The sequence below is a fragment of the Xiphias gladius genome, chromosome 22 (genome assembly GCF_016859285.1).
Source record: "Xiphias gladius isolate SHS-SW01 ecotype Sanya breed wild chromosome 22, ASM1685928v1, whole genome shotgun sequence".
Taxonomy (NCBI): Eukaryota; Metazoa; Chordata; class Actinopteri; order Istiophoriformes; family Xiphiidae; genus Xiphias; species Xiphias gladius.
In genome coordinates this window covers 829714-888599 of record NC_053421.1, presented here as the reverse complement: position 1 = coordinate 888599, position 58886 = coordinate 829714, and the positions used below count along the sequence as shown (strand labels likewise).

The window sequence follows — 58886 nt, the reverse complement described above, 5'->3', positions numbered from 1 at the left end:
TTTGCATCACCTGGCCTTTCCTAATGATGACTGTCAACAAGCCATAGCCCTAAATAAGCTAATTAAGGTCTGAGACCATGGCAAAAGTTATCTGAGAGCTAACATCTCTTGGGGTGCCCAAACTTGCTCCTTTCCTTTTCCCACACTAAAATTATACGAAACGGAAATAATACACTAATCTTACTTAAAATGTTGAAAAGAATGTTTCACCTTCAACTTTATGTCTTTTGGTGATTAGTTCATCTTCTACTCACTTAACTATTCAGTGGTTGTTAATTTTGGTGCTTATCACTGCATGTTTTAGGTCACCATCATCACATGTAGCCAATTGAATTTGAATGGTGGGTAAAAGCCTCCATATTCTGAGCGATTTAAATGGCTAGCATTATGGAACCATGCGATCAGCTGATGTGTTGCACTACTTGGGTGTGGGCAGTACACAGAATATGCACAAGGGAATCCCGGATCACCACCATCTGATGTAATTTGGAGACAACCTCGTTGTAAACTCCAATGTTGACTTGAGCTCCATCTGTGCACACAAGGACCAACTTTGTTTTTCATCCATCCCCTAAGCCACAAGCATGGAAAAGTTGTATTAGCCCATCAACTATGTCCTGCGCCATTTGATTCAAACCAGAATTGATTAATCCAAGGACTCCCTATTGTTTTACACAGACACAATTTTCACAATTTCCTGCTCCATGTTTTTTGTGTCCTCTGATCTGTCAAAGAAAAAACCCCAAAATTCTGCTTCCTTCAGTTTTTTACTCAGATCTGAACTGATTGTCTATGCGATGCTCTGCATGATGCGTGCTCCCCCTTCTCGTGAATGATATGTACTCCTGATGTTTACTCTAAGCATCTTTAAAAGCGCAATATCCTTCTCAAATGAAAGCACAGGACATGCTTGTTTGACTTTTGGGAAGGTCAGAAGGAAAATGTTACACAGTGCTTGAGGCTGTTCTTTATTCAGTTTATCCCACCACATGTCAAGTGGGTTACTGGGTTTGTTATCCTTACTAGGATACACATCTGGTGATCACTGCCTGTCATCACAGATTGTCCTTGTTTGCCTGTCAAGTTTGTTCTGTAATACACCACACCTCATATTGGTTCATTAGCTTTGTTATTGACTCTGACTTCTTTGTGTGTTCAGGCTACAGGTGGAGGAGGAGGCTGTGGTGAAGCATTGTGTCCAGAGTCTGTCTCTGAGGAGTCTATCCAAGGAGCCCAGTGTCAGCTCCACTCAAATGATCCTGTGCTGTAAAAGGCTGGTGGAGCAACGCTCCCCCCTCATGCAGGGCCTCCACATCTGCGTCTCTCACTTCTACTCAGTCATGCAGGACGGGGACCTGTGTCTCCCCTGGGACTGGAAGAGCTGAGCTAGAGCGACACCTTCCCAGCTTCACTCTGTCCAATGTTGAAAAGAAGTGTTTTAGCAGTTTAATGTTGTTCAGGCAGCAAATACATATCTTAACGATATTGTTTGTTAGATTTCAAGAGGTCACAACAGATGTCATATCTGTTAGTTCTCAAGGAAAACATTTGTTAAGTGGTTCATTCAAGCTGACCAGTGTGTGCTCATCCAATAAGAAGCACTTTATCTCTTGCTGGAAAAGCTAAATAGAAGAATTGGATGGTCACCAGTCGTCACTGGTTCCCAACCTGGAGGTAAGGACCCAACTAGGGGTTGCAAACTAATTCAAAAGAAAGGGAAGAAGAGGAAAAATATTTCTTCTACATGAAATCGTGTCTATTTTTTTTTTTTTTTTTACTTTTCTCAAATGTTTGCTTTTCTTCTAAAACACTACAGAATTCGTTCTCTCCAGGAATCAAAAACAAAAGTCTGAGAACCAGATGTTCTTTGGATGAATTTGTGATAAGGGATTGGGGTAGGTAGTGTTTGGCTTGTAATAACAACAAGCCAAAAAGGTAGGGAACCAGTGAAAGAGATGCATTATGATTGAAGCTTTTACAGGTAAGGGTTGAAACCTTGTCATATGCATGGCTTGACAAAGTCAGTATTTATTGTTGCTGCATCAGTGACAGAACTAGTTGTATGAAAGACTAGAACTTGTGAGAGAAGTTCAAACCCCAGCTTCACACATCTCACCAGTCACTGCATAAAGTGGGAATGATTGTCAGATGGTCTGTTGGACATGACGACAGTTTCAACCCCGAGTTCTGAAATTGGAATGGTGTTGGGGGGGGGGGGTTCAGACCCTGCTATTTAGCAGTTGATCCAAGCAGCACTTAATTTGAAGCATACTGGTGTCTGTAAGTTGTCAGTATTGCTACTATAGCAATATCAAATTCAGATTTTTCATCTAGAATTCAGACTATTAGTTATACATGTGAATATAACTGTAATTTATGTGATCGGAAACTGACTCTGTGAAGACATAGCACTTCACTAGACACCTAGCACCTGAAACCTTTACTATGTTGCATTTTTGTTTAGAGAAGAAGGGACTAAACATGAATGTGTGACCCAGCATGTAGACTAAGATGTGTGATGATGGGTTGCTTCACTGGATGGAGCTTTTTTGCACTTATTGGCCATTTCAGGTGCTGGTGTACAGTCTGAGTCCAGAGTTGATGGGGCTTTGGTTATGGACCCATTCTCATACTATAGCTTGGTCTTTTGAAGCACTTACTGTTACACACATGTGGAGGTTGAGCACTCCAGTGGTCATGGCTGTGTCTGAAATCAATCCATCATTCACTCATTCACTCACTCATCCATCCATCCATCCATCCATTAGCTATACTGCTTATCATATGAGGGTCACAGGGGGCTGAAGCCAATCCAAGCTCACACTGGGCGAGATTGGCTCCAGCCCTCCCATTACACTTAACTACTCCCTATATAATAGACACTGAGTGATGAGCAGCAAATTGTCATTTTGAACCCTTATCATCATTTTGCATCATTAATGACAGCTGTAGAGTCACACAACTGTATTTTTTGCATCTATAAAATGCGGCACCTTGCACTGTGTCCATGGCATGGACACTAATTTTTTCATTCCGTCATGGAATTTTTGAGGGCACAAGTTAGTGGGTACAATTACACACTCAAATTAAATGGAATGCAATATATCGTGAATAGGGAGTGCTTTTGGACACAGACCTAGATTTGAACTTTGTAAGGGTACAGTAGTTGTGAAACACCTGATTCTTCCCAAATAAAGATTGTCATTTCAGACTGGAATGTTTATTTTTATATCTATTAATGAAAAAACAGACTGGACTGTGAATTGATAGTTAATCAAATATGCTCCTTGACTCTGATACAACTCTCAGTAACACCTTGTAGAAACTCAATGTAACAAAAATGTACAGTAATAATTTGTCTATAATGTAATAATAGTGACAGAATAATGTAACTTTTTTGATTTAACAAGTTATTACATTTTGACTTTCGTGCAACCTTTTTTTAAAACAAAAATAATGCCATATATTGTAATAAATTAAAATTTAATGCTTTAAGGTCTAATGTGTGTATTTTTTTTCCATCCTAACCCTCAAATCAATGTCTTCATGATCCACATTCCAACTGTGCCCCATGTATTTGTAATGTATAGAGTTGCCATGCAAACCACATAAAATGATTGCAGATCACTCCTTAACATGTTTTAGAAGTGTTTTATGTACTTAAATTAGAGAGAAAACCCTCCAAAAATCCACCTCAGAAAAAGGCCAAAGTCAAAAACATAACATATTGGCAAACCTAGTTTAGCCAATGAATGTATGGAGAGAGGGGTTTGGGATTATTTTTGGACCAGCGGCAGGTCAATGATTGAGCACTGATCAGGCACATTAGGGGGTGCTGTTTTCTGCCATATCAGTGACATGAGTTACAAAAAGTGACCCATGTGTATTTTGTGATCTGCAAAAGATAAGGCGGAGATAAGGAGAAGAAAAGAAATCACTCCTAATGGGACGACACTCCTACAGCACAAAATCCAAAAGCCAGCATTCAACAAACCAAAAATCAAAATTAATATCTACAGCATGTACATGTACAGCTTATGAGTATAAGCTATCTTACACAGAGTGAGGCTGAAACATATACTGAAGCATATACTTTAAGAATAAAAGATTATACTTTGTGTTGCAGATGAGCGTGGACACAAGGATAAGATTAATGTATCTTACCATTTCAATAGATATAAAAATATTTTTTTGTCAAACATCCAGTGGAGTAGTACAGAATGTAGTAGGATATGGTATCAGAAAAAGCTACATTGTGAAAAGAGTAAGAGAGTAAAAAAGTAACAATTTCATGTCCAAAACATCTTGACTTGGGTGATTTATTGTAAATGATGAGTACTCGGTTGCCCCTTCTCAAGATGTCCCAGCATGCAACAGTAAGAACAATCAGCTCAGTTTTTTTAACTGTTTTGTCTCAATTTGCTGTTGTGGGACAATTTTAAATTTATATATTGTGGTTACATAGTGGTGGTATGTTTATGATTACCCATGTTTATTCAAATTAGGAGTAACTTTAATTGTCATAGTGTTAGATTTTGAACCTCTGTATTGAATTTCTATGGCCATCTGTGCAACAGTTTTTAAGTTATTTCACGCAAAACCAAAATGAAATGTTAGGACAATAACTTATGATCCCTGAAGTAGAGGGACGAGGTACAACACATACTGTATAGGACAACAGGACTGTCCACAGACTGTGGTGACATATATGAGAGAGAGAGAGAGAGAGAGAGGAAAAAAGAGAGGGTGGGGGGCATAGCACAGTAGACGTATAACATAAAGATGTGTAACAAAAATGAGACTAATAATAAAACTAATAATAATAGGGTGAATAATAGTACTAATAAAATTAAATATAATAATAGATGATAATCATAATATTTGAAGCAGTGGGTGTTGAGCAGGATCATGGAGGCAGTAGGTGGTTTGCAGTCACAGATCCAGACTCCGCAGCACCATATGCCATATGAATATGTGCAGATGGAGAGGAAGAGGAGGAGAGAGGAGCTCCGTGCATAATGAGAAGTCACCCAGCAGTCTAGGCCTATTGCAGCATAACTAAGGGATGGTTCAAGACAAGCCTGAGTCAGCCCTAACTATAAGCTTTATCAAAAAGGAAGGTTTTAAGCCTACTCTTAAATGTGGAGAGTGTGTCTGCTTCCTGGACCAAAACTGGAAGATGGTTCCACAGTAGAGGAGCCTGATAACTGAAGGCTGTGCCTCCTATTGTACTTTTGGAGACTCTAGGAACCACAAGCAAGCCTGCATTCTGGGAACACAGTGTAATAGGCTACTATGAGCTCTTTCAGATACGATTGGTGCCTGACCATTAAGGGCTTTGTAGGTGAGGAGGAGGATATTTAATTCTATTCTGGATTTTACAGGGAGCCAATGAAGAGAAGCTAACACAGGAGAAATGTGATCTCTTTTCCTAGTTCCTGTCAGTACTGGTGCTGCAGCATTCTGGATCAGCTGGAGAGTATTTAAAGATTTGTTGGGACAGCCTGATGATAAGGAATTACAATAATCTAGCCGAGAGGTAACAAAAGCATGAACTAGTTTTTCTGCATCTTTTTGAGAAAGGATGTGCCTGATTTTTGCAATGTTACGTAAGTGAAAAAAGGCAGTCCTTGAAGTTTGTTTTATGTGGATGTTAAAGGACATATCCTAATCAAAGAGAACTCAGAGATTCCTAACAGTGGTGCTGCAGGCCAGGGCAAAGCCATATAGAGAAACTTTATCATTAGATAAGGTGTTTCTGAGGTGTTGGGGGACAAGCAGAATAACTTCAGTTTTGTCTGAGTTTAACAGCAGAAAGTTGCTGGTCATCCAGGTCTTTATGTCCATAAGGCAAGCTTGAAGTTTAGCTTACTGATTGGTTTCACCAGGTTTAATTGATAAATACAATTGGCACACAACCTTGTGGAACTCTGTGACTAACTTTTGAGTATATGGAGGATTTATCATTAACGTACACAAACTGAAATCGATCTGATAAATAGGACCTAAACCAGCTTAGAGCGGTTCCTTTAAAGCCAATTCATGTTCCAGTCTCCGTAATAGGATATGATGGTCAATGGGTATCAAATGCAGCCCGAAGGTCTAACAAGACAAGTACAGAGACAAGTCCTTCATCCAATGCAGTAAGACGGTCATTTGTAACTTTCACCAGTGCTGTCTCTCTTCTATGATGCACTCTAGATCCTGACTGAAAATCCTCAAATAAGCTATTATTATGTAAAAAGTCACACAACTGGTTGGTGACAGCTTTCTCAAGGATCTTAGAGAGAAAGGGAAGGTTAGATATGGGTCTATATTTGACTAAGACATATGGATCAAGAGTAGGCTTTTTACTTTAATTCTAGCTGTTTTATTTTTATTAAAGCTGTTTTAAAGGACTGTGGTACATAGCCTGTTAAAAAAGACATATTGATTATATCTAGTAAAGAGGTGCTAACTAAGGGTAAAACTTCATTAAGTAGCCTAGTGGGATGGGGTCTAAGAGACAAGTTGATGGTTTAGATGAAGAAATTATTGAAGTTAGCTGGCGAAGGTCGATGGGAGAGAAACTGTCTAAGTATACATCAGGTTGTACAGCTGTTTCTAAGACTCTTGTGTTTGAAGATAAGTCGGTTCCGGTTGAGGGCAGGAGGTGGTGAATTTTCTCTGTAATAGTTAGAATTTATCATTAAAGAAGCTAATGAAATCGTCATTACTAGGAGCTATGGGAATACATGGATCGGTGGACCTCTTACTGGCTACGGTGCTGAAAAGAAACCGAGGGTTGTTTTTATTTACCTCGATTAGAGATGAGTAATAGGCTGCTCTGGCATTACAAAAGGCCTTTCAGTATGTTTAAGACTATCATGCCAGGCTAAACAGCATTCTTCCATTTTGGTATAACGCCATATTCTTTCACGTTTTTGCGTAGTTTGCTTTTATATGCGTGTTTGGGAGTTAAACCATGGAGCTAACCTCCTTTGTTTTTTTTTTAGAGGGGCAATAGAGTCGAGTGTCATTCTCATTGAGCCTGCAGCACTATCAACAAGATGATCAATTTGGGAGGGAATAAAGTTAGAATAGGAGTCCTCCTGTTATATTGTAACATGGTGGTGAATTAAGTGTTGATGGAATTAGTTCCTTAAATTTAGTTACAGCACTATCAGACAGACATCTAGAAAAAGACATTTCTGGCTAATAGTGTGTAGTCCAGTAACAGGAATTCAAAAGTTATTAAATAGTAGTATAGGATTAGTAATAGTAATAATAATAGTAATAATAATAATAATAAATAGTAATAGGATTCGATGGTAAGACTATTAAATGTTCAATTTCGATGCCATAAGTAAGAGCGAGGTCCAGGGTGTGGTTAAAACAGTGAGTGGGTTTATTTACACCCTGAGCAAAGCCAATTGAGTCTAACATTGAGATAAACGCAATTCTAAGGCTATCATCAACATCCACATGAATATCGAAATCACCTACCATAACTACTTTATCTGTACTAAGGACTTAACTTGATAAAAACTCTGAGAATTCATATTAAAATTCAGAATATGGGCCAGGAGTGCGATACACTAAAAGGAACAAAATAGACATCTAAAAGTTTTCCATGATGGATTTGTAAGACTGAGAACCAGGCTTTCAAATGAGTTATAATTGAGTTTAGGGGTGATTATTAGGCTTGAGTTGAAAATGGCTGCAACTCTACCTCCTTGGCCGGTGCCTCGAAGAATGTGAGTATTAATATGACTTGGGCGAGTGGATTCATATAGGCTAACATATTCATCATTACACATCCAGGTTTCAGTGAGATTAAATATATCAATATCTGATCATTTACTAATACAGTTCTGGATTGGAGCGATCTAATATTTGAGTCCACATTTAATTCTCCTATTTTGTCGTACTTCTGCAGTGGTAGTCTTAATTTTTTATTAGATTTCTGTGTAAAATAGCAACTCTACCTCCTGGTCTCAACTCTGGGTTGTCATTGTTTTGGTTTACTAATATACTCAGTCAGATTTCTAGGTATGACAGCTGGTCAATCCAAAACGGGATGCATGCCATCTCGTCTAATCAGACCAGGTCCTCCCCAGAAAGTCCGCAAATTATCTACAAAGCCCACGTCGTTGGACAGCACCTCGACAGCCAGTGGTTGAATAATGACATGCGGCTATCCATGTCATCGCTGGTCAGATAAGGCAGGGGCCCAGAGAAAACTACAGAGCCCGAAATTGTCTTGGCAATCGTACACACCGACAACCGATTCAACATCAATTTTTGTAATCTCTGATTGGCGTAATCGGGTGTCGTTACCGCCGACGTGAATAACAATCTTACTATAATTACGTTTATCCTTAGCCACCAGTTTTAAATAGGATAAAACATCGCCAGCTCGGGCCCCAGGAATGCATTTGACTATGGTCGCTGATGTCGCTAGCTTCACGTTTCTAAAGATAGATCTGCCAATAACCAGAGTTGGTTTCTCAGTGGGTGTGTCGCTGAGTGGGGAGCATCTGTTTGAAACGTGAACTGGTTGGTGGTTAACGATGGGCTTCTGCTTAGGGCTACGCTTATTGTAACGGACAGTCACCCAGCTGCCCTGGCTTAAGGGCGTGAGAGAGAGTGGGTCGGCTCGCACCGGCTACTGGGGGCTGGCTAACTACCACGGCTAACCATTTGGTTTCCATGGTGCGGAGCCGTGCTTCTAATTAACTGAGCCTCGCCTCCATTACTGCAAATAAACTACATTTATTACATGTAACATTTTCGCTTAAGGAAGCAGATAATAACTAAACATGAGACACACCGAGTAAGAGAGCAGGAGGGAGAGAGGCCATCGCTATATGCTAAGCTAAAGTAACTAGTGGATGTAGAAGCGTGTAAACAACTGAAGTAGCGAGAAAACGCTAACAGAAAGAGAGAGCTAAGAGTGCTTAAGCAGAACTAATGTACATTTAAATGTACAGCGAGTAATTAGCCACTGTAATTAAATAAAATAGCAAAATTAGCTAGGTAGAGGAAGAGCAGGAAAACTCGCTACCAGTCACACAGAAGCTAGCAACAGGAAATGACAAGTACACTTACCAAGCACTTTGTTATCACCTGTACACCTGAATATACATGCAATTATCCAATTAGCCATGTGGCAGTAGTGTAATGCATAAAATCATGCTAACACAGGTCAGAAGCTTCAGTTAATGTTCACATCAAACATCAGAATGGGGGAAAAATGTGATCTCAGTGACTTTGACCGTGGCATGATTGTTGATGCCAGATGGGCAGGTTTGAGTATTTCTGAAACTGCTTATCTCCTGGGATTTCCATGCACAATAGTCTATAGAGTTTACTCAGAGTGGTACCAAAAATAAAAAACATCCAGTGAGTGCCAGATCTGCAGTCGGAAACACCTTGTCGATGAGAGAGGTCAGGGGGGAAGGGCCAGACTAAGGCTATGGTAACTCAGAAAACCACTTTTTAAAATTGTTGTGAGCAGAAAAGCATCTCAGAGTGCACAACATGTCCAACCTTGAGGTGGATGGGCTATAACAGAAGAAGACCATATCCGGTTCTGCTCTTTTCAGCCAAGAACAAAATCAGTCGACAGAGACTCACCAAAACTGGACAGTTGAAGACTGGAAAAATGTAGCCTGATCCAATGAATCTGGATTTCTGCTGAGGCATGCAGATGGTAGGGTCAGAATTCAGCAGCATGAATACATGAACCCAACCTGCTTGTGTCAACAGTCCAGGCTGCAGCTAGTTGTGTAATGGTTGGGGAGTGTTTTCTTGGCACACTTTGGGCCCCTTAGTACCAGTTAATCAAGGTTTGAATTCCACAGCCTATCTGAGTATTGTTACTGACCAAGTGCTTCCCTTTATGGCCACAGTTGACCCATTTTCTAATGGCTACTTCCAGCATGGTAATGCACCATGTCTAAGAGCAAAAGTCGTCTCAAACTGGTTTCATGAACATAGTGATGAGTTCAGTGTACTTCAGTGGCCTCCCCAGACAATGAAATGCAGAAATGATGTGATGCAATCGTGTGAAAATGGACCAGAATTTCAAAGAAAGTTTCCAGCATTTTGTGGGATCCATGCCACAAAGAACTAAGGCTTTTTTGAGAGCAAAGGGAGGCCCTACCCAGTATTAGTATTGTGTTTCTGATAAAGTGCTCAGTGAGTTGAACTGTTCACATAAAGGCACACTTTGAGTTCAGTCTATGTATGCAAGTAAAACACACACCGGGCACGTATTCAACATCCCTTGCTCCTCAGATGTGTGTGGGGGGGGGCTGGAGCTCAAAGACCATAGACCTATACACTGTGGAGATTACCTTAGCTACATACGCCGTGTTCGGCTGTTGTGTAGCCTTCAAACCATCAACAGCAAACTGGGTACAGGTAGGATGCACAAACAAAACATGGAGATCACCCACTCGCTTAGCAAACGCCAACATCAGGTCTTCTATGAAAGGAACTTCATATCAACAGACTCAGTGGACTCAAATGGAGGATCACAAAGGGTTACAAGCACTAACTGCAAATCACATGAGAGAACACAGGATTTAACCATAGACCTTAGCCAGTAGATTCTCATTAAGAAACCTGGATGAGCACCTGGCAACACCCCCTCAAAACCAACATGACTAGGTGATCTAAGTATACTTTAACTGTGGAAAAGGGGAGTACCTTTGCAACAGTTCCTGCAGGAAAGATGAAACTTCCACCATAGCGCATTGAAAGTGATGGTTCCTGCAACCACTACTCAAAACCCTGCCACTTATAAGCATACAAACCTCTGGTGAACGAGGCCTGAGTGCTTTGAAGAAATGCATTCAGCAGTGTCTTGGGCCATGGGCATGCTAGCACATCCATTCCAAGAGGTACGTTGTGGTCTGTTACTGAGATGGGTAGGGGGCAGTGGGCATTCTCTCTGAAAGAAAAGACATCCACCGCTGCCCTGCGGAAGCGCTCAAATATCTGAGCAACCGCTAACTGGTGTAACCTCCACTCTCGCACAAGAGGGCCCCCCTAGAGGTAAGATCTGCCCCTAGGTTCAGATGCCCTGGAATATGGGCAGCTCTTGGTGACATAAAATGAGCACTGCACCACAGCAACGGAGAATTAGACAGTTTTGACAGGAGAAGCAGGCAAGTCCCATAAAGTGCTCAGTTTTTAGCCCTGAAAGGACTAAAAACAATGTACCTCTTGGAATGGATGTGCTAGCATGCCCATGACCCAAGACACTGCTGAATGCATTTCTTCCAGTGGGCCTGATTTTGCCTCTCCTGATTTTTAGCCCTGAAAGGGCTAAAAACGGTCAGCAGCTCCAGATGGTTGATTTGAAGCTTGTACTGCTCCAGCACCCAGACTTCCCTCACTGCCCCACAGAGCCCCCCCACCCGCTGAGGGAGGCATCTGTTGATACCAACTTGCAAAACGAATACTGCCTGTGGTAGAACCCTTATTTAGCAAGCCAGGTTCTTTCAAAGTTAGAACAGCCAACCTGCAAGACTACTTGCATCCCTAACAGCACAAGTGGCACCACCATGCCCAATGGCTGTAAAAATGTTTGGAAACGAGTCCGTGCAAAAAGTGAAAATGTGGCCACTCTGTGCTCTGACGGACGTGCATGACTGGTAATGGAACATATTTCAAGTTGAAGAAACAAGAACTGTACACTCAGAGTCAGGGATCTTTTCTTTGCATTCACTGAAAAGCTCGGAGCTTCGATGTGTGATGTATTTCCTGGGCTGTGTCCTCAAATGCAAACCTTAGAAAGTTTCTGTGGTCCAGATGAATCACTGTGAAAATGATTGAGTGTAAGCATTCTACATGTAAGCTCTTGAATTCTTGTTTAACACTTGCAGGTCAAATATAAGATGCAGGCTGCCCACGTTTTGGGAAAATGAAATATAGGGGGGGCAACCCATATTGCTCCCTTGCTCATTAGTGTTTATTTCTTCAGAGAACTGCTGTATTTTGTCTTAAACAACTGTGTTGATAAAAGACATGAAATGTGTTGGTCTCACTTGGAATTGTAGCCGGCAACCCATGGCAACAGACTGTGCATGCACAACACTCACGGAAGTGAACATGGGGTGCATGTTACTTTGTTTATTTGACCTGCAACCTTCTGAGCACAAAATGCACCAGTTATAGAATTCAACATGTGAACAACCACAATATTCACAAAATTCACTGACCTTTATTGGGGCACTGGGAACATTTCATCTGAGAAATATTTAACACACGCAAACTGGGGGCTACAACCTGAGACAACAAAACTGCATTTGTGCACAGGGACGGGCAACTGTGGTTGGGAGACCGTGTTATGGAAGTGCAACACTGTTTGGAACTGATCCCCTGAACAAAACATGGCAAAGTGTGATTTCTTCTACCTAGAGTCCTTCTGGAGGCACACATATTTCCAAGCACATCTTGGCAATATGTTGGTATTATCCAGATAGATATCACTTGTTAAACTCTTATTACACATAGATGATCTGCATTCAGCTCATTATATACTATTCAGCTGAGGTTTGTCATAGAAGAGAGGGTCAGGACTTACTACCTGTGCATCATTTAAGTATTATTTCTATTGATCACTGTAAAATGTCCCTATTATATCAATTGTCACTGTGCCCACTGTGGCCTCCACATCCCCCCTGGCAAAAATATAGGTATTCAAGAGTCACACCTCATACAGTAAATAAAATTTATTTTCATTGTTCAGATAACACAAATTCCTCAGTCTAATGGAAATAAAAACTCAGCTGGTCTCAGTTCATTGACACTGCTGCAGCTGAAGTTCTTCAATCATCATCAGTCAGCAGCCACACCGGCATTTCATATGGCTCCTGATGCCGAGGGGAAGCAGCTTTATAAATATCAAGGCTCCACAGGTGTTTTTGTGTGTGTGTGTGTGTGTGTGTCTGTCTGTCTGTCTGTTTGTGTGTGTCTGTCTGTGTGTGTGTCTGTCTGTGTGTGGAATACAGGGATCAGAGGTTGGCTGTGGAGGCTCATTTGCGCTGAACTTGTGTAAAGGATGGGGGCAGCTGGAAGGGCTGGACCGGTTTCTTGCGGGAGTCTGGCGAGACCCTCTGGACTGATGTGGGCAGGAGCTGGTTTCGTTTTATGATCTGCAGGGCCAGTTGGGTGTTTCCTGAGGACACACAACACAGATTGGGGGATTATATACTGCTTTTAGCCTTTCAATCACAAACTAAAAGAAAAAGGTTAAAACCACAACCCTCATTCAGATCAGCTGGACTCATTCAGAAGCTGAAAAAACAGACAAAGATGACTGCTCTAAGTGTTTAGAGAGCTAATAAGCCAGAGCATTTTGACATCTTTGAAACCAGTGATACCTGATGAGGGATGTCCCAATCTGGCTTTTTGGCCCCAAATTCTGATGCAAGTCCTACTGAGTATCTGCAGATACCAGCACCATCCTATACTTACACTGTATTTACCAAAATGTTAATTAAATACAGTTGCATGCAGAGTTCTACTTGTAAAACATGCATTCATGTTTTCAACTCATTAGGCCTTAATTGACTTGTTAGGACTTGTAGGGCAGGTGAAGCCTTGTCATTTGGAATTATCAGCTGATGATAAATTCTCTGACTCTTTAAACCTTGTGGTAACACTCAACAACCATGGGCTCCTCTATGCAACCGACCAAGGATCTAACTAATGCTAAAAAGCAGGGGAAGGCTATGGTATATGATAAATGGACTGCACTTAAATAGCACTTTTCTAGTCTTGTCAACCACTCAAAGCGCTTTACACTACATGCCACATTCACCCATACATTCGTACGGCACTTTTTTTCTATACGTACAGTGCATTCTACAAAAACACACACACACACACACACACACACACACACACACACACACACACACACACACACACACACACACACACACACACACACACACAGAGATATATTGGGGCAATTTGGGGTTCAGTATCTTGCCCAAGGACACTTTGACATACGGACTGGGGGAGCCGGGGATCAAACCACCGACCTTCCATTTAGCTGACGATCCACTCTACCTCCTGAGCCACAGAAAGATATAAAAAGATATTAAAGTGCTTCCAGGCTAAAATTTCCACAGTCCGAAATGTCATTAAGAAATAGCAGTTAAGGGGAACAATGGAAGTTAAGACAAGATCTGGAGGACCAAGAAAACTTTCAAATAAAACTACAGATCTGGTGGGCAGAAAGGGAAAGACAAACCCCCATATGTCTGCAAAGGACCTGCATGAAGATTTAGCTGACACAGGGGTGGTGGTCCACCATACCACTGTGCAATGTTGATGCACAAACCAGGTCTACATGGGAAAAACTTCTGCACACAACTGTATAGATTGAAGTGAGATGTGTAGCCTTCTAAATTTGGCATACCTTATTTTTCATGAACTACCTGACCCAGTACTGAAGGTCCTGATTCAAAACTATAAAGTTAATAATTTAAAATTATTGATATAATTCTAAGGACAGTTTAACTAGGAGAATGTGACTCCTGAAACTGACGTGACGTGATCTGCTAGAGAGAAGACGCATCACTCTGTTGGATTTGGTGGAACCACAGGAACACTCAGTCCGATCACAGGCGTACCAGTGGTGTTACAGAGTGGAGCTTCTTTTAACTCATGAACAATCTTTGGTCAAATACAGAAGGCGGCTGCAGCGAGCCCACAAACTCAACAGAAGACAAGTGTTATTTTGTCCTGTTATCAGGTTATTCACAGAGTTAACATTAATTAATGACAGCTGACATGACCCGCTGCTGGTGACATTTGTTATTTTAACTGGTTAAAGTGATGGTTAGCACCAACTAAAATGATAAGCTTCTGCCTGAATATTTGGTGCACTACTACACTTTTGCTGAGGAGAGAGAACATTCATTACCATTAGAGCTCACTGATTAAAATCAACCAGCTCGGGATATCTCTAATACCTAATGTCAGTATGGATATCAAAATGATACTTAACTAGTCTACAAAAAGGTTTTTTCCTTCTTTAAACATTTCAAGCCAAGTTCCTCACATGTACCAATGTGTCTTCAATGTTGACTTAAGACAAAATGCTGTTCAAGAGCTTTGTCAAGAACAAAACTCAGTATGAAATGAACAAAATGAGGGTTTAAATAAAAAGTTATCAGATTTAAAGAATAAGTAAGACTAAGTTTGGCCAACTTTCTATTCATGACAGCACTCCAGACTCAGCCAAGTCAAAGCATTGCTGTTCCATATGCAGATGCCTTTTTTTTTTTTTTTTAATTATTATTATTATTATTATTACAGCTGCTGACAGCCATTTTGTGCTTCATTACACAACATTATTAACTTTGAAAATAGTCAAGCCAAGACATTCAAGGAATTCGTTTTGTCCTCCAATGTTTTCCTCTTGGGAGAGTGTAATCTCTACAGTCTCTAAAATAGCATTTAGACAGCATGCATGCATGCTGCTCCAATAGCAACAGCATTCATCCATGCTGTTAGCACAACAGGGAGGCTTACTGGTTTGATGATTGTGGCTGGAAAAAATTTTTTTTCTTTTTTTTCTTTTTTTATATCTGCTACCCCACACAACTGAGAACAATATATATGAAGAATCTCAACAACTTCAAATTGGCTCAAAGAGGTTATATGGACAGAGTGTGTCAGTGAGTGTCTGATGGAGATCTGACCATTCTGTAGCTCTAAGTAGACTCCCAGCAGGATAGCTTCAGGTGGAATTTCCCTGGTGTTCAGCATAGATGCAGCCTAATGAAGACAACACAAATCACAACTGGATGAGCTCTAAATTATTACTTCACTGTCATGTAATGATTTGAAAAAGAGAAATTGTTACGTCAAACTACTTTTTTCCAAGCTCAAGGATTAACTTTCATGCTTGAGAGAAGCCTTGTTTTTCCTTGATATAAATGCAACTCTGTGTCTGCAGACATCACTGGAAAGTGATGTTTGGCCGCAAAGAATTTTCTACTCTGCTTTGAAGCTTGTTAAGTAAACAGCAGAATAACCCACTGCTACACAGTATATGATATAAGGCAGGGCTCCTCCAGGTCTGACCCTTTGATGATTCTCAGCCAAGTTCTGGAATTACAAGGAGCAGCTTTTTTTCAATAATTTCTAGGCTGAATTTTGGACTTTTGTTTGTGACAGACATTAAAGATAATGATCCCAGAAAGTATAAGTCATACTGAATCTAAAAATATGTGCTTCATGTCAGTGTATTCAGATTGGACTGGGTTTTGACTCCAAGAAAAATTAGCTTAAGTCCCTTAATTGCTTTCATGGGCTGTGTGCAGCCGCTGCTGACTGTTTTGATAAGCGGCCAAATCAACAGGCCAAACTGCAATAATTAACTCCCTTTCACCTCACACCGTATTCTTGTCTTATGTCTTTCCTTCCACACCCCCTTCATTTCTCCCACAGTTTGAAAACCTCTGCTATAAGGTCATCTACCTGCAATGTGAGCTTGACTATATTTTGACTGTACAACACAGGGAGCTGCCAGATGACACTGTACTGGGCTGCAGCAAAAGTTGAGACAGTTATTGTGGGCTGCATTTATGACTCCCATTCGATCTGAACACAACCTCAAAAAATGCTATATCTAAGGAAAATATACAACTTCAGACATTTCTAGGACCTGCTGAAGTCATGCCGCTGTTGCTATGGTTACCTGATGCAGACACTTGCGGGCCTTGTCATACTCGCTCCTCAAGCAGTAGGCACTGCCCAGGTTGAAGAGCATCATCGCTCGAGCTGATGTCACACTGCTGGGGTAACAAAGGGGAGTCTGCTTTCCCGCTGCACACAGGGCATACATGAAGGGAACTATTATAGTAATATCTGTAATTCTTTTACTTATTTCTTTAGTCTAGGTTTGCTGCTGATATCATTTATGAAACCGTTGTACAATGAATCACAATTTCATTCTTACTATTGTATTTTTGTTTTGTTTTGATTCAAATTAATTTTGTACTTCTAATGTCCATTATTCCTGTTTAAATATCCTATAGATTAGACTTTGGATTGTTTCAAGTAAAAATCATGCATTAAGGTTTTAACAAAGTAGACTCACAGGATTCGACGGGCTCATCTCCTTTGTCAGACCCTGTTCACAAAACCAAACCAAACATTAGGGAAACAAAACTACATCATATGTTTTGTTGAGAATGTGTGAAACCCACAGACCTTGGTCTTGTTCGCTGCTCAACACTCCCATTGACACATCACTAACATTCTCTGGGTTGAGATGAGTGATAGCATCAGAGATCCTGTCCAATGAGATGAGGGCTTCAGCAGCATAGAGGTGACCCAGGAACCTGAACACACAGCAGAGGAGGAGGAAGACAAATCAGACCGCTTACTGATTCAGTGTAGGGGAAGACACTGCTGTTCAACTCTTTAAAGGATTAGGTCATTAGTGGCTGCAGTAGAGAAACAGACCAGGTGAACCAACAGCTGGGCTTGAGAAACAGGCTCAGCACTTACTTGAGGGATCCAGACACCTTGGTTTGATGAAGCAGTTTCTCAGCGTGGTTTAGAGCCATTAGGTTGTCTCCCAGTCCTAATGCCACATAGGCACTACAGGCCAGGATGGAGCACCTACATATTAAACAGTTGACATTACGAATTACTGTGCAGCCCTCTGGGTTTAACAGGTTATTTAATATTCCTAAATAATGAATCATGTGTCAGTTAAACTGTGATGAGAAGAGAAAATGAGAAGAAATATGAAGCCTCATTACCTTAGATTTTCTACCTCCTGTTTTCTGAGAGGAGACGATGGAGCTGCAGACAAAAACTTATCAGCCTCCTGACCTTTCCCACTGCAAAACACACCAATTCATCGTTCATCAGAACACATGTTCTACTCTACTGAGCCACAGCAACAAACAAACAGGAATGCCTGCAAGTTTATGAGACGATCAATGTGGAGTTGTTTTTGTATCTTAAACTGCACAAACACAAAATGAATGGGAAAATAATAAAAGGACAATGTTCATAATTCCAAAAAGGAAACCACCCTGTTAGCTGTTGGATTTTATGAAGGTGTTGGATGGTTTTACTCTGAAACTGCAGAAATAATCACTGGTTTTATGGTCAGACAACTCACACTGTTGCTGTGTGTTGAAAACTGTTCCATGAAGACTGCCAACATTTGTCAGGCTCTGTGATCAATACCTTGCTGATCAATTTGACGTGTGTTTAGAGTTTTTAGAGTGTGGAACTCAGAGCACACTTATGGCTTTGGAAAATGTATCACGTTGTTATGTAATATATATATTATAATTGTTCAGAGAAAAATAAAAATCAAACAGGTGATCCCGTCTGTCTTTTATACACGATAACATTCTACTTCAAGATATATAGTAGATAGTAGATATATAGTTGATCAAAACACACCAATAACAAATAAATATAATAAATGATAATAATAAATGCATTTATATTTCTTTGTTTATGGTTGTATATATATTTAAAAACAACTGCAACATGTTTCCCAGAAAGAGTGTACCTGTTACTCTGGATAATCCAGTCCTCTCTGTGGATTATTATACACGATAACATTTCATGTGTGCAGGGATGTCCCTGTGGTTTTAACCCGTGCTGTTGGTTGTCAGGTCTACGTTAGCACTGCCACTGCTACTAGTTGGTGTTTCTCAGTGGAATATTCAATTCAAGTTATCCATGTAAGGGCAATTGTATGCAGCAGCACGCCACCCAGATAAACCAACACATACACACACACACCCCAACACCAACAACCACAGACACACACAGACCCACACAATAACTGAATTGTTACAGTTTCTCCATGTGACACCTGTAGTGTGAGAGTCCTGGAAACATGATGTATGTCATGCTAGCTGCCAGAGATAAAAGATGTCTATCAAAAGGTACCACGTGGTAGAAACAAGACTAGGTCAATTTGCCTAGTGTCATCTGGTTTCAGCCCTTTATCTGTTTGCTTTTATGCAAGATTAATGTCTTATCTTTGTTTTGTAGAAGTTCAGAGAGAATAAAAGGAAAGGAGCACCATACAAAAGTTTTGGCAACCCAAGAGATTAGAGTTCTCAGATAACTTTTTCCAAGATCTCAGACCTTCATTAGCTTGTTAGGACTATGGCTGGTTCACAATCATCGTTAGGAAAGGCCAAGTGATGCAAATTTCAAAGCTTTATAAATGCTCAGACTCCTAAAACCTTGCCCCAACAATCAGCAGCCATGGGCTCCTCTAAACACGTGCCTAGCACTCTGAAAATTAAAATAATTGATGTTCACAAAGCAGAAGAGGGCTATAAAAAGATAGCAAAGCATTTTCAGGTAGGTGTTTCCTCCATTAGTAGTGTAATTAAGAAATGGCAGACCAAGAAAACTTTCCGAGAGAACTTCTTGTAGGGTTGCTAGAAAGGCAAATCAAGCCCCCCCTTTGATCAGGAAGATTTAGCAGACTCTGGAGTGGTGGTGCACAGTTCTACTGTGAAGCGAAACTTGCACAAATATGAACTTCATGGAAGAGTCATCAGAATTTTGTGATGCACCCTCAACACAAAATTCAGTGTCATTAGTTTGAAAAGGAACATATCGAAATAGGACTTTTGGCCAAAATGAGCAAAGGTATGTTGTTTCTTGCCACTGTAGCCAAATGCTTTCTCATGGGGAAATGTTGGGTCTCCGTAAATACAACTATAAAGAGAACAGTCTAGACCTGCTCTATATGAAAAGTCCCCTGAAATATTTTCTGTTAAGATTTGACACTATAAATAATTGAAATGAATTCTGTTGGAGCCAGTGGCACAGAGAACATTTCACTGGTAGAGGGATGAATAGATTTAATTAAATACCAGCAAATTCTGGAGGCAAACATCACACAAATTGCACCTCTGGGACATTAAAAGTTTTTGAATCTTTAATTTTGAATTGAATAGTGAACAGCTGTTGAGTTCTGAGCTGTTCTGATAGTATGTACAGTATGTGAGGTGCTATATCACACGATTCTTCATTCCTGCATCAAGTCAACAGCTGAGTGGAAACACAGGAGCATGTGTTGTGTCTGTGTATGTTTTTGTGGGGAAGGGTTCTGACCTGCATGCATCACTGTTTTCGCTTCCGCTCTCTGTGCTTCCTGATTGACTGAAGCTTTTGGAGCCATTTTCTGTCTTGGTGTCCTGCTGCTGGTGTTCAGGTAGCAGCAACAGAGCATTCCTCAGGCAGATGGCTGCAAACTCCATACTGGCTACTGGTATAGCAGCTGACTGGCCCTCACTGCGCGCACGCACACACGCGCACACGCACACACGCACACACGCACACACACACACACACACACACACACACACACACACACAGAGAGAGCGAGCTTGGGCAGATTGTTATCGAAAAGAGCATCAGGCAAATATAAAAACAATGAACTACTAATGTCAGTCAGTTATAATTCTTAGACTGGGGAAATGTGTATAAAATGATGGAAAATAAGTAAAATATCTGCATGATAAAATAGTGCAGACATTTGAAAAAATATATATCTTATGTTTGAATATTTTACTCAGTGGAAACATCTTATAGCTTCAATGGACAGAAAATTGTTTTCTAATTTTAAAAGAAATCGAGAGGACAATACCAGTTTTTTTTTTCCCTAACTACAAATTGCACTACATTTATATGTCCTTGATTGACAGACATATCCTTTATATGTCTGTTAATCATTTTTAAACACATTCAGTGCAGCTTTAGATTTTTAGTTTTCTATCATTTCAGACTTCCATTGTTTTACAATACAGTGAGCATGGACATCATACACTCAGCAAGCACTTTATTAACACCACCATACTAATACTGGGCAGGGCCTTCCTATGTTTTCAAAACAGCCTCAGTTCTAGGTGGCGTGGATTCCACAAAATGTTGAAAACACTCCGCTTAGATTCCAGTCCATGTTCACATGATTGCATCACATTATTTCTGCACATGGCAGAAATGATGTGTCAGCTGCACATTCATGCTGCCAATCTCCTGTTCTAGCACATCCCAAATGCGGGATGAACATTTGGGAACTCATCACTATGTTCGTGAAACCAGTTTGAGACGACTTTTGCTCTTAGACATGGTGCATTACCATGCTGGTAGTAGCCATTAGAAGATGGGTCAACTGTGGCCATAAAGGGACACACTTGGTCAGTAACAATATTCAGATAGGCTGTGGAATTCGAACCTTGATGGATTGGTATTAAGGGGCCCAAAGTAGCCAAGAAAACATTCCCCACACCATTCCACCACCACCAACAGCCTGGACTGCTGACACAAGGCAAGTTGGGTCCATGGATTCCTGCTGCTGACACCAAATTCTGGCCATCTGCATGCCTCAGTAGAAATCCAGATTCATCAGACAAGGCTATGTTTTTTCATTCTTCAGCTGCCCAGTTTTGGTGAGCCTGTGCCAACTGCAGTGTCAGATTTCTGTTCTTGGCTGACATCGATGTCAACCATTCTCCTCCGACCTCTCTCATCAACAAGGCATTTCCGTTCGCAGGACTTCCGCTCACTGGATGTTTTTGTTTTTGGCACGATTCTGAGTAATCTCTAGAGAGGGCAAGAATCCAGGAATGACCCAATCTTTTTCTATGTGGACAAAGAGAGAATCCCATTGTTTGTGGAGCAACCGCTCTAAGCCTGGGACAGCTGTATACAGCGGAGCTCTCAGACAAGCACATGGCGACCACAGAGTCACATCAACACTCTGGAGGCGTGGAGAAGAGATAAGAGACAGTTTAAAGGGCAGTACAAGACACGGTGCTACCAGTTCACCCTTTACCAGAGGCCGATGTGGCCCCTCAAATTATGTCAAATTATGTGAACTTACGCCTATCCTGGTGCATCTCCAGTGTGGGCCTGTGTAGAGAAGACATCCTCCAGCTTCTGCTGAAGTCTATCATTTTGGGTTACAAACTGGACAAAAGCAAGGCTGGTCATGAAATTGAGTGAGTCGTCAGACATGGCAGTATGCAATGCAAAAGCCCATGTTGAGAAAGGTCGCAAATGGAAGGTAGGGCTTATTGTTGACCAAGCCACTAGCAGGCTGAAACACTGAGAAGTGGTTGCCAGGACACAAACAGGGAGAACTAGTCTTGGGTGGAGGGAGGCTCCTGTGTCGTGTTCTGCAGCCACGAGAAAGGGAAGGAAAGAGATGGTCACCTCTGAGGTAGCCAGAATGGATTAAGAACTCTATAAAGTGAAGGCAGTACAACGGAGTCAACAACCAGGGAAGGAATCGGAGAGAGAGCTCCAGTTCTCCCCTGAGATCACCATGTTTCTCAAGCCAGACATTGTACTGTGGTCTGCAGAGACAATGACTACCATCCTGGTGGAGCTAATTGTGCCATAGGAGGAAGGAGTGGAGGCCTACGAAAGGAAGAGAGGAAAGTATGCAGACCTGAAGGCGGAATGCTTAGGGGCAGGTTGGAGGGCTTCCGTATTCCCTGTGGAAGTAGGGTGCTGCGGCTACCTGGGAACATTGGACTACCATTTGTTGAGGGCTATAGGAGTGTCAGGGGTCTAACTAAATATGGCACTAAAGGAGCTGGCAGGAGAGGCGAAGGAAGGAAGCTTCTGGTTCTGGTTGAGAGGGAGAGACAACACATAGGGGAAGAAAGAATCCTAGGGCAAGTAACGGGGTTGTAGGGAGATGTCCCTGTCAGTGCCCCACTACCTGAAGATGTTCTGGAACTAATGGGACGAAACATCATTGACAGGTGGCTTCTAGCAGATAGCTGGCCCTATGGCACCATCGGATGTGCAACAAGTAGAAATTTTTTGCAGGTGTCCCATCTATACATGAAACTACTTGTGTGAGAAAATCCTAGGAGATCAGCAGTTTCAGAAATATTCAAACCAGCCCGTCTGGTACCAACAATCATGGCACAGTAAAAGTCATATTTCATATTTTCATTTTTCATCATATTTTTTCTTCATCCGAATGTTTGATGTGAATATTAACTGAAGCTTCTGACCTGTGTTAGCGTTATTTTATGCACTGCACTGCTGCCACATGATTGGCTGATTTAATAATTGCATGAATAAGCAGGTGTACAGGTGTTCCTAATAAAGTGCTCAACGAGTTTATAGTTAAAGTGCCAGGCTAGCCCCCAACTTACAGTCTTCATGCTAAACTAGGCTAATTTACCCCCAGTGCCAGCTTCAGAGTTAATGCACAGACATGAGATTGATATTGCTCTCACTCTTGGTAAACACTGAACTATGCCTTTAAAAGGAGACAACCAAGATTAACAGCACATGCAGCACTGCTGTCAACTGCTGAAAAGTAAAGGTCAACATCTTTCAGTAGTTTGACTCTGGGGATTCAGGGCTGGAGGATGGACTTGTTGGAGTTGACACTGACCTGTAGATAGTATTCTGGGTAGACTGGGATGCCAGAACGATCTTGCGATGGTAGCCCTGTCCGACAATAGATTGAACAATACCTTTTTTACAAGGTAAACCTTTGCTCTCCTGCTCCGAGCCCTGGAAACATAAACATGGAGTAACTTACTGTGATTTTCTGTTCACCTTTAAACCATCACTAACTGTACTGGAAGGTGTTTACAAATTACCTTATTATTTATTAAAAAGGTCATTTGTAAATACATGTTCAACCTGACATTCCAGTTGGTTCATCGGATATTGAAATCGCTGAAGAAAAATAAGTTGCCCATGGTAGCTTGTGAATAATTCCTGAAGCAAAACCATTATCATTATTGGATGATATTCCAATTCAAGTGAGAACAACAAAACATATTTTTAGTGATCCTTTATCCAGGAAAAAAAACAAAACAGTTTTTATACATCTAATTAGAGTATAAGGTTGTCTTAAACAAAGTTTAAACAAAATATAAAAAATATGCAAAAAGGCAAGTTATATTTAAAATAAGATAAAAGGAAAATCCAGTAAGGCAAAATGCTAGAAGAATACTCAACTATGAAACAAAGTTAAACTTCAGGCTCAGGATCAACGTCAGTTAAGTCATACCCCTTTATTGGCAGAGATGCAGCACTCTGCGAGCCGCAACCACAGTCGAGGGTTGGAATGGTAAACCTGCACCGCCTCCATCAAACACTCAAATGCTGCCAGAGGCCTGCCGATGTGCAGCAGTTGAATACCACAGTTATAAAGCAGCTCATAGCGCTTGTTGGCTAGTAGAGCACACATGGGGATACCTGTGAACTTCTTAGCTGGAGAATAAAAGTAACAAAAGAAGAAAGGGACGTTACCTTTGGGGACCCACATGTTAGCAATAAATTGTCCTAATTGGCCTAGTTCAAACTGAGGCATACGCTTTACACAATAAGACAGCATGGTTGTGGAAAATTTACAAATATTTAAGATGATATAGTAGATATATAGTTGATCAAAACACACCAATAACAAATAAATGCATTTATATTTCTTTGTTTATGGTTGTATATATATTTAAAAACAACTGCAACATGTTTCCCAGAAAGAGTGTACCTGTTACTCTGGATAATCCAGTCCTCTCTGTGGATTATTGGTTTGATCACTATTTCTTTGGTAGAAAGAATTTCCAGCGAAAATTCTGACAATGAGTAACAGACACATGTCTGTTAAAGACATAGTGCTGTTTAATCTTTTAAATGTCACAAACTTAATTCCTCTGAGAGACAAGATATTTAAAAACATGGACAAATACTGTAAAATCAAAACTATCAGCATGGAGAGAGAGAAGCTAGAGAACTGCAAAAAACTGTTTTTGTGTGTATTTTAAACATTGCTGGACAAAGTAGAACATTTTTCTGCAATGAGAGTCAGCCAGTTTGGATTCAATGATTTCAATGGATTACATGGTGACCAGATATAACAGTGAACAATGTAAATTTTTTAGAAATTTTTATGAACATATCCAAAACATTCTGGCGAAACGACAACTGTTTACAAGATAGCAGAGAATTATGAGGGTTATATGCTACGGTGGTTCTATGAGGTGCTTCTTGAGATGCTTTGATGTGAAGCGTGGTCCAGCTGGAATCCATTGTAACCACTGTTAATCTAATATATATAGAGCTGCTGTCCTCTGTGAAGGAGCAAGCTACAAACCTTTTAAATCCAGTTTTCAAGCCTACAGGAGATGAGTATTCGATAACATGAATTAGATGGATTACCACTTGACAGCAGATTCAGTCAAGAGACAGCACTTCTGTGACCCACCTTGCCCATTGTTGCCATCTCCCAACTGTGCACAGGTGTTGTCGTTCTCTTGCAGCGCCTTCTTGAAGTAGAAAATGCCTAGGTTATGTTTCCCCATTGCAAAGTGAATGCAGCCCAGATTGTTCCAGAACATACATCGAACACATTCACCTGAATGAGACAAGTCAGGACACGTGCACAATCCATCAACTAGCACATACAAAAATCTATCAAATGACACAGCTAAAGCTAGTTTCATCTCCAATGAAGACATTGTTTGGAAGCAGCACAAAGCCAATAATGATACATTTACAGTCAGAACCGGGGCAAAGTAAAACCAAAACTAGCTTTAAGGCTTTTTGATAGCAAGCTTATCAAAGGAAGCCATAAATCCTTAGAGGTACAGTAGTTTTTCACCTGTCTTGATGGGTCCAGGATGCTCTGCAATGTTGGAGCTGTTCAACAGCTTCACTGCTTTCCGGTAGTTTCCTCTCAGGTACTCAAAATTACTCTTGAGGAAGAGTGACGGTGCAGACTAATGGAGGGGCCAGGAAACATAAGTCAGACAAAGAACCAGGAGAGGGTATGCACTGTTCTCGCCAAGATGATTACCAAACACAATAACATCACATTCATTTGATGTAACCTGTTTGAACTACGTGATGACTCACGTTCCCTGCTGTGTTCATCACTGATTTGATCTCCCTTTTACAGGCCTTGGAGGATTTCATCTGAATGTAGGCTCTAACTTTGTACTGTAAAAGAAACGACAGTCAGTCACAGTCAACAGGATGGAGACTGAAACACAAAAACAGTGGCTGTTAAAATCTATGAACACAGCTCTTGCCTGATGCATCTTTGATTTGGCTGCCTCAATCATGGCTGTGAACTCTGCTTTCTGGTTTGCTCCATCTTTGTTTGAACTGTTGTTCTGCAATCAAGCAAAGCACTCAATAAACAGCAAACTGTATGCTTTTAAATCCGCTTGATTCAACTTACTTCTTGATAGAAACGTCTTCAGTTAGTGGCTTCAGACAAGCTCAAAACTTCATAAAATTCTTCCTAATTCTAGCCATTCAAGTGGCACAGCTAAGATATTTAGTTTGTTCAGTTAGATAATGAAATAAAAAGTTTACCCTGAGAATAATTCTGTGTGTGATCTAATGACAACCGTTTTCACACAAAGAATTTCTGTGGATTATCCAGTGTAACTAGACACTGCTTTTTAGTTGCTTTTTTAAAATTTAATCTTCTATTGCTCTGACCACCACAAACTAAATTCCATTCACCCCCATTATATTGGGTGGGGGCAGAAATCTTAGAGGCACACATCTTCAACAAATAGGTTAGATAATTGGGTTAAACTGATGATGTGTGTACATACTCCGTTATCCCATGATTACTTCTGTTTGTCTTTCATTTGGACTTCATTAGTGATTTACTGCAACCACAGATCTTTGCAACAAGACTGTTATGTAGAACCATGAGCCGGGTTTTGTTAAAGGTTTCTACCTGTTAAAGGGAGTTTTTCTGTGCCACTGTCACCAAGTGCTTGCTCATGTGGGAATATTGGGTCTCTTTAAATATAACTAAAACGTTCGGTCTAAACCTGCTCTATATGAAAAATGCCTTGAGATAACTTCTGTTATGATTTGGCGCTATATAAATGAAACAGAATTGAATGAAATGTAAAATGTACCGTAAAACATTTTAAAATAAGAGCAGATTGTGTAAAACTGTAATTTTCTTTTCATGACAATGTAGTGCATTTGGGTACCTCTCCTTTGCCGTTCTTGTTGCTTCCTTGTACAGAGAGTTTATCCAGCACAGCTAGCAAATGGAGGGCCTTCTCTGGTTGGAAGGTGAGCAGGTACAAATCCACCAGCAGGAAGCACACAGCCTGAGCAAACTTCTCTTCTAGGACAAATAACACAATGACTACATGCCAGGACTAACACATGGACCTTTATCAAATATCAAGATTAACTTGAATACTGTGGTCTGACCTTGTAAAACAAACAGGATTGTGGTCAAAACAACTGATAGGCTAGATCTATCCCGTGGTAATGTTAAGCTAGCATTTCAAAAAATCATGACCACATTTCCCAGAAACCCTCTCACTTAATTTTTTGAGCCAAGACTTGATATCTGGATTTATTAAGTAATGAAAACTTTGGCTTGCACATCCATGTTACCATATCCATTATTCAAACCAGTATGGCAAAAAATTGAAAAGGCAAAACTACACACAGCACAACTACACAGTGACTACAAGTCACGTTGCATGATCTCAGTTTTGGAGCTTCAGATGTACAACAACTCATATGTGGCATTAAAACATTTCTTAACTACATAATAAATGTATTCATTATTAACCATGTTCTGATCACACAAGGGGTGTTTCATGAAAAGAGCAGAAACCCTGACTGTTTTCATCATCAATTAACCCATACAATTTGTTACTGATAAATTGATCAATCATTTATCCCATGAAATGTCAAAAGTAACCACAATGCCCATCATATGCTATCAGGAACCAAAGTCACTTGTTCAAAATGCTAATTCTGTCTGAGCAAGGCTACAAAAACCTAAAAGGTTTTCACTTACAATGGTAAGATATTTTTTAAAAGCAGCAAATTATATTCAAGAGTCTGTGATCACTAAATATTTAGTATTTTTGTCCTTGATATATTATTTAAAATGCCAAACAAAACTTCCATGAATCAACCATTAGTTGATTAATTAGGTGATCTGTCGATCAACTAAATTATTATCTAATCAATCACACCAGTAGACATTCATAAAACCATGTAAAGTACCACGACATACCAAATGGTTCCAGAAACTGGTACAGCTTCTCTCCAATGGAGATGGCTTCAGAGTACTGTCGCATGTGATAGTGGATGATGGCTTGATTATAGTACAGCAAACTGTTTTCAACATCGTCCAAACCATCAACATCCTCTGATGTGTGAACCTGAAAGATGAAGAGAGGATGTTTGAAAAAAATCCAACATCATAATCATTGTGTTTGTCTATAACTTTCACTGAAAATAAATTCAACATGAACAGAAAGCATGAGAAAAACATGACCCACATTTCAGCAGTTACCTGGTTCTTCATTGCCATTAGGGTCTGTTTCAGAGTCCCTGTGGTAGTCTGACCACTTTTATAAAACTCTATGACAGCTTTATTCATGGCGATCTTGTAGTCCTCTTTGTTGAGCTCCTGCAGGGCTTCGAGGTGTTTGAGAGACTCATCATACTTCCCAGCCTGTGAAGAACACATGGGCCTTTTTCACCAAATTTGCAATTTCCAAGCATGCGAGCGCTTCTGCAGTACTAGCAAATCTTTACCCAATTTGTGGTTGAAAATCATTACTGAATCATGACACTATAACCACTAGCAAGCTACATTGCAGTGCTTGCAAATCACTTATGAAACTGGCCCCAAGTCAGTGAATATAGCAGCTTTAAATGTTCATGTGTTCTGGGTGTTTATGCAGATGTCACTGGAAACTACTGCCCAGGTTTAGCCTGCTTCCTTTGAAACAACTCTACGAGTAGCTCCGTGTCTGTCCAATATCATGCTCGCCTCACACACAATAATAATCTTAGTCTGAGAAGATGAGAGAAACAGTCAAGAGAGTGGGTGAGTGAGTCTCTCACAAACAAACAAACAAACAAACAAACAAACAAACAAACAAACACACAAACAAACACACACACACACACACACACGTTGACTGCAGTGATGGAATATGTCAGCCAATGCAACAGCATATCTTCTCTAAATCATTTTTAAAGGATTAGTCTAGTACGATTCTATGTTTCTTACTGTCAGCAAAGCCCATGAAAAGTCCAAAACAATGTGTTAGTCAGTCTCTCTAAACTTTCTGACTTCCCTACTCTGCCGTTGGCTCTCAGCTCTCAGCACAAATTAAAAAGGTAAAACCAACACCATTCATCCAAAAGATATTCCCTCATTTGGTGTTTTGATGATGATAGTGGAGAGGGGTGTCTAACATGTTTGGGTTTGGTTTCTACGGAGGACATAAATCAAAGGTTACTCAAACAGGAGGAAATAGTGCATTTGTTAGTGGCTATTTTCTGTGATGGATTAATCAACATTTGGTGCTCTCTTAAGTATTACAGCAGCAGGAAGGTGTGTGTGGGTGACTGAGTTAAAATAAACTACAGTGTGTGTGTTCATGGTGATGAAGGAACACAATAACCAGTGCAAAAGTGTGGCTCACACTGGTCTGGACAACAATGGAGCTCTATGGCACAGAGGAATAAGACATACCATGGGATCTGTTGACAAGAAGAAAACTATGGAAAAGTCAGCAGTATGTCACAGTTGTAGTACCACCATCATCTGAGCCAGAAAAAAAAAAAAAAAAATCTCATACCTAATTTAGTTCACCCTACTTCTACTACAATCATATTCCACTGACAGAGATGGGTGATTTGACGATTGCCTTACAGTTGACCTACTTACATCTTCTCACAGTAACAGATTTTGCTATACTGTTACGTTGTCGTAGCTCTTGCTTCAATACCTCTGGGTGTATTAGGCCAGTGTGGGTAATGATGTCAATTAATAAGTTGGACTTTGCAAGTACATCGATTCATCAGGTATTTAACTTGCTGCATCAGCCAAAAACAGGAATTCTGATCTGGTTATTTAATCCATAAAAAGCTTTTATAAATAATGAATAAAGAATAATAGAATGAATAATTATAATAAATCTGAGTTTGAAATAAAGGAGGTGTCAGGCTTGCCGCTTTTTTTAATTAACAGATTGTGCCACCCTGGCCAACATTACCGTAAAGGAATGTTTCCGCAGCCCAGACTTTGAACTGTTAGCTGTGGGGCTACGTTCATACTACATACCAAGGGAATTCTCACACGCCATCTTCGCTGTTGTTTACATTCCTCCCTCCGGTAACCAAGCAACCATGAGTGACATCATCCATTCTGTTACTGCGAGACCCCACACACTGCACCCCAGTGTTTTTTCAGGATCTCCAAACCTTCAGATTCTCCTTACTTTCACTCAGTTTGTGGACTGCCCTACTTACGACTACAACTTGGCCAACCTTCAGCCCAAGTACAGACCATTGGTCATACATTAACCCACCCCCATCATTACTGTGAGGTGGTGGACTGAGAAGATATACGACATTGCACCAACTGGGATATTTTCACATGCCAAATGGTGAGGACTTAGACGGACTGACAGACTGTTTGACCGAGCACATCAATTTCTGTGTGAATACCTCTTTTCCAGTCAAAAATGTCCACTGTTTTTCGAGAAGAAAAAAAAGCCCTGTGGGTACTTAAGAGATTAAAGCACTCCTGAACAAAAAGAGGGCATTGAGGTCAGGGGACGGGGAGGTAGGAAAAAGGGTCCAGAAACAGCTACAGGAGGAAGCTGGAGCAGAGGCTGTAGCAGAACGACACCAGGGAGGTCTGGAGAGGTATAAGGACCCTCACCGATTACAAGCCCAGCAGTCAGACGGTAGTTCGGAACATCAACAGAGCCAATGAGCTGAACTGTTTCTTCAATAGATTCGAAATGCAGCCTCACATTGACCACTTTGACCAAAAACCTTGCAGCAACGACACCTCAAACCCAATGTCCATCTCTGCTGAGCAAACTCAGCAAAGGCTGCTGGTCCCGATGTCATCAGCCCAAGGGCGCTCAAGGCCTGTGCCCCCAACTGGATGTCGGAGTGGACGCTGCCATCATATACCTGCTCCACAATGCCTCACCCTCCTGTCCTGGGTCATGGACTACCTTAGTGGATGCCCTCAGTATGTGCGGCTTCAGAACTGTGTGTCAGTGGTGAGCAGTACTAAAGCTCCACAGGGGACCGTCCTGTCCCCTTTCCTCTTTATCCTGTACACTTCCGACTTCAGGTACGACACGGAGACTTGCCACCTACTGAAGTTCTCTGATGACTCTGCAGTTGTTGGATGCATCAGAGGGAAAAATGTGTCAGAGTACCAGAGGGTGGTGGACAGTATTGTGGGCTGGTGTGAGCTAAACCACCTGCAGCTCAACATAAGCAAAACAAAAGAGCTGGTGGTTGATTTCAGGAGATCCAGGACTCTTGATACTCCTCTTTCAATTAGGCGAGAGGTGGTGGAGTTGGTAAAGGAGTTCAAATAACCGGGTATCCACATGGACAGTAAACTGGACTGGAGCAGGAACTCTGTCGCTCTCTACAGAAGAGGCCAGAGTCCGCTCTTTTTCCTGTCGAGGCTCTGGTCCTTTAACATCTGCGGCACCATTCTGTGGATGTCTGTGGTGGCCAGCACCATTTTCAACACTGTGGTCTGCTGGGGCAGTGGCCTGAGGGTGGTCGACACCAAGAGACTCAACATACTGATTCAGAAAGTTGGCCCAGTCCTAGGGGTGAAGCTGGACCCTGTGCATGTAGTCGTGGAGAGAATGCTGTTGTCAAAACTCCTCTCCATCTATAGACGTCTCCCACCGTCTACACAGTGTTCTGGTTAGCCAGAAGAGCGCGTTTAACCAGAGACTGAATTACTAGGTGCTCCATTGAATGCCACAGGAGGTCCTTCCTTCCTGTGGCCATCCAGTTATATAATTTCTCCCCTTTCTGCACATCTCCTTCAGTACTCTGCTGTTAAACTAGTATTAATTTACTGTTGACCCACATTACACTTCTGATTTCGTTTACTTTTGCACACTATGGTTAATTTACTGTTTAATTACTGTTAATCTACTTCACACTTATGTTCATACTGTGATTCAACCTTGCACATTACTTGTTACTTTTTGCACAGTTTTCTATTTACTTACTGTGTATTTATTATCAATATTTTATTGTAGTATTATAATAGTTTTTACTTTTTTACTTATTTACTCCTTTTTCCTAACGGAGTGTTGAGTGTAACAAAACAATTTCCCTACGGGGATCATTTAAGTTTTTCTGATACTGATCTGATTCTTTCAATTGGCTTTCCAGAAAATTGATATAATATATATATTATTACAATACAAATCTACATATACTGTAGAAGAGGATTTGATTCATATTTCAAAACTCCTATCCACTAATACACTACAGAAACAACCGGAAGCACCACATGCAAAAATTAAGCATTTACTCTTGTAAAATTTTTGGGTCTGATCCAGATCCAAGTCCTTTAATATTTGGTCTCTGCCACTACAAGTCTGATCCGATATCTTCTGACATAGCAACAGAAGATTTGCATTGTTGATAACAGCGGTAACTACAAAATCTGACATACCTTATGTTTCCCTAGCAATTTAATATAAACAGTGAAAGTCCTAGTCCAAAACAATTACGTTGATCATTTTAACTACTGAATGAGATGAAGTAAAGTTAATCGGAAGAGTGTGACATCTAAGATTGACATGACCCTCCGCTAGAGAGAAGACATATCACTATGTTGGATTTGTTGCAAATACAGTGTTACAGAGTGGAGGTTCTTCTCACACAAAAGAACTTTAACTGAGTACAGACACCAGTCCTGTGTCAAAATCTGTTCTCCCTTCAGATAGCGTTTCCCTCCTGTTAGAACAGTGTTTCCAGCAGGGCCTCACTCTGCGGTTGGGGTTGGGGTTGGGGCTCGATTCATGATTAGGTGTAGCAGACTGGTTAGGGTTAAACCGGGCTTTGACTACACAAGTTTTAAAATCCTAACCAATTTTTAGATCGGGTTGAACATATAAAGAGAAACTTCATAGATTAACCTCTCTGTAATCTCAAACATGTACACACTAAAAGATTTGGAAAATAATGATGCATCACACAATACAGGATATTATTAAAGTTATCATGCCAGAGGGAGCAATTAGGGAGCAATGCACCCCCTCAACTGATTTCATCACACGTGATGTCATGGGGGGAAGCAGAATAAAATGGAGTGTGGTGAAACAACTTGCTGCAACGTTAGTATTACTAACGTTGCAGCAACGTTAGTATTACTAACGTTGCAGCACGTTATTATTACTAATTAAAAAAAAAAGCAGAAGTCTAAACAAGTCAACAAGTGGTTGGGGAGAATCGGTCAACACATGTCTATTCTTCAGCGAGAAATGGAGTTGAGATTTTAGTCAGTTCAACAGTAGTATGCTAGCTAACATTAGCCTCAAGAGCTATAATGTTTACCATTTTCCTGGCAACTTCGTCAGTTGCTCCGAGACTGACGTAATAGAAATTGTAATCATCCAGATTTTAACTCCTAAATATCAAACATGTATGATATTAATCAGGACTACCCCGATGAGTCTGGGAGCCGTTAAGGAGGTTTAAGACTGGATCTGTAAACCCCTCACATTACCAGACGATCTGGGCCAAACTGTACAGACCCAGGTCCAAGACCAGATTTCTCCTCTGATTGTTGGGAGGGGTGAATTGGGATTAAATCAGCCTAAAACTCCTGTAGCCTGAGCACGGCATTAGATATAAGGTTTAGGTTAAGGTACGGGGAAACAGATTTCAACATAACATTGGCCTGCTGATAGTACATTAACCAGACAACAGATAAGTTTACTTTTGTTCTGTCATCAAGTTACTCAAAGAATTGTGTTATTTGCATTTACATGCACTTAATTAACCGGGATACAGTCGGCTTTTTCCAGTAAGCCAATTTTTTAAATGTCACGTAAATCAGAAACCTGGTTTAATCGGGATAGGGGATTAGAAAAAACTGATTTCCCCAGGTAGACTTCTCCGTGAGGATGGCGATTTCGCTGCCATATATATCAGATTTCTAATCAGCTTTTTACAAGTGCACATGTGCATGACAAAAGACTGGAAAGTAAAAGCGCAGACTAGCTGGATCAAAGGAGAGATCGCTATACAGAGCAATGTGTCCTCATATTCAAAATTTTTGATTGACAATTTTATGCTGAATTTATCATTCAGAAAAGCAGTGAGTTTATTTACATGCTGTATACTATTTGCATAAAGTGTGAAAAGTGTAAAATTTTTAAATAGTCACTGGTGTGACCCTCTCTCTATAAAGCTTAATGTATTATTATTAGTCAGCTGTCTCTCTAAGTGTTGCATCTACAGTAGCTCAGCCAAGCTTAAGTTTAAGATACTAGGCCTAGCAGTTTTGATGGGTGTCAAGGTGTTACTGCACAAAACAGCAATTATTTTTGGACTGAGCATGTCAGGAAAGAAAGGAGATGATTTACCGAAAATGCTTCATATGCACTGGCTGCCATTTCTTTCTCTTGGTCTGTCATTCCAGGGGATGATGAGCTGTCATGCTTAACCTCATTTTGTTCTGATCAAAATGAAAAAAAGGGAAAAAAAGTCAAACTTACATAACATCGGTCTCCAAACAACGTCAATAGTGCAATTGGGAGGATCAATGTTAACAGACTGTGGTAACTCAATTATACTCAGTGGCCACTTTATTAGGTTTCTAATACTGGATAAGACCCAACTTTGGCCCCAGAACAGCATGATTTCCTCGTGAAATGGATTCAACAAGCAGCTGGAAACATTCCTTAGAGATTCAGTCCATGTTGACATGACAGCTGCCATTAATGTTGCCAATCTCCCGTTCTACCACATCCCAAATATGTTGAATGTAAATCAGATCCGGTGACTGGGCAGGCCATTGAAGTACAATGAACACCTGAAACCAGTTTGAGACGACTTTTGCTTTCTGAAATGGTGCATTGTCATGCTGGAAGAAGCCATTAGGAGATCGTAAATTTTGGCCATAAAGGGATGCACATGGTCAGCAACAATACTCAGATAGACTGTGGCATTCAGACATCATATTCCAGTGATCGATGGGTGATATGACAATCTACATACTGTGAGAAGATATACATTTAGGTAAATAAGGATTTGGATAGTGACACAATTTCCATAATTTGCCTCTATACACCACCACAATGGATTTTGAAATGAAGGCAACTAGATTTGATTGAAGTGTAGACTTTAAGCTTTTATTCGAGTTTTAAAATTTTTTTGCATTAACTGTTTAGGAATTACAGCCATTTTTTTTAAATTTCATGACAGATTAAACAGCTAAAATGGTCTGGACTTGATTAAAAGTGCTGACTTTGTATTTGGTAGCTGTTTATGGGAACACTGAATATGTAATCCAAAGAGGTGTCGATGCAAACGAAGGAGGCCATCGTTAAACTGAAAAAAAAAAGCCTATCACAAAGATAGCAGATAGATGGCCAAATAAACAATGTGGTACATTCTTAAAAAGAAGGAATGCACTGGCGAGTTCAGCAACACCACCTTGGTTAAGAAAAATCCCTTCACAGCATCTAGCCAGGCCAAGAACACTCTCGAGGAGGTAGGCATATCATTGTCAAAGTACAATCAAGAGATGCCTTCATGAATGTAAATACAGAGGGTTTACCACAAGGTGCACAGCATTGGTAACACTCAAGAACAAAAAGCCCAGATTAGATTTTGCCACAAAACCTCTAAAGAGGCAAGGACAGATGAGACCAAGATTAACTTGTACCAGAATGATGGTAGGAGGAGAGAATAGAGAGGGAAAGGAATGGCTTGTGATCCAAAACATACCGCATCATCTGTCAAACATGGTGGAGGCAGTGTTATGGAATAGGCATGTATGGCTGCCAATGGAACAGGGTCACTGGTGTTTATTGATGATGTGACTGCTGATAGCAGGATGAACTCTGAAGTTTGTAGGGCTATAATATCTGGTCAGATTCTGCAAAATGCTGCTTCACAGTACAGATGGATTATGACCCAAAACATACTGCGAGACCAACCCAAGAGCTTCTCAAGGCAAAGAAATGGAATATTCTTCAATGGCCAAGTCAGTCACCTGACTTCAACCCAACTGAGTATGATTTTCGTTTACTGAAGACAAAACTGAGGACTGAATGACCCACAAATAAGCAGCAACCTAAGGTGGCTGCAGTAAAGGCCTGGCAAAGCATCTCAAGGGAGGAATCTCAGCATTTGGTGATGTCCATGGTTTCCAGACTTCAAACAGTCATTGACTGCGGAGGATTTTCACCCAAGTATTAAAAATTATTTTTATATTTATAATTTTGTTAGTTTGTCGCATTACTTTTGAACCTCTTAAAATGGAGGAACTATGGATAAAAATGGCTGTAATTCCTAAACAGTTATAGTTGCAATATTATTGTTAAATCCCTGGAATTAAAGCTGATAGTCTACACTTCAATAACATCTTAATGGCTCCATGGTGGAGTACAGAGGTAAAATTACAGAAATGTATTCGCAAACACTTATGTACCTAACTATAACCGTGTCATTCGTCACAGGTGCCATACTGTGGTAGGTTTCGTTTAAATAAATTTGGGTGCATTTGGACAGTGTGGGCATTGCTTTAAATCAGCTGGTATTTATCAAGAGGCCTAATGTGTGCAAGATAGTATTCCGCACACAATTACACGACAAACAGCAGCCTGAACTGTTGATAAAAGGCAGGATGGATCCATGGATTCATGTTGTTTTTCAGTCGTCAGCTGTATAGTTCTCATTAACCTGTGCCCACTGCAGCTTCAGTTTTCCTGTTCTTAGCGAACAGGAGAGGAACCTGCTGTGGTCCGCTTTAAGGTTTTACTGGCTGTGTGATCAGAGATGCCTTTCTGCTCACCACTGGTTATGTGAGTTATTGTCCACTTCCATTCAGCTTTAACTAGTCTGGTCATTCTTCACTAACCTCCCTCAATGATAAGGTGTTTTTGCCCACAGAACTGCCACTCACTGGATGTTTTTTGTTTTTCACAACATTCTCGATAAACTCAGAAACTGTTGTGGTGTATATCCCAGATCTGCAGTTTGTGAGATACTCTTAACCATTTGACACCAGCAATCATGCCACACTCAGAGTCACTCGGATCACATTTTGTCCCCATTCTGATGCTTAGTCTTAACAACTGAAACTCTTCACCGTGTGTGCAGGTTTTAATGTCTTGACTTGCTGCCACATAGGCCGATTAGATACTCGCATTAAGGAATAGGTGTACATGTGTACCTGTGATAAAGTGGCCACCGAGTGTACATGACGTGACAGTTGACTGATAACCTGAGATCCTCGTTCAAAAATGTGACATTTTATAGCCTCGTACATAAAACGTTCATTCTGATATTACATCAACTTTACACAATCTTTTACATTTCTCTTAAACTCCGGTTACATTTAATTAACTCAATAAAATGTATTTGACTAACGCTTCCATGTCAGCGGGCTCACCCTGCTAACGCTAACTGTACATTACTCAAAGTTGAGAGATGCCTGTGGAGTTACCGTTAAATATTATTACTGCTTGGTGATTTGACCAAAAGACGACGTTAAAGCTAGAGGTCTTAGGACATTTATGGGTCGTTTATGTCCTGCTGGTAGGGAAGACAATCCAACTTGATGTTTCTAAACGAAGTTCAAACACGCATCTCGGCTAAGCTAACGTTAACTGGGACAGGCGTTGTGAAAGGGGTTACCTGGGTGGTTAGGCTAGAGAACAGCTTAGCCATGAAAGCTCATGGTGGAAACTGTTAGGTTTCTCTCTATAATATTGTACGGTCTTGATCTTACTCTGTAAACTTCCTTGAGATGATGTATGTTATAATGTGGCACTATATAAATAAAATCGAACTGAACTGAACCTAGTGACCAACTGATTGTTACATCACCGATTCTCTGCAAAGTACATTACCACTTAATCATCTGACAAACTGCAATGAACAGCGCATCTGTTCACGGAGGTAAAGCTAGCTCTAACTGACCATAGCTAGCTATCCAGCTAGTGTTAGCTGACATACTCACCTGCATTTTCTGCCATTTCTGGGGCCTTTTCGAAGACAGTAAGAAACCCTATATATGTAGTTAGAATTAGATTAGCTTAAATCCCGTTGACCGCCAGAGGAAACGTTAAAATTATAGATGAATATTTAATTCAAATGTTTCAGACAGACGATGTTCTAGCCGAAGTCCGCCTGGTTCTATCGTCTAGTCCGCTCTGAGCAGATTTTTCTTTGGTGGTTGGTAACAGTATGGAGCCAACGCGTTATAACGCAATACCGCCCCCTTTCCGTTCATGGACAGGGTAGGAAAAGACGAGGTTTGATTAGTGATTTGAAAAGAATGTGAGTATCTACTTCTTCAACACAGGCATAGCTCCAGTCATGTAAATAATTTAATCATTCAGTCTTTACTGTCAGCTCATATAATATTACCATCATATTCCCTAAAGCAGTATGACTTTAAGATGGGTTTGCTTCATTCAAAAAGCCAAGCCTACAGCACAAAGTAAACCCACTCAAACTAAGAGAAAACAAATTGCACGGGAGTCAGTTCAATATAGTTAGATGATGACTGATTGATTAAACTATTTAAAAAAACATAAATCTAGCTTTTCTAAATAAATTTGTTTTTAAAAATTTTCCGATATAGCCTATTAGTTGTCTTTTGGATGATCAGTCCCAACCCTCTCCCTAACATCCACGTTACCCCTCCAGTCCTTTACTAAAGCGTAGTGTTCTTTTCTATTGAGCTCTGCTCACAAATCTTTGTAAGGCAGCTGATTGAAGCTCAAAATGTCCAGCCCCCCCCCCCTCCGTGAGACATAAAATTGTAACTAATGGTTATTTGCAATATTATTTTTTCCCCATCAGATCATTAATTGAACCTTTCACTGTTGATAACCAATTATGTCAATATGCAGAAAAAAGCACTTTTTTTTTTTTACTTTAAATAAATTGTGTACAGAAATTTTGAAAAACAGTTTCATTGCTAGTCTAATACAGTCCAGATGAGAAATATTATTATACAGGAGGGAGGAAAGAGAACATAGCACAGTACAGGTACAACATAAAGATGTATAACAATAATGAGATTAATAATAAAACTAATTATTATAATAATAGGGTGAATAATAATACTAGTAAAACTAAATATAATAATTGTAATGATAATCAAAAAAATTAAAACAGCAGGTGCTGAACAGGATCATGGGGGGAGTAGATGGCTGGTAGTCACAGATACAGACGCTCTAGCACCTGGGGCAGAAATACCTGCAGAAACCGACTGGAGAAGAAAGGAGAGAGATGAGAAAGCACAAAACTAGGGTGCATTTGGACAGTGTGGGCATTGAGAAGAAGTCAAGTTATTAACGAGCATTGATGCGATACGAATGCGTACAGTTGGAGAGGAAGAGGGGGAGAGAGGAGCTCAGTGCATCATGGGAAGTCCCCCGGCAGTATAGGACTATAATAGCATAACTAGGGGATGGTTAAAGACAAGCCTGAGCCAGCGCTAGCTGTAAGCTTTATCAAAAAGGAAGGTTTTAAGCCTACTCTTAAATGCGGAGAGGGTGTGTGCCTCCCGGACCCAAAATTGGAAGATGGTTCCACTGATAATTGAAGGCTCTGCCTCCCATTCTACCTTTGGAGACTCTAGGAATCACAAGTAAGCCTGCATTCTGGGAGCGCAGTGTTCTAGTGGGGTAATAGGGTACTATAAGTGCCTCAAGATATGATGGTGCCTCACCATTAATGGCTTTTTAAGTGAGGAGGAGAATTTTAAATTATATTCTGAATTTTACAGGGAGCCAATGCAGAGAAGTTAACACAAGAGAAATGTGATTTCTTTTCCTAATTCCTGTCAGGACACGCACTGCAGCATTCTGGTTCAGCTGGAGAGTATTTAAAGATTTGTTGGGACAGCCTGATAATAAGGAATTACAATAATCCAGCCTAGAGGTAACAAAAACATGGACTAGTTATTCTGCATCTTTTTGAGAAAGGATGTGCCTGATTTTTGCAATGTTATGTAGGTGAAAAAAGGCAGACCTTCAAGTTTGTTTTATATGGGAGTTAAAGGACATATCCTGATCAAAGAGAACTCCAAGTTCGTAACAGTGGTGCTGGAGGCCAGGGCAAAGCCATCCAGAGTAACTTTATCATCAGATAATGTGTTTCTGAGGTGTTGGGGGACAAGTACAATAACTTCAGTTTTGTCTGAGTTTAACAGCAAAAAATTGCCAGTCATCCACGGCTTTATGTCCTTAAGGCATGACTGAAGTTTAGCTAACTGATTGGTTTAATTGGGCTTAATTGGACATATACAATTGGGTATCATCAGCATAGCAATGGAGGTTTATGGAGTGTTTCTTTTGGGTATATGGAGGATTCATCATTAATGTGCACAAACTGAAGTTAATTTGATAAATAGGATTTAAACCAGCTTAGAGCTGTTCCTTTAAAGCCAATTAAATGTTCCAGTCTCTGTAATAGGATATGATGGTCAATGGTATCAAATGCAGGACTAAGATCTAAAAAGACAAGTACAGAGACATTTGTAACTTTCACCAGTGCTGTCTTTGTGCTATGATGCACTCTAGATCCTGACTGAAAATCCTTTACATGTTATCATGTTAAAAGTCACACAACTGGTTGGCAACAGCTTTCTCAAGGATCTTAGAGAGAAAGGGAAGGTTAGATATGGCTGTATAGTTGACTAAGACATATGGATCAAGAGTAGGCTTTTTAAGAAGAAGTTTAATTACAGCTGTTTTAAAGGACTGCGGTACATAGCCTTTTAATAAAGACATATTGATTATATCTTGTAAAGTGGTGCAAGTGGATGGTTTAGATGAAGATATTGTTGAAGTCAGTTGGCGAAAGTCGATGGGAGAAAAACTGTCTAAGTATATATCAGATTTTACAGCTGTTTCTAAGGTACCTGTGTTTGAAGATAAATCAGGGCTGGTTGAGGACAGGAGGTGGTGAATTTTGTCTCTAATAGTTAGAATTTTATCATTGAAGAAGCTCATGAAATTGTCAATACTGGGAGCTATGGGAATACATAGATCAATGTAGCTATGACTCTCTGTCAGCCTGGCTACAGAACTGAAAAGAAACCTAATAGTAATAGGCTGTTCTGGCATTACAGAGGGCCTTCCTATATGTTTTAAGACAATCATGCCAGGGTAAGTGGGATTCTTCCAGTTTGGTAGAACACCATATCCTTTCAAGTTTTTGCGTAGTTTGCTTTAATATGTGGGTTTGGGAGTTAAATCATGGAGCTAACCTCCTTTGTTTAATTATCTTCTTTTTTAGAGGGGCAATAGAGTCAAGTGTCATTCTCATTGAGTCTGCAGCACTATCAACAAAATGATCAATTTGGGAGGGACTAAAGTTAGCATAGGAGTCCTGTTATATTTGAAACATGGCAGTGAATTAAATGCTGATGGAATCGGTTCCTTACATTTAGCTACAGCACTATCAGATAGACATCTAGAAAATAAATTTTTGCCTAAGAGTGTGTAGTCGAGTAACAGGAATTCAAAAGTTATTAAATAATGGTCTAATAAAAGAGGATACTGTGGTAAGACTATTAAATGTTCAATTTTGATGCCATAAGTCAGAACGAGGTTGAGGGTGCGATTAAAACAGTGAGTGGGTTTATTTACACTCTGAGCAAAGCCAATTGAGTCTAATAATCTGATAAACGCAGTGCTAAGGCTATCATCAACATCCACATGAATATCAAAATCACCTACCATAACTACTTTATCTCTACTAAGGACTTAACTTGTTAAAACTCTGAAAATTCAGATAAAAAATCAGACTATGGGCCAGTAGCATGGTACACTATAACAAATAGAATAGGCTTTAAAGTTTTCCATGATGGATTTGTAAGACTAAGAACCAGGCATTCAAAGTTATAACTGAGTTTAAGTTTAGGGTTAATTATTAGGCTTGAGTTAAAAATGGCTAAAACTCCACCTATATATATATATATGGGAGACTTTGGGCTATGCAGCAGGTGTAGCTCTACACCCATAAATAGACCATAGTGAGCAGACTGACACCTGTGGGTGCCGTTGGTGGTTTAAAGGGGGAACTGAGTGGTGATGACGAGAGATGGAAAGAAGTGGAAGTGAAAATGTGACCGTTTGAAAATAAACACTCTGTCATGCAGCAGTCAGACATGGATAAGTTTAAGACGGTTCTCAACATTGTCAACAAACAGACCAACCTTGGTTTCGGGCTGGTGGCCCTGTTAACAGCAGGAGGGGAACAGATCTTCTCCTCAACGATGTTTAGGTGTCCCTGCAATGAGATGAACTTCTTGTACGGTATGGTGTTCCTGTTGGTACCTGCTCTGGCTCTATTGCTGCTGGGTTACATCCTGAGTATGAAGACGTGGAAGGTGTTGACGGGTCTGTGTCAGCACAGGGCCAAGCTGTGCCGCTGGAGACGGCTGACTGCCAACGGGATGGTCCTCTTCCAAATCAGCACCATGGCGCTGGTGGCGCCTTCCAGCTGGATTGCTGTAGCTTTGCTCAACGGGAACTACTACGAGTGTTTGATGACCGGGACCAATGTGAGCGCTTACAACAAGCATCTGTGTGGAGATAAGGACTCACAGGCCCAGTGTGTGAAGGAGCTGCTCAGGTTCCCCTGTGGGAGAGACAGCAGTGTACCACAGGCTGACAGAGAGGATGTTCTGCTCACCCTGAGAGCTCAGTCTCAGGTCAGTATTGATGTGACTGTGCTACTCTGCCGCTTCTCCATAAATACTACTTTTCCAACAAGGGCAATTTTATTTTATGTAATTAAATGTGATTAAAGTTAAGTGGTTGAAAATGCTTCAGCCCTCTGATGAATATGTCTTAGCAGAGTTGTAAGGTTTGATGTGGGTATAATAATGAGAATATTATACTGTAATATATATAATAATCTGTCAGACAGTTGTGTAGCCATTTATTATAGCCTCAAAGTCAAGACAGTCAAAGGCCAGCATGAGGTGGAAGTCCAGCCTACCTACCTACATGGATCAAAGGAAAAAACTTGCCTCACAAAAACTTTCTTCCTTGGCTTTATAGGTGCCAGTGGGTGAATGATGAGAGAGAAAAATTACACAGTATATAAAATATAAAATTACAAAAGTTATGTAAAGAGTGGACAGCATCATCTGTGTACTATCCATGAAAAATTTGTGAGTTTTTAACATTTTATTATGCAGTATAAGTAATATAGTGATATGATGGGGCAGATTCCACTCAACTAAACCAGCAGCATTAAGCAAATGTTAAGCAAAATAATGTGACATTTTGAGAGGCCATGAATGTGAATGTAACTACTGAGAGCTTGTATAAGAAATGCGAGACCTTGCAAATGTGAAAATTGAAATTTGCACTCACCAAAACTTTCAAAGGTCAATCAGAGAAAAATCTATGTTGAAAAAAAAGAAACAACATCTCCAATACAATATTATGATGATGTGCATGGCAGATATGAAGAGTTTCATATCTGTTCTTTTGTAATGTGAGTTTGGATTTAGTGTGTGAAGGTTTTTTTCTGTGTGCAACTTTCAGTTTTCAGGTTCATTCATTCTATTGATTTGACATGTTTCTCGTGTTTTTTAAACGTTTTCTGAATGTTGAACATGTTTACCTTCAAAATCTGCCCCCTTTATTTTTGTGTATAAAAGTTATGTTTCAAACACTTACTGTAGTCAGGGAGACACTTAGCATTAGCATGCTGACTTATCCTTACACTCCTTCAGTATTGAAATCCCGACAGTTTGTTTTCAGTTGTAGCCATTAATGTGCAAAGTAGCATAAAACTTTGTTCTCTTGTTATTTTATCTATATATTTAATTTTCATCTCATCTCACATTTTAATTTGTGACAAATATATCTAGGTCTTTAAAATTATTTTTCATCTCCTATACCTGAAATATAAACCGATACTGTGTGTTAATGGTGACCACAGATTATGGGTTGGCTGCTCATCGCCGCCACCATGTTGTCGAACCTGCTGCTGATATGTCTGGCTCGGTGCACCTCCCCCATCAGCTACCTGCAGCTCAAGTTCTGGAAGGCATATGCTCAGGAGGAGAGTAACCTGATTGATTCATACACCGCTAAACACGCCAAAGAGCTCGCTGAGAGGAACCTTAAGAGTTTCTTCAACCAGACACCACCTGAAACCATCACGACCCCTTCCAACAAGGACTGGGAGAAGATTTCCTCCCTCTACAAGTTTAGCACCAAAGAACAGTACTACAGTACCTTGCACTGGTATGTGGAGAACTACCAGGAGTCCGGCAACAGGATGATGAGGATGGCTTCGGTCAAGACAGGCGAGGCTGATCACAACCCTGTTGTTCTTAATTTTGTAGATGATGGCAGAATGGCACTGTGAGGATTTTGTTTCAGCTTCAAAGGATTGGGTTAGGGTTAGACCAGTCTGCTGATATATGAGTTGTACTGAGATCATCAGTGAATTGCACACAATGCAGGTTTGGCACAGGAATCTATCAAAAGAGCCAAGGGGCATTGAGAGATGAAAGACTTGTGCTTTGTATGGGTGAAGACTGTCTAAAGAGTCACCTCATATATTTCTCTCATAGGAAATTGTATTTGCCTAATTATTAAGTAGACAATCTAGCGTAGCTGTACAATTGCTCCTTGATTGTTCAGGCTGAACTATCAAATGAACACCAAATGAACACCAAATACCATGTCTATGTAGGCTTAAACAGGAAATGTGTCACCTTCATACATTGGTTGCAAGAGCTTACCACTTCCTGTGCACTGCTGGTCGACTGCATACATACATGCAAACATTCAGCATATGAGCAACAGTGATGAAAAGAATGTAGTTCTTTTAAACATGTGACACCCTGTACATTTTCATTGTTCATTCAAAAAAGCAAACTGGTAACTGTAGTGATTGTGTTAGTGCCAACAGATAATGATGTTTCTTGTGTGCAGAGGATGTTTCATGACTTACTGTATAATGCCCTCAGAGTGTTGTAGTCTGAGTAGTCACTCTTGTGGGAATGGAGAACAGAAAAATCATCAAGAGGATGTGATCAGCTCCCCACTCCACTCTGACTGCCTCTCTCTGTCTCTGCAACAATGGTCTGTTCTCTATGGAAACATTTCAATAGAATGAATGAAAGCTCTCTTTCTGCATGATTTATTGTATGTATGCCTTTCCTCTTTGCACGTTTCATCATTAAAAATAGTAGATTTCATCATTGTTGAATGCAAGTGCTGCTGACAAGAGAAAAAAATCAAGTTGCCATACTTATTTCATGTAAAGAAACGACTGCTTCTCATAAAAGTGAACAGAAACAGGAAGGATGACACTATTTCAGTTCCTTTGGTGTTTTATTGTTTTCTGTTTCACACTGCATTCCAGATTACATCACTGTCAACAGACTGGTGATCAAACCAGACCAGCAGTATTTTTCCTCATGAGTACCTCAAAACTGTCAGAGCAGGAAAGACAAACATATAAAGAGGCATGTAAATGTGAACAAAAAAGGGAAGGGGCATGAGGATGTAACTTTTTACCACTGGGGCTTTACCTTTCCTTTTAGTGGCAGCACAGCAGGGACTCTCCTTTGGAGAAGAGTACATTTGGTGAATAAAGAGGTAGTGGGTGCGAGGGAGCATCTTACTGTCTGAAGGAAGAGCCTGAAGAGAATCAGCCGAAGGGCGGGTTTGAGGCAGGCTTGGCAGTTGTGTTTTGTCTACAGCTGTGAAACAATGACTAGGGAATGACTGCAGGCTTTAAAGACACTCAGCTTTTTCACTTTTCACTCCTTGTTGTTGTCTTTCACTTGGGGTTAATTTCTTGTAGAGCAGGTCCCCACTGACACTGTGGATGACTTCCAGACTGTCCTGCATTTCGTCATGAACCAGAAAGCCACCATTGGCTACAGTTTCATGGCTCTCCTGACTATAGGCGGGAAGCAAGTCTTCTCCATGGTCTCCTTTCAGTGCCCCACTGCAACCACAACAAGAACTTCGCATATGGGCTGACTTCCCCTGCTGGGCTGACTTTCCTTCCTTTGCTGCAGTGCTAATGGTTTTTGGTCTGTTCTTCAGCACCCGTTTGTGGAAGTTCTATACTGGCTGCTGCCTCAATCCTATGAAGCTTTGCCCATGGGGGAACTGCTTCGACTGCCTCAGGGTGTTCATTAGCATCTTCACTGGTGCTTGTGTGGCTCCTATAATGTGGCTCTCTGTGGCCCTGCTCAATGGGACCTTTTATTATTGTGCCATCAGTGGTCTCATTGATACCTGGTGGTGGATCTGTTCTGTAAAAACGAGACCTTGAAGTGTCGGGAGGAGCTGGCCTGAGTGCCCTGTGAGTGGTCCAAACTGTATCCAGTCCATATACACTAATATCCCATCAATGCTTGTTAGTAACTTGACTTCTCTCTCCCCTAGTTTTGTGCTTTCTCGCATCTCTCCTCCCTCCTCCTTTTGCTTTCTGCAGGTATTTCTGCCCCTAGTGCTGCAGTCTTGATCTGTAACTGCAAACCACATACTGGCCCCATGATCCTGCTCAATATGCACTGCTTCAATTATTACATTCTCATTAATAATATTATATTTAGTGGGGTGTATGTTTATATATGCAGAGCTATGTTTATATAGAGGCCCTAGGTCAAATGTCCTCAGAGGGTGCCTCACAGTTTGGATAAGAAAGTTTATGTTTTGTGAATGAAACCATACGTTAGTGACAGTTTTTAGGAAAACAGCTGCCTTATTTACGAGTCGGCGGTCAAGACTGATTTTCAGAGTGGTTCATCCTTCACACCCTCTCACAAGAAGATCTGCAAATGCTTGACTTGACGCTGTACTTCTTTGTAATAAACCTTTATATGCAATCAAGACGCGTGTCAGCGGAGTCTCCTTCATCCTCTTCACATCATCAACACCATCTAATAAACTACAAGAATTTTGGCGTCACGAACTTGGTCGTGTTGTGCCTGCAGCATCTTCACTAGCATCAGCGCTCCGACTCCCGCTCCACGCTGGCAGTTAAGGTGAGCATTCCTCACGTTCCTTGGGTGCTGGTTTTTGTTCGTTGAGGCTGTTGTATTTGCTGGTTGGTCACACTGCAAAGAATCGTTTGTGTGTGCCTCTCATGATGTGTTTATGTTTGGTTCGGTGCTCCGTTCTAATTTTCGTTTTGTTGCGCTGCTAGGGTGACGAAAAAGGGGGGAGTAGTGTAGTAGAGACGTAAAGAAAATAAGAAGTTAAAGAAGGAAAGACATAAAAAGACAATAAGAAGTTAAAGTAGGAAACGGTAGAATAGCCTAATTAGTAGAGGTAAAGTGTGCTAAATAAACGCCATGCGAGATTAATGAAGACAGGGCCCTTATCTTCCTTAACGGTAAGACATGCGTACTATCCGCTGCGTGAAAGTTGGCTTTTAAAGAATAGTGGAATTTTACTGGAAATTAGAAACATAACTCCGGGTCCGGAGGAATTAGGAGAAATTAAATAAAGTAAAAGTAACATGGTAAAAGAGGTAATGTAAAGGAAAAAAGAGGAAATATAGAGGTTAAGCCGCAGATTCGGATGAACCCCTTAGGAAGGCGGTGTTAGACGGGCCATAAAACCTGGGATGTCACTAGGGGATGTCTCAGGTCAGTTCTAAGAACTGGAGGTGCAGAATTAGAAAACTCAATTGTAAGCTCCCACTCGAACATTTGTTGACGAACAATGTCTGAAGCAGCCTCTCATTGAAATGTCTGCATCTCATTAAGGTAGCATAAAGTTGGGAAAAAAGAGAAACGTGAGCGGCAAAAATGCGCATTTAGTACGGAAAAGTATGAATGAGTTAACTTTGAGAAATTTGGGATGATGATTGAGTTCGTTGTGAGCTTCTGTTTGGTGTAATCTGCTCTGTGTCTTTGTTTGCTCAATGATTGATCTGTGTGTGTGTGTGTGTCTGCTGCGTGGTGTGTCAGTGGTGTTTCAGCTGCGTGTGACTTCTTGTGGAAGGTTCATGTGCGACAGTCACACATAGGTTGTGGTTGAGAATAAGTGGTTTATTGATTCATAAGGCAAGATATGTTTGCTTTTTAATGTTAAATATATATAAGCCTCTTTCAGGGGGAAGTTTTGATAAAAATCATGAGCCTCTTTGAAAGGACGTTTGAAACTAATGACCTATGAGTCTTTAAGGGGACTAAAATTGTTACAATTACATATATGAGCCCTTGAGAAGAACATTTTTATTGTGAAAAAAGTAGGGAGAACAGTGAGGATGTTTTGTGTGCACAAGAATGTGCAAGAAATAAGATAGGAAGGGAAAGATAACCTTCTGATAAAATTACCAATACTAAAACACGTATTTTGGTTTTGATGAGGGATCGATTAATTGATTGATGAGCGTGTAGTTTTTCTCTGTTTTTACTCTTTGTCTCTCTGTGTGTGTGAGAGAGAGAGAGAGAGAGAGAGGGAGAGTGAGTGGGAGAGCGCTGCACCCTCCCTTCCCTCTTGGTTAGAGACTGGGGGGAAAAAAAAGAAAAAACTGACGAACTGGAGCTTAGAGTAAATGGACAGTCTTTAAAGACATGTGAGTCTATTTAAAGTAGAATAACTTGGAGATTTAAGATATTATTAGAATGAAATAAATTAAAATAAGACTTTTGATGCTCTGAAGTTGGCAAATTTATTTCACTTTTTGTTACTGATTGTGGCAATATAGTGGTTTATAATTACTTTAAATAGGAAACTGAAGAGAGGAATAACCTAAATAAACTTTAAAAAATTTGATTTGATTTATAATAAGGGACTATAAAGGACGCTATTACAATGCCCCCACATATTACAAAGGACCCTAATACTTCGAAAGCAATCACTCATTTAGCGCCTAGGGAAGAGTAATCCCCTTATTAAAGGTGTAGAAAAAATGTCAGAAAAGTGGCATAAGCGTTGGCTTGAAATCGACCAACCTTGGCAAGTGGAAGGGACACTCAACCCAGATGTAATTAAAACAATGCAGGTGCTTATATCCACATATAAGGCGGATCAGAAGAAAGGTAAGAAGGGATAAAAACGCAAAGAAAAAAGTCAAACAAGAGCTTGGCATTCTCCAGTTATTTGAAAATGAGGGACAGAAATTATTGGAAGCCACAAAAGATAAGAGGGAGAAAGGCGCAGAAGAAATAGAGAAGAATGAAAAGGAAATAGAAAAATGAATGGCAGAAACTAATACACCACTCTCACATACGGCCCCAATAAAGAAACCCTCACCTTATGAGAAGGAGGTGAAGTTTGAGGAGATTTATCCCCAACTTCCAGTGATTAGTCAGGAGGGTAACTATCACATTACAGATGAGAATGAGCGAATAATAGAAACAGGAAGAGCGGAAACAACCATAAAGATGTATCCAAACACCAAAAGTAAAAAGAAAACGGCTCGTTTGGAAACTAAGGGGGGAATAAGGATCAAGATGATGGAAATTGGAAATGATGATCAGAGTGATTTGGATGAAAATATGGGTGGATATGACCCAGCAGTCAGACGGATACCTGCTAAAGCTGAGAGAAGAGGAGTCAAAACACGGAGGAAAAAGGACCGAGGAGATGACAGCTCCAATGAAAGTGAGAATGGAAACAGTGATGGAGACTCGGAGAGCAAGGGTCCATCGTTTTTAACAGGGTTTTTCCCAAGGGCATCCAGTACCAGATATGGAGAAGACAGATGGCAGACCTTAAGAGAGGTTGAGGAACATATCGATCAATGTCTTATTGACATAAACAATTCTACCAGTCTAGAAAATCGGGAAGCACTGGAGAATCAATTACAGGAATTGCAGATAGCTAAGAAAGAATTACGGAAGAAAGACTTTAAAAAGTCAGACACTATGAAATATTCATTACGCCCAAGAAGGGGAAAGTCACCAGATAAGATGTGTCCAGTGGTTATTCGAGGACAGAATCTGGAGTATAAACCCTGGCAGAATACAGATATGTCAGACATACTTGAGAAGTTACCTACTCTTCAAGATGGAGTGCATCCTTGGATTTAAAAGTTAGAAGAGATTATGGTGGGAACACAAGTGTGCCATAGGAGATATTAAGAGACTTTTGGCTAACCTCATTGGAGTCCAAGGTATGGAAGAGATTTTACAGAAAGCAGGACTAAATCGATATGTGGGAACTTCTGTGAATGATCCAGGTTGTTTGCTGCAAATAGAGGTCGTATTTGGAGAGCACTGAGAGATACATTTCCAACAAATGTACATCCTGATAATATCCTTATTGAACCACTCGGACAGGAAGAGAATCCAAGGGCTTATGTGTCAAGGGCCCATCAAGTATGGAGAAATGTCACAGGAAATGACCTGGATTTGAATCAGATGGAGCAATCAATTTTGCGAGTGAAAATACAGAAGGGGTTGCCCGTACCAGTGAGGAGCAAATTGCAGAGGTGGTTGGTGTTGGAAGCATGGCAAAGGGTGTCTACACGGATCATATAGCACATCAAGTGGAGCTATATCGGAAGAAGGAGCATGACCAGAAAGAACAGGACCAGGAGACTCTCAGAGAACTTAATCAAATACAGCTGGTGGATAATAAGAAGAAAGAAAAGAAGCAGGCTTTGGTTATTCAGAATCAACCTCCACTAAATCAACCATCACCACAACTGCCGCCGGATCAGATCCAGTTTCAACCAGCCCAGCCGTCATCTGTTGCTCCCATTGCTTCCTGCCCACAACCTGTATTTGGTCAACCACAGATATGGAGAGGAAGAGGTCGAGGCAACCTAGGAAGAAGTGCAAGAGAGGCTTGATGAGCAAAAGAGGAACACAACCTGGAGACAACGTGTTCGTGAAGGTGTTTAGAAGGAAGTGGTTTAACGAACGACATGAAGGACCGTTTGAAGTTGTTCACAGTACTGGAACTGCGGTCCAGGTTAAAGGATCTCCGACGTGGTATAATTTATTGCATTGTGTCAAAGCGCCTAGAGAAGAGGCGCCGTGCTAACAAAGCAGAAATATTGAAGGCTTAAGAAAGCCGGAAGAAAATGTGGAACGACATGCAGAAGGAGCAGAGGTCCATGAAGACCTCCAGGCTGAAGGGCCTGAGGTGGAGATTGTCCATTTTGGGGACAATGGTGATGACCTTGAGTACACTTCTGATGATGCCAGGGATGACTTTGCAGTCAATGAACAGGAAAGAAAATTTGATGACATTGATTTCCAATATGTCCCAGAAACAGCAGAACCCATTTCTGTGGGGCATGATGCATCAAAGACACCAGAGGGCTGTGAGACCGCTTCAGGGGAATCCAGGGATTCAGTCAGACGAAGGAGTCCAAGGCCAGTTCGGAAAAGGGTCATACCAAGACATTACGAGAACTAGGGTTGAAGTGCCTTTGGGAAAGTCAGTTCAGCTCCCATGTCATTGTACAAGAGAGATTACTGGCGAAGGGAAATTCAGAGTTCAGTGGGAAGATAACCATGGCAAGGTTCTTGATCTGTTGGGAGCATCACCAGTAGGGAAGTATGTGTTAATTAATGATCAGAGGAGAATAAAGATTGAAGGTGACTGTAGCCTTTATGTACGAGGGCTTCAGCGAGAGGATCAAGGTGATTATAGGTGTTCTTATTATGATTCACAAGTTCAGAGTGAGGGGTCAGAGACAGGGTTTAGAACTAGGATAGTGACTTTAGTAGTAATAAATGCAAGTAAGACCACACAACTTCAAGTTGTTAAAGAGGTAGGAGAATTAACAACTACAATGTCAACGTTCCGGCCGGAAACTGGGAAAAAGGAACAGAAACCTCTCCCTCCAGTTCTGAAGTTTACTGAAAGTACAAATGCATCGCTCTTAACAGTTGCACTTCGGATGACTTCACCGACACCAACTTCTTCGAACTCTGTGATTAGGGTAAATTTAGGCAGTGTGACTCATCTTCCATATCAATGTGGTAAATGGAACGTTGGAGGCAATAATCCTCCTAAGTGGAAAAATAGTCACAATGAAGACATAGTGTTAATAGGACCTGATGTCGACATTGTGCCTCATGATCGAAGGAAGTATGTATTGTACAATGACATGAAGTGGATGAAAATAGAGGGTGATTGCTTGCTTGTCTTGAGAAATGCTATATGGGAAGATCAAGGGGAATATACATGTACTTATTATGAACCACACTTAAAATTTGTATCATTTTGAAACTATTGGATAGAGGGATATGTAACTCGCAAAGTGACACTTGTGTTAATAAGTTTTATTCCTGTTCAAGTATCCACATTTGTTAGAAAAGTTCAGAAGCAACTCACCACACCAACTACAAAGGGGATATATAGCAAACAGGTGATACATACTACTTTAGTTCCAGAAGTGAGTAAGAGTCTCAAGATGAAAACTCTGGTTGTTACTTTAGTTACGACTCAGAAGGGGATAAATAGTGGTGGCAACTCAAACGTCTGTTATTTTGGGAAATTCTACAAGTAAAGTTGGGACAGGGGCAGCCACAAATAAAACATTGACTGAACTCGTAAACAGGACACAGACGCCTGTTATGGCACTTTTGGCACCTGAGGAATTTGTTAATGGGACTCAAAAGCCTATGTTGCGAATAGAGGTTAGCTTGAACAGTAGTAGTAAGAGATCTGGAATTCGGGAACCAATAGTGGACAACACTGATGTAAACTCGTCTGTAACAACTCAGAGGACTGACCTTGACCGGACACCAGACGACATGACTGAATCCTATCGAGCATTACAGAACAGAGAAACTACGTGGAAAGCATATGGATTTGACTCCTCTGTGTTACAAATTTCAGACCCATGGGCAGGTAGAAATTTGCGGTTTCAACAGTTGATTCATTCCGTAAGATCGGTTAAGGACATGAATTGCCCATGTGTGGTGATAATTTCACCACCAGGCACATGGCCTGCAATTATGGAGACAGTACAAGAACCGCTGCTTCCTAAGTGTCAATCTTATGCACTATCATGGCTGTTGTATCAGCAGATGTCAAGAGAAGATAGAGTTATGGCTTTATCAGTACATCTGTTTAGACCCAAATTTGACTGCTCTTGGTTGAGAAACTTGCCATATTTAAATTTACTCGACAAACATGAGGATGTGACAACAGCAGTTCCTGATGGACAGGAAGCGACACCTGTAAAGACTGAAGACTGTTTTTGTTCGAATGAAACAACTAATGGCCCTGGTATGTTTACGGGAATAGCAGACTGTGATAAATATATGATACAATTTGATGGGCGTGAACACAAGACTGTTGATGGTTTGTATACAGTGACCTTTCATACACCACACCGCAAACAGAGTAAAATTTTGATGGTAAAGAACCAAACTTTGCCTGCAAATGTGACTATAGGTGTGACATCAGGTGCTTGTCCCTTCTGGACCGCCAAAACTTCATATGGAAGCTTTAATCTTGCCATGTAACAGCATCCGGTCCATCCATATGGCGGAAATAAGTATGCTTTATCACCACAAATCCACATGACTAAGTGTTGGAGTTTCCAGCATTGGCTCTTTCAAAATCAGTTGGTGCAAACAGTTTCTATTGCATTATCTGGGGGGTGTTTACAGGCAGTGTTGCCAACTTAACGCCTTTTTCACTAGATTTAACAACTTTTAACATATTTTTAGTGACTTTTCTTTACCAAAGCACTTTGAGACAATCTAGTAACTTTTTGGACAAATGTTAGCTACTTTCTGTATAAGATAGTTGCAAGTATTTTCTCCCGCGAGTGCAAGGCTGGGCTTTCCCTCCGCAGGCTTACCTCCCTATGTGTCTCATTAAATTGACCACCCAGCGGCTGGCAGAGACGTGAATAAGTTTTTAACGTTCCCTCTGAATGATAATTTTACAAATAAATATAGCTGAAATCAAAGGACAGCTGTTGTCTTTAAATTATGTGTATGCTAATTTTGTCAGACGATGTCATATGGTTATAAAATCAGCAGCTTGGAAATTATTTGGAAGTGACTGCTGGTTAACATGTAGTCTTAATGGGCTGCCTTTCAGTCACTAGTTGCCGCATACAGAGAGTTGATTTCCCACAGATTTTACAAACTCACAGATATAGTGAAAAGCTCCAGACAAAATGCTAGTGAGGGGACCTTGAGTTAAGATTATTTTGTAAAATTATTGTCTGTGGATGTATCTTTTAAATCCCACTGCCCTACACCATAGAAAGAAAACAGTCCTGGAAAAACACTTAAGATTAGTGGTTTTTGGGATTACCTATTTAAAAAATGGTCAAGTCTTAATATAATTACCAATAGCACAATAACGCCTATGGGCAGTTTCAGTGAAAGTATGAACATCAGCCTTTAAACACCCTTATCAGTGTAGGGGATGTTAAATATGGAATTATATATTATCTGTATTTATTTAAATATAATAGACGCATTGCCAAGTGTCATTCCATAGTGTTTGTTTAGTGAGCATCGGTTTATATTGTTCCTGTATGTCTGCAGATCCTGGGCTGTTGTATTATCATTATCTCTGCCATCGTTGGCCTCCTGAGTACCTGCTACAAAAACTGTTGCTCCCAAAGTCAGCTACCTGCAGCTCACATTTTCGAAAGCTATGTGGAGAAGGAGCATTTTGACACCTTTGCTGTGAACTATGAAACCAAGCTGGCCAAGAGAAACCTGCAGAGCACCTTTGAGAATAAGGACCCTCATCCATTTCCTTTCCCCAACCATAAGGCATGGGAGGAGATCTCTGCACACTACACCTTTTCCAGGAGCGAGCAGTATTACAGCACCCTGCAGTGGTACATGGACAGGACAGACAGGGACAGCACACCAGAGAAGAGACCTGTCATTGACTTCGAGTATGGAAAAGAGATGAGCTAGAGGAGGAGGATGTGATCTGCTTTTCATTTTATTGGTGAATAAGATAAGGAAATTGAGGGCACAGGAAAACAGTGGGGAGACTGCTAGATACTCATCACTGTTAGCATGGGATACTATATGTGCAAGTTTGACTGAGGAATAGCTGTGTTAGGCTGGAGTATGTTTCTCCAAAGAATGTGACTGTTACCAAACTGCTGTGATACAACCGCTAATAAGCACATGAAACAATGAAGGGCATAACTACTATTTTATACACAACAATTCTCCCTGTACACTGTATACTTCTACTACCAACATGGCACTTGAAATTGTGTCTTACTGTGGATTTGCAAGTAACTTAACAAAGTTAAGTTAAGTAACTTTAAGAAGTTGCAATCAGGGCCATACCTACGACTGGGGATCTGAGGTCATGTCCTTGTTACTATTTCTGAGAATTTGGCAGTTGTAGTAACCTTGAGGACAGTGACGGTTCTAGCCCACCACAGTGAGGCCAGTCTGGGTCCAGCTTTTGTTTCATAGGGGCCAGTTAAATCAACTATGAAACTAATCGCTGATTTTAGCAGTGGAGTGATTCCGATGCCAAGTCAGACAGGTCACCTAAATAAATAAAGTGTAAAGTACGATAATATGTCATTTTACCAGCAAAGTTAACAAAGACAAATTTATACTATCATTCTATTGTGATGTACGACAAACCACACAATATTAAATCAGTATACTTTAAGACAGATTTATGTTCACATCAAAAAGAAACATATCATAGATAAGTGACTTTAGATACATGACACATTTCCAATGTATTTTCTTAACATATGGCAGAAATATATAAAGTACAGTGCTACAAAGCTTATACTCTCATAAAGGTACAGGTCAGTAGGCTATTGAATACTGCAAGATTGCACACTAAAAATAATCACACATCTAAACATTTATATTCACATCAAAAATATCAATGCTTGCATCAAATTCATGATTTTCACACTCATCTCTTTATGCGTAGCATACAAAATAGCTTACAAGACCCTAAAATATTATAGTTTCTGCAACCTACTTACTTTTAGTACAGCTCAGCCAACAAATGAAACAAGGATGAAGTAACTCTCAAAAGCAACTAGCAGACCTTCTACACAGGTGAACAATCAATCAATGAAACACTGCACAAATCCTAGTTTACGCAGGCTCTGTCCCCGCTGTTTGTCTGTATACAGAACTCCATCACCACTATGTAGCTAATATCGTTTTGACCACACACATTGACTGACATTTAACAATGGTTATAAAACAGAGGGGTGGTGTTTCACACATTTTAGGAAAGTGAATGAAAAATTATATGGCCACGTCATTTAAAAAAGTTCACTTTACCACTGCATTTTTGGGGGGTCCAGGATTGGTCCTGCAGGCAGAGCCCCCCAATCCCCACCTCTGATAGAACAACCACAGCTTCAGGAATGTCCATTCTACAATTTATCAAACTTAAACATATTTAAATTGGACTTCTTTTAAGCCAAGAAATAGATAAACTGTTCAGTGTTTCCCTCCAGAATTGTGTTCCTGGCAACATGGAAAAGGCTTTGAAACAGCATTTAGGCCTTCATGTTGGGAAAAGAAACACAGAAAACTTAAAAGAATAATAAACTGAACAAATAAAATATGAAAAATTTTGATTTTTTTTTTTCTAATTTACTATTTTTGGTGCTTTGGGACAATTTGACCTTAGTATTCTTTATGATCCTAGCAACAGCCCTGATTGCATTTTCGATGAATAATTCATCTAAAAGCTGACAAAGTGTATGAAATGCAAACAGTAAACTGTAATACTGCATTGTATCTTTTGTTTTTGTGTAATATGTGAGAATTAAGGCTATGTCTTAGTTAAGGTTTTCCCACTGTAAACATGCCTGCATATGGTATACTGTTTACTTGGATTGTCCTGTTTGACAATGAAGAAAGTGTTTATTCATCTAAAAATGGAATTCCCAGGTCCATGTCATTGATACATAGGCAAAGACATGTGAACTTGATGCCCAGACTTGTAATAATAGAAACAATAGATAGTTTTCATAAGCGGTGGAATGTGGCTAAGGAGATTTACTCAAGTACTGTACATAAGTACAATTTGGTGGTACTAGTACTTAACCTGTATTATCTTTTCATGCTACTTTAAACTTATTCTCCACCATATTTTAGTGAAAAATACTGTACTTTGTACTCCATTACATTTAATTGACAGCTTTTAATGATTACTTTACAAATTATGATGTTTTGTTTTAAATTACTACCAATAGTATATACAAGTATAACTGAAATGATAAATTGACTGAGAAAAATTGAGAATCTATTTGATATGATAATGGTTCAGGTCTTTTTTTTTTGCAAAAATGCCAAATTTTCCCTGATTCTCAATTGTGTGAGTTTGATGCTTTTTCTTTTAATTCCTTTAGTGATTTTCAGTTTTTAAATAATTTTGTATGGAAGTCTATAGGGACTATTTTAAAATGATAATCTAAACTTGAAAATGAAAATGTAATTCCACAATAGCATAATAATTTCCCACATATGTTTGCTATTTGAGTTAAAATGAAAATGAAAATGCAATAATCAAATTTGTATTTTCATTTTCAAAAACTCATATGGGTGATCTATGGCCGTATTAAAATTAAAATCAAAAAGCACTTTGATATTTAATTTTCAAAGTCGTACTCCACTGTACAGTGGACAATATTCAAATGTTAATTCAAATTTGTAAATTAAAATGTATAATAAACAATGTAACCTGAATTTGAATTTATGCAATTTAATATTTTAAGTCACATTTAAAATTTAGCAAGGTAAAAATTGCAAAAGCTGATTGCAATTCCTGAGAGGCAAAAATTGCCTCTCAGGAATTGCAATCAAATTGGTGACACTCCTTGCACTGGTAGTGCTAGTAGTAGAAGCGGGGGAGTAGCATTGGTTATGTTACTACGGGTTGAATTTTGCTGCTCAGAGGCCTCTGCAGCCTCTTGAAGGAGCAGGATTACAAAATTTGCCATCACTCAATGACCGTGAATCAGGTTCCAATAGGTAACCTGTCTACAGAGAATGATTGACGTCGTAACTGAAGACTTTCCCTGACAAGAGGACTGACAGGTAGCATTTTCATTTTCGTTTTGACACCAAAAGAGCGTAGTGACATTTAAATGTAAATGCAATAGACTGGGAGCACATTTTCATCTATTGCATTTGGATATTGTCCACTGTACAGCATGTTAAGTCTTTAAAAATGAAATGTCAAATGGAATTGATATTTCATTTTCAAATTGTTAGAAAATTGCATTTTCATTTTGATACCCAAACAGCATGGTGACATGCAAATATAAATGTGACAGACTGAGGGCGCTGTTTCACTTGGTGGAGACCTTCATTGCTACTCAACGAGGGCCCAAGTCTTCATATATTCAAGAGCCACCGTCAGTCCACAACTAAAGCCCAACTGCTGGGATTGGGGGGGGTGATCCTATTGGTAGACAAGGTGGTGCAGGTGTAGATGAGAGAACCATTACAGCTAGAACTTCTGAAAGTTCTGTAATGTGAAGAAAAAGGCCCACCAGTGTGCTATTTTTGTGGGAAAGATGGCAACATTAAGCCTCATTGTCCAGCTATGAAAGTTAAAGGCACTAATACTATGTGTCATCTTCCCAGAACAAAAATATATATTCAAGACATTCAGGGAAACATGTGAACAACCACTATCTCAGTAAATGGTATTCCAGCCACAGCACTGCTAGATTCTGCTAGCACACCAATTTTAGTCATGCCTTATCTGGTTCAGTCAAAACATTTGGGAAATGGGGTGGTGGATATGTGGTGTTTTCATGGGGACAAACAATCTTATCCTACAGCCTATGTTTACAGTCCTGGTTGAAGTTATTGGCACCCCTGAATTTTAAATACAGAATTCAGAATATCTTCAGAATTAAACGCAAATTAAACAATTTTGTATAATCAA

General features: G+C 40.2%; 3 protein-coding genes and 1 pseudogene across 5 annotated transcripts; 2 read left to right on the top strand and 2 right to left on the bottom strand.

Moving 5' to 3' along the window:
* Positions 1 to 7990: 7990 nt before the first annotated feature.
* Positions 7991 to 10463, bottom strand: LOC120783926 (annotated as a pseudogene).
* A 1787-nt stretch (positions 10464 to 12250) lies between these two features.
* Positions 12251 to 38270, bottom strand: cnot10 (CCR4-NOT transcription complex, subunit 10). 3 transcript variants are annotated; one of them, XM_040117709.1, is made up of 19 exons: positions 38042 to 38270; positions 34437 to 34528; positions 28343 to 28504; positions 28061 to 28208; positions 27009 to 27148; positions 26079 to 26162; positions 25903 to 25986; positions 25649 to 25766; positions 25253 to 25402; positions 24059 to 24261; positions 23432 to 23553; positions 20125 to 20304; positions 17784 to 17864; positions 17527 to 17640; positions 17227 to 17357; positions 17114 to 17146; positions 16712 to 16839; positions 15711 to 15786; positions 12253 to 13171 (listed from the first exon to the last, which is right to left on the bottom strand). In XM_040117709.1, the coding sequence occupies exons 1-19, from the start codon at positions 38055 to 38057 to the stop codon at positions 13029 to 13031; spliced, it is 2205 nt and encodes a 734-aa protein (XP_039973643.1). In that variant the 5' UTR covers positions 38058 to 38270; the 3' UTR covers positions 12253 to 13028. The 3 variants fall into 3 exon arrangements, with proteins under 3 accessions (XP_039973645.1, XP_039973643.1, XP_039973644.1); XM_040117710.1 differs by having other exon boundaries at positions 27009 to 27145; XM_040117711.1 differs by lacking the exon at positions 34437 to 34528 and having other exon boundaries at positions 12251 to 13171.
* Positions 38271 to 42183: 3913 nt separating this feature from the next.
* On the top strand, positions 42184 to 45890 carry LOC120783690 (calcium homeostasis modulator protein 6-like). The gene is made up of 2 exons (XM_040116829.1): positions 42184 to 42754; positions 43999 to 45890. Exons 1-2 carry the CDS (start codon positions 42194 to 42196, stop codon positions 44428 to 44430), a joined length of 993 nt encoding a protein of 330 aa, XP_039972763.1. The 5' UTR covers positions 42184 to 42193; the 3' UTR covers positions 44431 to 45890.
* On the top strand, positions 45491 to 54898 carry LOC120783925 (calcium homeostasis modulator protein 5). Its single transcript, XM_040117333.1, is given in 10 exon segments — positions 45491 to 45494; positions 45880 to 46025; positions 46028 to 46081; positions 46084 to 46318; positions 46321 to 46405; positions 47024 to 47074; positions 49447 to 49646; positions 50785 to 50940; positions 51091 to 51347; positions 54515 to 54898. Coding segments are annotated over 10 exon segments (1572 nt in total).
* The last annotated feature ends 3988 nt before the right edge of the window (positions 54899 to 58886 follow it).

Bases quoted from the DNA above. Each gene is read 5' to 3' on its own strand.
- cnot10 (XM_040117709.1), bottom strand. The intron at 27,149-28,060 runs GTATGTCGTGGT...TATTTGTCCTAG, and splicing joins CCAGTTTCTGGAACCATTTG to AAGAGAAGTTTGCTCAGGCT. The intron at 25,767-25,902 runs GTGAGTCATCAC...CCCCTCCATTAG, and splicing joins TGATGAACACAGCAGGGAAC to TCTGCACCGTCACTCTTCCT.
- LOC120783690 (XM_040116829.1), top strand. From the start codon at position 42,194: ATGCAGCAGTCAGACATGGATAAGTTTAAGACGGTTCTCAACATTGTC. The intron at 42,755-43,998 runs GTCAGTATTGAT...TGGTGACCACAG, and splicing joins CCCTGAGAGCTCAGTCTCAG to ATTATGGGTTGGCTGCTCAT.